Genomic DNA, 65,571 nt, shown 5'->3' with positions numbered 1-65,571 from the left:
TGTCGTTCTTTTTTCCTATGCGTGTTTCACACAGATGCACACAAATGAGCTCCTCCGCGAGACAGAACAGTTATAGGGGTAGGGGCGCACCCAGCGCAGGCCAACCCTTTATAGCGTGATGTTATTAGTTATTAGTTGTGCATGTTCATTGCAGCCCACTTTGTTATTGTTCATTGACTTGAAGGGGCTGATGTCCTATTTGCAAAGTTTACAGTAGTAGTATGTAGACATTTCCATTTTATTTATTCTAATTTTATCTACTTTAAATATTTTTTGTTTTCTATCAAAATGTTCTTGTGTGATAACAATGTTCTTGTGTGAAAGTGTTTGTAGTAAAAGCTGTTTTGCACAGAAATTCATTGCAGCTGGCTTTGTTTTTGATGTTTATTTGAGTAGGTATTGTATGAATAACATAAGTCAACGTAGCTTTACACACACACACACACACACACATTTTGTACTAAAGGTAAATCCAAAATAGTGATGTCACTGTCTAAGCAGAGGGATTTGTGCAACCCTATGGAATATAGTCCACACATGACAAACGAGGTAATAATCAATATTTCAGAATAATTCAAACTCAGATATTGGTGTGTGATATCTTAGTTTTAATTATTTGACTACAAATCTCACCTCATGTTTCCTCCCAGTAATTATTTCCAGGATAAATTGATGCCCCCAAGCTGGCTTCTTAAAACTGACTAAATATTTAAAAAGAGCCAAAAGAGCCGTTCTTTTGAACGGCTCTTTGAAAGGAACGGATCGCGAAGATCCGGATCCCCTCAAAGAGCCATAAATCCCATCACTAAACTGGACCAAGATCCCAACTAAACCAAACACTTTCCACCACAATGGTGACTTCAAATGAATAAAATATCAACATTTAAACCTCTGTTACTTCTCAATAAGAGCTTCTCTAGATGTCTGACAGAAATAAAGTCACAGAACCTTGTAAGGTGGATCTATGAACGTCTATATCGGACGTACAGAAGACATAAAAAACATTTAAAAAAAAGACATCATAAAAACATTCTGCCTCCTCAGTGGACGTCTTTTCAACATCTGCAAAGACATAAAAAGACGTCCACTGGATGTAACTTTGCCCAGTGGATTAGGTTGATGTTAAAATACGCAATATAGTAATTTTCACGTAATAGTTCCTTTAAAAACAAACAAAAATGTTAAATACATGTGACTTCATGCCACAAGACTGCTAGCGTATGAAGGTATAATTAACACTGGATATATTTAACATGCATTATGTACCATGTGTTGAGTTCAGTGTAAAATGCATTGAGTAAAGAAGTTAATATACAAGACTTGGTATGTCCTAGTGCTTTGGACACAAACTTTCAATAATAAATAAAAAAGTTATTTGACCCGTGTAATGGTCTTTTATTTATTTAGACTATTTGAATAATATAAAGTTGTGGTCTAGTGGTTAGAGAGTTTGACTCCTAACCCAAGTGTTGTGGGTTTGAAACTCGGGCCGGCAATAACACGACTGGGATGCCCTTGAGCAAGGCACCAAACCCCCAACTGCTCCCTGGCCACTGCAACATAAATGATGAACACTGCTCCGGGTGTGTGTGTGCCCACTTTGGATGGGTGAAATGTAGAGCATGAATTCTGAGTATAAGTCACCATACTTGGCTGAATGTCATATTTTTTAGGTTAACTTTATGTTGTGACAACTTGTGATATAAAGTTATTATTTTAAGTTGGGTGGACTTTAGTCCCCGTCTGTTAAGTTTACTCAAAAAAGCGCTTGCAATAAGTTGCCTTATTTTTTTTTAAGTTGACAAAAACATTTTTTTACAGTGTATGTGAAATACAGTAGTTTGTAGTTTTATTTTTACAGTAACATTGAATTCAACTTGTAGTTTATTTTACAGCAATGTTTTGTAATTTCGCTAACGTACAGTATTTACCTGCCAAAAAAGTTGCCAATAAAGTCCTGTAAATATATTTTACAGCATTTATTTGTAATTTCATTATATTACAGTATTTATCTGGCAAAAAAGTTGCCAAAAAAGTCCTGTAAATATATTTTACAGAAATATTTTGTAATTTCACTAAAGTACAGTATTCACCTGGCAAAAAAGTTGGCAATCAAATCCTGTAAATACCCCTAAATACAATATGCTGTTGTAATAATTTAACAATGAAACTGCTTTAAAGAATAATTTTAACAGTAAACTATAAAATATGTATATAAATGCATTACCATGAGCTCTATCTTAATACATTTACAAATGAATAAAAATGAATAAAGTCAATGATGTTGCAAATAAGTATTTATTAAAACTGGCAGAAAGACATTGCAAGGCTTTTACTGGTAAAATAAAAATGTCAGTCTTTCAACAGTTAAAATATTATCATAAAAATAACATAGCATCACAAATAACTACAAATACATGTTAAAAAAATAAGCCATACTCAGAGTAGAAAATTAACTTTCTTTAAAAATGTAGGTCAATCAACAGAATTTGTATACTTTTTGTAAAAAAAAAAAAATGTTTTAAAGAAAATGATTAAAATAAAATGCTGGAATCAACATTAAATCACAAATTCTATTGTTTGAGCTTATGTTCTATTAAATTAAGAATATTCCTGCAAAAGACAATTTAATAAATACATACTGAAAGTCCATCAACTTTCTGAGATGAGTGCACACATGAGGGCTGTCCCTCTTCTCTGAGACTTTTCCACTTGTTTTGCCTCTGTGTCCGTCTTGTATCCAGTGAGTGTTGTGATTCCAAGAAAACATCTGCACATAAAAACAAGCAAAAGCACCAGGATAAAGTTATGTATCAAATGAAACTAGCTCAATAAAATAAATGTCAAAATGCCACTTATACAATACAATCAGCATTTACCAGTACTTAAAAGGTCACTCCACCCCAAAATGAAAATCTTGCCTTTAATCACTTACCTCCATGTCGTTCCAAACCCGTAAAAGCTTTGTTCGTCTTCGGAACACAATTTAAGATATTCTGGATGAAAACTGGGAGTTTATGTGTGCTGTTAAGCTTGTTTTGATGTTGAATGAAACGTTAATATAATCAAAATCAGTCTCGCGTATCGATGCTTCCTCAGTCTTTTTTTTCTGTGTTTTTGTTTCTTTTTTTTAAATCAGGCTAACTTGTCCAGCCGGGGATATAAAGATGTCTTTCACTTATTATAATAAGGCGTCACATCAATATGGGACAGTTGAACACATATAAACAAATGAACACATATAAACAAATGAAATTTCACATATTTTGCTGTTCGTCAGTTATTTTGACAGATAGTAGTTACTAAGACAATCGTTCGCATTGGGCTTTATGATAAAAGTTAGGTAAACACTACTTTAAATCCTCTCAATAAGAAAATGTAATTCCAAAAATTGAAAATTTAACACTCTGAGTGTGGACTCATATAAACACTGAAGCAGAGTTAAAAGTAACACTGAAGCAGAGTTGAAGTTAATGAGATAATTAAGAAGTTAATGGAGTTATGATTGACCATTATTGAAGACACCTGATGTTAACAAGCAGAATCACCAAACGAGAAAAATCACAATTTGTGTGTCACCATTATAGTGGTCAGTGTTTGCTTTAGTTGGGATCTTGAACCTTCAGTTATTTACTTTAGACTTTTATGTTGTTCTGGTAACAGTATTATAACATACAAAAAGACCAGAGCAAAGGCAATCATGTGTGCTATTGATTATTTCTTTAATGTATACATAAATTAAGTAGAAAAAAAAGGAAGCAATCCAGCATTTTTGGCATAATATAACATGTTTTTAAAAGTTAGTTCGACATAAAGAAAGAGTTCTTTAGTTTAGACACACAGACATCAAGAATCAGCGTGAGCATCACAACAACGGTGACCATCAAAAAAGCGTGTTGTAGCCAATAAAAACTCATCCATGGCTCCCATCATCCATTGCGGCATGAATAAATTATGAGCTTTTTTAGTATCTAGTTTTGTGATGTTCAGAGTAGATCTGTTTATCTGAATATGCTGTTTGTCATCATTGTTGAGATTCAATTTGCTGATTTTTGTTATCTGCGTGTGCCTAAAATTAAAACTCTTCAATAAAAAGAAAAAAAAAATCACAGTATCACAAGAGACGCTTATAAAATGTATAGAAAATACAGACTCTTTTGTTGGGGAATCAAAGCTGTTACAATCAATAATGAGCGATAATAAGAGAAGGGTCTGTAAATGAGTTCAGTGATTAAGGTCATGTAACAATTACATTAAAACATAATTATCACCACCTGACGATTTTTGCTCTTGGCTTGACACACAAATCTGAAAACTAAGAAGTTACAAGCCAAGATCCCTGATTTTCTCGGTTGGTGATTCTGCTTGTTAACATCAGGTGTCTTCAATAATGGTCAATCATAACTCAATTAACTTCTTAATTATCTCATTAACTTCAACTCTGCTTCAGTGTTACTTTAACACTGCTTCAGTGTTTATATGTGTCCACACTCAGAGTGTTAAATTAACACTGGAGATTTTGCTGTGTAACTATGCTATGATAGCAATTCCCAGTTTACTGCACAGAAGTTACCAAGGCCACTTGTCTAAATGTCAGGATAGGAGGCTATTGTGACATGATATCACTTATATATTATAATATTAGTGTAAAAAGCAGGAACTACAGTGACAACACCTGCTTCTTGTAAATGAATTACAGTTGATGTGGAAATATACTGTTAAATATTTCTATATTTTTCTACAATAATGTAATGAAACAGTAAACAGGCATCTCAAAACAAAACATTTATTCACTTTGTTACAACAGTGCAACAATACAAAATACAGTATAACTAACACTATCAGTAACACTTTGGTTCAGGGACAAATTCTCACTATGAACTAGTTTTATTTTTATTTATTTTCTTTTGCATGCCTATTACTAGCATATCAACTGTTTATATGTACTTATAAAGCTCATATTAATGCATTATTCTGCATGAGCATTTTCTAGATCCCTTAAGTTAATGGCATTTGAAAGTACAAACTGCAGTCATGGTTAGAATTATGGGGGGGTCCATTTTCTCCACTGTAAGGGGTCCATGCCCCCCAAGAAGTTTGAGAACTGCTAGTCTGAGGGAATAAAATAGTTCTGTGTGACAATCAGATATAATTGTAAGTGTTTACCCACAGAAACTCCCTCCCTCTGTGATCTCTGTTCAAATTCTGATTCACATGCAAAGTTTGTTTCCTTTCAAAGGTTCACGCAGCACTCATTGAACACACTGTCCAAACGGTGCTCAAACCTCATTGGCTCTTGTGTGTATCATACCATAATTTTAATATTTACAATCTAAAGAACTGAGATATATTATTACAATGTTAAAATGTTCATACAATATATTGCACAAATGTTTATATTTTCTTGAAGTGTAAAGTCTGTGTCCATCATTACTAAAGAAACGGTTTCCTGTGTCACATATGTAGGTGGCTGAAGTGCTGTGGTTTGACTCAAAGAATATAAATAGAGCAAAATAAAACCACAAGCTGGAGAGCATCTCACGCTGATGATCTTTAGAACACCTAAAAGCTGCAAACACAAACCACTGAGACAAGTCAATTCAGTCTATAAAACTACTGGGTTTAAGAGTAGCCTTTTTTATGAAATTACACACTTGTAAAAAAAAATTAATAATAATAATAATAATGAATCACCAAATCCATCATAAGTAACTGTTATTTAAAATATGAATGTAAACATTCAAAAACAATGTCATGAGGAAGCTAGTTGCTATGTGCCCTTACTAAAGCATCGCTGAGAGACTCTTCATGCTTCTGGAAACTGAATGAAACCTAAAATATTTCCAGATGTGTGGTAGAATCTGAGAATAAACAAGATGTGCAGAATTGAAAGAAACACGAGATCTTAAGTGCAGGAATGAATAAATGGCAGTGACTTTGTGTACAGTATGTTGGAAGACAAATACAACATTAATATCGATGCAAATAGATAGAAAGGCTGTCCCCTTTGTGTATTTGGGTTTGGTTTTATTGTCTTTTGAGAAAAAAAAATGACCATTTCTCTTTTGCTGTTTTCGTCAGCAGATCTGCCCACGTTCCACTTCAGTCTGTTTCTGTTCAGTCTCATGTGCCTCGCTGTGGGTTTCCTGAAAAAGTCTGTTTAATCTTCTCATTCAAACTGAACTGAGACACGGAACCTGTCTGTTGTTTTTGTGGTTTCAAGCTTGACGGAAAAATGACATGTTCATCACACTAAAAGACCTCCAGCATTCATGAGAAACGTTTTGTGAGATATTCACAATAAATAAATACAAATATACATTTGAACATTAAATGTTTAAACTGAAATAAGACTACTGATAATTGTACAATAATAAATAAGAAACTCATTTTAAATTATTCAAATTATGAACAATCAGACAAAATGACCTGGTTTCCTATATATTTAAATCAGTCCTGACAGTGATGCAAATGAAAATATATATATTTTTTTATTTTATTTCTCACTCTCTTTTATGATGATAATCAGATTATTATAGTCTTATGGTGCATTTGAAAAAAAAAATGCACCTCAGTACTGTAGTACATTATAAAACATTTTGCAAAAACATATTGAGTGTAAATTATCATATTTCTTAAAATTATTAAATAGATTGCCACCTTATTGGGACAATAAAGGCAATAAGCCTACCCGATAAACTCTGTTTTATTAAATTTCCATGAGGCACTTAATTTACACTTTTCTAATATTTCTTTCATGTTTATTGAAAATAAACACCTTTCAGCTCATCAGAGGGGATTGTGGGTAATTGTGCAATAGACTGAACTGGGCTTTGTGTAAGTGTCACCTTGTCTAATAATGTTAAAGACAGTATACACATTAATTAAATATTATCTAAACAAATACTACATTTTATGGTGGTCATTTTAGCCCTTTTCTATACAAAATTATTGGTTATAAATACATTTTACAAAACAACTACAAGTAGTAACAAAGAGAAACTAAAAAAATAAAATAAAAAAAACACGAAGAACTGTATTCAACAATTTTTTACTCCAAATACTGATTGTATTATTGGTATTTTGTTTCTGTTTGAATATATGAAGTCTTGCTAGTGAATCAAATACGTTGATTAAAATAAGTTAGTGTACCCTTTTTGACATTTAAATGCACTTTAGTGGTGACGTGAGCTCCACACCAGTATATCCCAGAATCCTCTTCTCTCAGATCAGTGATGTTCACAGTAAAGACTCCAGTAGATCCTTCATCACTGAAAGAGAATCGATCATCTCTGATCGTCTCCAATGAAACTCCATCCTTCACACACATGGAGGCTTCATGTGCTTTGCAGAAGCTTTTCTGATCTTCATCATGATGTTTGCACTGGATTGACACGTCGTCTCCTTCATACTTAGTCAAGTTCAGCTCTGGAAATGTTTACAGACACAAGAACATTAATACACAGTCGTAGTTTCACATATTCAGATGCAGAAACCTTCCTCACCCTCGTTCATGATGACGATCAGATGAGTGTAAAGATAATTGAGCTCTGTTTCTAATGTCACTGCACACCAGTATTTCCCAGCATCCTCTGCTGTCAGTCCAGTGATGGTCCCAGTGAAGACACCTGCAGTGATGTCATCATTCAGAGTCAATCTGCCAGTCTTGGTCTCTTTCTCTTCTCTCACAGTCTCACTGAGAGGATTTCTGTCTCTAATGGAGCACTTCCCCTTACAGAGAGACTTTGGCTTTGATTTATAGATTGAATCATAAGGACAGATGATCTCAGCTGATTCTCCTTCATCTCTCACTACTGGAGCCACTTTGCATAAAGAACAAGTAAATTGCAACATTAATCTGCTTATAACATATTTCTGTATTTGGTTTATAATGTACACAATCATACTTGATCTGCTCAGGTTCCTGCTCCTAAATTATATCACAACTTTTCAACTCTGCTGCAAATGCAAAACGAGTTTTGTTATACTCACTCATAACATGCAGATGAACAGCAGTAACAATGAAGTAACTGTATGATTGTTTGTCGATCCAAACTCCACATAAATAAACTCCTCCATCATCTGGTGTCACAGCAGTGATTCTCACACTGAAGATGTTTTTATGTTTGTCATCAGAAATACTCAATCTTTCTTTCTTCTTCCATCTGCTGTAAATCATCTCAATGGAGTCTTTTTCTTCTTTGAATATGATCTTAGGATCATTAATGTGATTCTGTGAATATTCACAGCTGAAATTGGCAGTTTCTCCAACATTCACCATCACTCTCCTTGACACTTTACAACATGAATCTGTCAGAAATATATTTTACTTTTAATCAGGCTTTTGAAGTGATTAGAAATTTATAACATAGAATATATATTTCAACAAGACCTAAATTATCTAAGCTAATAGATTGTGTTACAAATCTAAAAGACTGGATGATTAATAATTGTCATCTATTAATTTAGTATAATACTTTATTGTATATACAATATTGCTTATTGGACCAAAAAGCAGTACATAGAATCTCTTGGATTACAATTTGCATCTAGACGGATGTACTGTTACTTCCTCTACAGTCAAAAATCTGTATTATATTATACAGCAACTACCTATTTCTGATGCAGGAAAGCTAGTTCATGCATTCATGACCTCTAGACTGGACTATTGTAATGCACTTTTAGGTTGTTGTCCTGCTTCTTCAATAAACAAGCTACAGGTAGTCCAAAATGCAGCAGCTAGAGTCCTTACCAGGTCAAGAAAATATTATCATATTTTCCCAATTCTACAGTCTCTGCACTGGCTACCTATTAAGATCCATATCAGTTACAAAATATGATTACCTGTACATACCTATAAGGCCTTAAAGGGGTTATATGATGTGATTAAAATCTTTCCTTTCTCTTTGGAGTGTTACAAGCTTTTGTTGCTTAAAGAAGATCTGTAAAGTTGCAAAGGTCTCAAATTCAAAGAGATATTCTTTGTAAAAGTTAAAGCTGACCCTCAACACTGGTGCTCCTCAGGGCTGTGTCCTCAGCCCGCTCCTGTACTCCCTGTACACACATGACTGTACAGCCACACACAGCTCCAACGTCATCGTCAAATTCGCTGATGACACAATGGTGATAGGCCTGATCACCCACAACGATGAGACGCCCTACAGAGAGGAGGTGAGGACCCTGACTAAATGGTGTCAGGAGAACCACCTCTCACTCAACATCGACAAGACCAAGGAGCTGGTGGTGGATTTCAGGAGACAGAGCAGAGAACACACACCCATCACCACTGATAGGACACCTGTAGCGTGGGTAAGCAGCTTCAAGTTCCTCGGTGTTAACATTAGTGAGGATCTCACCTGGTCTACACACACTGATGCAGTGCTGAAGCCACATCAGCGTCTCTTCTTTCTGAGACGGCTGAGGAAGTATGGAATGAGCCCCAGCATCCTCAGAACATTCTACACCTGCACTATAGAGAGCATCCTGATGGGCTGCATCACTGCTTGGTTCGGGAACAGCACTGCTGGCAACCGTAAATCTCTGAAAAGGGTGCTAACAGCCACATTATTGTAGATGAGCTTCCCTCCCTCCAGGACATCTACACCAGTCAGTGTATAAGGAAAGCCCGGAGGATCATCAGTGACTCCAGCCACCCATCCCACAGACTGCTTTCTCTGCTGCCCTCAGAAAGACATCTCCGCAGCATCCGATCCCGCGCTAGCCGACAGAGGGATAGCTTTTTCCCTCAGTCTATCAGACTAATGAACAGTCAGAATTAATACACCCTACAGCATACTCCCACAATATGGTATGCCACACACTGCACTTTGAACTATACATACACATGCACTGTAAAAAGTGATTCTCTATATTTATTCAATACAATTGTGTCAAAAATTTACAAGAAATATTATTAATTAAATGTAACACATTTTAATTAAGTAGAAATAATCATTCAAAATTAGTAGAACAACATGAAAAAAATAAGTAAAATTTACACAAAAATATTGATTTCATTGGACAAAAAAAACAAAAAACCCTATGCTAAAGAATACTATGTTATGCATGCCAGGCCAGTAGTTGGCGATCATGAAACACCCTTCGAAAACATTATATGCATGCACATGACATCAGCCTTTTTACAAATTCACATTTTTGTTGCTTACATAAATATGATACAGGTATCATGTTCAAAAGGCTGTGTCTTAAGGCCCCCAAAACAGAGTTATTGAAGACACCTAAAGTTCACAAACAGAATCAAAGGGTAAATTATTGGTTACCATTATAGTGGTCAGTGTTTGCTTTAGTTGTGCTCTTGACCCTTGATGTTTTAATATTACATTTTGTATTGCTGTTGTAACTCAGTTATAACAGCTAGACAAACTAAGAATAAAGATGATCAGGTGGTGTTGGTTATGCTTTTACATAATCTTTGTTTTACCTGAATATCTGAACTCATTCAGAGCCTGATCTCTGAGTTACATTAACATTCATTATAGCAGCTCAGTGATTCAACAATAAAAGGCCTGGAGTTTTCAGTGTACTCAACAGTTTAAGAATTCTGATTGAGAGAGGGTAATTTTCTTTTGGCAGACAGTGACATCAAGAACCCAGAGGTTGCACACCTCTGGAGCAACTAGGGGTTAAGTGTCTTGCTCAGGGGACACAGTAGTGTATCACAGTGGATTCGAACCCGGGTCTCTCCCACCAACGGCATGTGTCTTATCCACTGCACCAACACCACGCCGCCGCCACCACCATCACTCAACAAGGCACATGTGCTGTGGTGATGTGACAATAAAACACCCTAAAACACCTTGTTCTAACACACCCCCACATGTCTACGCAAAGAAAGAAGGTATAACTTTTATCCTAGCTGTTGAGCCGGTGCCATGTCGTGGAGACTCTGTGTGTTTTGTTGTGAAAGCTAAAATACTTTGTTTGGTCTTCCAAAAGAGGACACGACTAGAAATCAGTGGTTAAGTAGTATTTACAACACTTTTCCAGAACAGTTCAACACAAATATTCAGATGTGTGCATCGCATTTTACAGGGGACTGTTTCCTGTATAGTAGCCTACAATGCCGGTGTCTGTTTCTATAAAGTGGTGCAATTTCAACTTTGCAAGGACAGTCTGGCACTTCTGACTCACATCCTGTAGGTACGTTTAAATATTAAAATTATTTGCCAATGATTATTCAAATGTGAGTTTTGAACAGAGGAGCTTGTTGTTTGTCCTTTCTCTGATCACAAATGCAGAAATGGTTTTATGTTTACGTGGCGCGATATGAAATGCAACGCGTAAAAAGACAGTATAAGTCATTATAATCAGTAATTATGTGCCCACTGGATGCAAAAAATGCCTCGTTTATAATGGGTTTTATCTCATCGAGCCGGTGTGAGAAACAATAATGTACATTATGTGTAAAAGAATGTTTTTTTAACCTTAAACCACATAAACACATTGCATTACACCAAATACACAAAAGAATGTTCTTTTTAGCAGTGTCATATGACCTCTTTAATGGTTTAGCTCCTGCTTACCTAACTAGTCTTCTGCCACGTTACAACCCATCACGCTCCCTAAGGTCACAAAACACTGGACTTTTGGTAGTTCCTAGGATAGCAAAGTCCACTAAAGGAGGTAGAGCTTTTTTACATTTGGCTCCCAAACTCTGGAATAGCCTTCTTGATAATGTTCGGAGTTCAGACATGCTCTCTCTGTTTAAATCTAGATTAAAAACACATCTCTTTAGCCAAGCATTCAAATAATGCATACCATAACCCTGTACTCCTGTTACATCTGATCAAATACAGATTAACATTTTTTGCTTGGGATGAACACATAATGTTTACTTGGTTGGAAAAGCAGTTACACTAACTATGTCTCTATTTCCTTCTATATTTCTGCCACCGTGGAACTGGCATCCCGAGGTAACTTTACACAAGCTTCAGTCTGGATCCAGTCCTTACAAAGACCTGAGATGACTATCAGTTTGATCCCAACATATACTCATTGCTGTTAATAGTGTTCACTGTCTGTTTTGATTGCATGACATTAACTGCTTGATTTTTTACCGTACAATTACATATGGACATCAACTTGAGATAGTCACCATTGATAAGATTTTACTAAATATACTGTAGAAATGTAAATTTTCTGTAAAGCTGCTTTGCAATAACTATACAAATAAACTTGAATTGAATTTGATCTTAAAATGACTGACCTTCCTCCACATGTAAAGTCATATCAATACCCCACTTGTAAAGAACACCGATCCAATATCCTCCAGCATCATGTTCCTCCAAATCTCTGATGTAGATCATGAGGTTTCCCTCATTATTTTGAAACAATGTGAATTTTCCAACATTGATCCATTTGTCATGTTTCATATTATTCATTATATTTGTCCACTCAGGTAATTTATTCATGCATTTAACATTTGCACTGAACCAAAGTTTCCCAGAATCCACCAGAACACTTCCTCCAGAATATCCCGTGACGCTAAAGCATCTCACTGCAGCTGTCAATCAGATTGATACTGTGATCAGAAAGATGATGAACAGAAAACAGCATCATTACTGCAGTGATGAAAGAGAAAAGCTCTGACCTGAGATCAGGTAGAAAGTGAGGAAGATGAGGAGGATCTTCATTGTGAGTTGAGTTCAGTCTTCTTTCTGCTGAATGATCTCTGTGTGAATCTCTCTGTCTCTACATCTGTCTGCTTTAGTTACTTCCTCTTTATTCAGCTCTTTATCAGTAATGAGCAGCTTTACTGGCTCCTCCCACCATCAGCACTGACTGAATATCACATTAATCTCACTGAAAGAGCGACACCTAGTGGAGATACACTGTCTGATGCTGAGTCATTTAGCAGTGTAGCTTGAGTTTGTAAGTCTATTCTCAAGCCCAGCAGGGTGACCTTTAACCAACTACTGCTGTCAAACTCCGAATGAAACCATAAAAAATATCAATATGCTTTGTGCTTTATTACTGCAAAATGTCAGATGACATAAAACAGGTCTGTGTGAAAACAGGTCTAAGCTGAATTGATTACTCACAGAACATCTTCTCCTCTCTGCTCTGTGCAAATTTCGAGACGCCCACAAACTTTCACATTTGAATAGATGCACATTTAGAGAAATGGGAGGAAAATAAACCTCATTGCATGGATTGTTGACGTGCAATATTTCAATATTTAGTTTCTAAATTAAGAATTGACCATGTGTGCTAAGATACACAGGGTCACAAATATGACTCATTATTAGTCCCTCTGTTACTGAAGAAGTTTCATGAGTTCAATACTGAAGTAAAACAATGCTCCAAAGGATGCAGAGGGGGTTGATCGATTGGACTTTTAGGGCTTAACAAGCTGATATTGTATAATGCACCCTAAATTTATGTAACTTAATAGCAAAACCAGTTTTAAAAATTTAAGAATATGTTTATAATCTTGATCCTACATCCTGACATAACATTGATGAATTCTAAGGTGATCTGCATTGTATTGGCCTTTTGATGTGAACATGATGTCTCTAGTTCTCCTGACCAGGTGCTGCTTAAAACATTTGCAGATAATGTTATCTATATCTGACCTGAATTAAGTATTTCATTTGACCTGAATAAAACATTTTGAAGGAAAAACTGAGATATTACAGAAACATTTTCTTTTTTTTCTTGTATTACACCAATTCACAGCATTTTTATAGAGAGGAAAATGTGTGTCTGCGGAAAACAGTTTTTGGTCCTTTCATATCTGCAGGTGGCTGAAGAGCTCCTTGGTTTGACCCCAATAATTGAAGTACAAGAGTGAAGTCAAACCACAAGCACACTATGCAAAACCCTGCTAATACATCTCAGTCTTATGTGTCTCACTGTTGGTTTCCTGAAGAATTCTGATTAATCTTCACAATCAATCAAATTAAACCGAGACGCTGAACCTTCATTTGTTTTATGTGGCTTTGAATTGGAAAGAAAAATGTGCTTGCAGCATCTTTAAACAAACATTGAAAAACACACACATAGTTATGAAGCTCCTCTGATGTTGCTGTTATGAGTACAACCACAACAACTAATCAATGAGATCATTAATATTAATTATTAATGAAAAATTTCCCCGTAAGGTGAAATTGCTGTTGAGACGCATTTTACCCAGTGCAAAATCTTTTTAACAGTAAGACAGACTTTACTGACTGACATTAATCACACTAAAAGAGCACCACCTAGTGGAGTTACAGTGTCTGATACTCAGAGCTCATACAGGTGTCATGCTTTCTATATGAGGAGAAACGACACTCATGTAAATTGTTCTGCATTATTTAAATCTTCCACTAGAACATGAACATGTAAGTTCACTGAGGTTCACTAGACACAATGCATTCTTAGAAATGACAGAATGAATCTCTTTCTTGGAGTTGCTTTTTTCACTTGTAAGAGACAACACCTTTTTAGGAGCAAACAGACTTGTATTTGTTTGGATATGTTAGGGGCAGGGGGAACATAATCGAAGAAAAAAAAAGAACAAAAAAAAAAGTGATTTCAGTACCATGGACAGCATCTGTGAAATGCTGAGACTTGGTATTATCTTCTTTCTTTCTTTCTTTCTTTCTTTCTTTCTTTCTTTCTTTCTTTCTTTCTTTCTTTCATCTCTGAATTTGATAAAGAAAACATATTTATGTACAATAATTCCATGTAATTATAAAATATTAGACTAAAGCTTTACTCCTCCAGATTCACTGTTTATTTTTGGACAAACAAGAGGCATGCAAATCAATGACATTTACAACTCATCATAACAGGATAAGAAAATAATAAAATCTGTTCTATATCAAATGCCACACAACTACATAAAGTTTATTTTAATTAAACTAATAATGCAAAGTTAAGTCACAGAAATGTAACAATTTATATTTGCCACTAAATGATGCCAAATGTTTCTGAAAGACGTCTGGTTATGCTTTTACTGTAGATGCAACAAAACTACAATAAGATTACTCACATATAAGTCAGTTAGTGAAAAATGTAAAAAAATAAATAAAAATAAAAAAATAACAAAATAAACACTATTGTACAGATCTAACACTGTTACCCTAGCGGATGTGTTTTTCCCCGCCTTTAGGTGGCGCTAACCATCTTCCTAGATTAAAATAAGCGTTTGGATAGAGGAGGTGATGACTTTCTTGTACTATTCCAGCCTTCTTTCTGAGGTCCTATGATTGAGGAATTTGTTTCCTTTTGGTCAAGTCACTAAGTAGTGTTGTTGTGTTTTCATGCATTGTATGTTTTGTTGTTCACTTAATGTGTAATTCTTATATTACATATAAGATATACATATCTTATATTACATTATATTACATACACATTCTTTCTTATGAGGAAAGAGTTCAAAAGGGTAGCTTCCACAAACTGCCTACTTTTATTTGTTTGTTGCTGAACTCATGAACACTTGGGATGTTATACACGAACACAAAGAGCAGGTGGATTCGACATTTGTAAATGAAAATGAAAGTGACATTCAGCCAAGTATGGTGACCCATACTCAGAATTCATGCTCTGCTTTTAACCCATCCAAAGTGCACACACAGAGCAGTGAACACACAAACACTGTGAACACACACCCAGAGCAGTGGGCAGCCATTTATGCAGCAGCGCCCGGGGAGCAGTTGGGGGTTCAGTGCCTTGCTCAAGGGCACCTAAGTCATGGTATTGAGGGTGGAGAGAGCACTCTCCGTGCACTCCCCCCACCCACAATTCCTGCCGGCCCGAGGCTTGAACTCACAACCTTTCGATTGTGAGTCCGACTCGATAACCATTAGGCCATGACTGTCACAGTGTCTGGGTTGTGTTCCCTGGGTTTCCACTAGGTGTCCTCCTCTTCCCACGGTGTGTATCTTATTATCACTTCCTGTCTCCTTATTTGGTAACCTTCCTCCTTGTTTAGTTAATTGATTGCTCCCCACCTGTCTCCAGTTTCCCCATTATTCTTTTGTGTATTTATACCCGGTCTGTCTGAGTCTTTGGAGGAGGTGGGCGAGAGGAAGCCCAGCATCGCTCTCCACCATGGCCCCCCTTTGACTCTGGGCTCACGTGGGAGGGACCAGAGCCGCCGTCTCTCGCGGCAGAAGGAGAAAGCCAGCGGCACTGCCCATGATGACCGCGGGTCCAGCACCACAGCACAAGATGGCCGCCAACCCAGCACCGCTGCGGTGCATGGCCACCAACCCCGCACCACGGGACAAGATGGAAGCCAGCCTCACACCCCAGTGCAAGATGGCTGCCAGCTCAGCACCAACGCCCAAGATTGCCGCTGACACGTTTCTCGAGTACTTCGAGACATTAACAAGGATCCTAGAGGTTCCCAAGACGGTTCACGTCATGGCTGCTGAGTCAGCGCCTCAGCACAAGATGGCCGCCAGCCCAGCACCACAGCACAAAATGGCCACCAGCCCAGAGCCACAGCACAAGATGGCCACCAGCCCAGCGCTACAGCACAAGATGGCCACTCAACGCCTGAGTCTCCGGACAAGGGGCCACCTACTCGCCATCATAGAGGGCGGAGGAGGAGGAGACAGTCGCCTACCGTTCCTCAAAGCCCGGAGAACGTTCCTGAGTGGACCGCTGCCGTCCAGAAGGATGTTCCCGAACGGGCCGCTGCCGTCCAGGAGGACGTTCCCGAGCGGGCCGATGCTGTTCCGGAGGCCGAGGCGGTGCCCGATGCTGTTCCGGAGGCCGAGGCGGTGACCAATGCTGTACCTCTCCCGAGGCCGTTCCAGAGGCGTGCCCGAAGCCGAGGCGTCTCACGTCTCCACAGGCAGTCCAAATTCAGGTCAGGGGCCCATTGACTTTCCAGAGTTGAGTCAGTTCCCAGTTGACCCTCCAGAGTCGAGTCAGGTGTTCATGGACACTCCTGAGTCAGGGTTAGTCACCGTCGACCATCCAAAGTCAGGGCTAGTTCCAGTGAACTCTCCAGAGTCGAGTCAGGTTCCAGTGAACTCTCCAGAGTCGAGTCAGGTTCGAGTGGACCCTCCAGAGTTGAGTCAGGTGATTGTTGAATTTTCAGAGTTGAGTGAGGTTCCGGTTGACCTTCCAGAGGCTAATCAGGTGCTTGTGGACCCTCCAGAGTCAGGGCTAGTCACCGATGACCCTCCAGAGTCAGGGCTAGTCACCGATGACCTTCCAGAGTCAGGGCCAGTCACAGATAACCTTCCAGAGTCAGGGCCAGTCACAGATAACCTTCCAGAGTCAGGGCCAGTCACCGCTGACCTTCCAGAGTCAGGGCCAGTCACCGCTGACCGTCCAGAGTCAGGGCCAGTCACCGCTGACCGTCCAGAGTCAGGGCCAGTCACCGCTGACCGTCCAGAGTCAGGGCCAGTCACCGCTGACCGTCCAGAGTCAGGGCCAGTCACCGATGACCTTCCAGAGCCAGGGCTAGGTACCATGGACTCTCCAGAGACAAGGCTAGTCATCGTGGACCTTTCTGAGTCAGGTCAAGTCACTGGGTGGCCTTCTGCTCCACCCTGGGGAACTCCGACGTCGACCACGAGGACGTGGTCGTCATCTGCTCCACCCTGGGGGACTCTGGCGTCGACCACGAGGACGTGGTGGTCCTCTGCTCCGCCCTGGGGGGCTTCCGCTCTGACTACGCGGACATGGTGGTCCTCTGCCCCGCCCTGGGGGGCTTCCGCTCTGACCACACGGACGTGGTGGTCTTCTGCTCCGCCCTGGGGGGCTTCCGCTCTGACCACACGGACATGGTGGTCTTCTGCTCCGCCCTGGGGGGCACTTGCCCTGACTACACGGTTGTCGTGGTCTTCCGCTCCGCCCTGGAGGACTCTGGCCTTGACCACAAAGGTGTGGTGGTCTTCTGCTCCACCCTGGGGGGCTTCATGTTGTTTTTTTCCTTTTGTTTTTGTGTTAATGTCTGTCCCTGTTCCTCTCTGTTAGTCTGGCCCTCCGTCCCTCCCCCTGAACCTCCTCCGGTCCTCCTCCCTCCTGGTCTTCTTGTTTTGTGTTTACATTCTGGTGCCTGTTCCCCATGTTTTTTCTTTTCTGACCCTCCGTCCCTCCCCCTGAGCCTCCACCTGTCCGCCTCCCTCCTGGTCTCTGTTTTGTGTCTGTCTTGGAGCGTCTGGGAGCTGCTCCGTAGAGGTGGGTACTGTCACAGTGTCTGGGTTGTGTTCCCTGGGTTTCCACTAGGTGTCCTCCTGTTCCCACGATGTGTATCTTATTATCACTTCCTGTCTCCTTATTTGGTCACCTTCCTCCTTGTTTAGTTAATTGATTGTTCCCCACCTGTCTCCAGTTTCCCCATTATCCTTTTGTGTATTTATACCCGGTCTGTCTGAGTCTTTGTCACGGGGTCCTTGTCGTTTGTGTGATACTTCCCTGAGTCTGCTCTGTCTATTCTTGTTATGATATTGGATATTCTGGTTTTGACCCTGCCTGGACTGTTAACCCCTTTTGGATTGCCCCTCAATAAACCTCGTACCTGCATTTGGATCTCTCCCTCGTTTCTTGTATCAACGTACGTGATAATGACTTCCCTTAAGACAGGAGGACTCTTTGTTATATTAAGTTTGACTTGTTTATGTCAACATTGGATTAACACTAACATTGCTTTCCTACAGTGGATATTTTGGCATGGACATCTTAAGTTCAACCTTTACCAAATAGGCTTCATCATCATACCAAGATTTAAGCTTTCCATCTTTACTCTGATATATAGCCATAAACTCAAAAAAAGGGTAGCGGTTATAACTAAAATATACTCACTGACCACGGTTTAAGAACAAACTTAAAATCATGAAAATATAAAACTTAGTTTTTATATTCTAAATCAAGTTGTTCTCACTGAATCTTTTCATAGAAAAGTTCAATATCTGTCTGTGCTTTATTATAGTATTCCCGACACAATTTCACAAAATAATAGTTTAACAGTGAACTGACTCACTGATCACAATGAGCTGAATTTTAGTGGTCAGAGAGATGGAAGTCAAGTTTGTGTCAATTCCCTGTTCCTATCACATCTGCAGGTTATTAAAGGGCATCTTGGTTTGATCAAAGTAACTTAAATGCAAAAGAAGACCACAAGGCAGCATGTTGATGATTTTATCAAACTGACCACAGTGTTAACAACCCAGCAAACACAAACCGCTGAGACATTTACATGCAAGTCTCTTTAATAAACTAGTAAAATACTTATTATTACAGTAAACCCAGAGATGCTTGTTTATGTGATATTAACATAAAGTAACTATATTTAAAGGGGTCATATGATGCGATTTCAATTTTTCTGAGTGTTACAATTGTTACAAGCTCTTTGTGCATGAAGAATATCTGTAAAGTTGCAAAGATTAAAGTCTCAAATCCAAAGAGATATTCTTTATCAAAGTAAGGCCTTTGCCATGACCCCAAAACACCTCGTTTAAACACACCCCCACATCTCTACATCACTGTGTGGAAATATTTGCTTAATGCCACCCAAATGTTCACACAAAGAAAAAGGGCATGGTTTCAGTAACACACTAAGTATTGAAGCAGTCATGTCAGGGAGATGTGTATCTATGAGAAACCAAAAGCACTTGGTTTGGCTTTCTGAAAGTAGATGCATCTATAAGATTACTTACAACAGAACAGCAACACATTTTATGGATGACCGTTTCCTGATCCTAGGAGAGGAGGTCATTCTGACTGTGCTACGAAAATCTGGTGCTTCTGAATCAGCTACTGAAAGTATGTTTTGTTTCTAGTTTAAAGGGTCACTCCACCCATTTGCATTAAGAGGTCCATTGTTAGAAAACCAGTCATACTATTGAATGGTTGTGCAACATTCTCTTATTTTCCCCTGAGACGAGAGAAATACACTATTTACCTTTTTCACTTCCTCCTACAATGACGCAAAAATCGTCATTTGACGTCATTGTAGGAGGAAGTGTAAAAAGGGTAAATTTCTGTAAAGACTACAAGCACAAGTAGTCTGCCCATAGGGGGTTGTACCTAATGCGCTAACAGACCTATCACAGATCAGTGCCCGTGCGTTTGATTTCACCGGGAGAAACTTGGAGGAAAATACTGATTTTTCAGACGGATGCATTGGGGAGGATTTTGATTTACAACCTGAATTCCGGAAAAGTTGGGACGTTTTTTAAATTTTAATAAAATTAAAACTAAAAGACTTTCAAATCACATGAGCCAATATTTTATTCACAATAGAACATAGATAACATAGCAAATGTTTAAACTGAGAAAGTTTACAATTTTATGCACAAAATGAGCTCATTTCAATTTTGATTTCTGCTACAGGTCTCAAAATAGTTGGGACGGGGCATGTTTACCATGGTGTAGCATCTCCTTTTCTTTTCAAAACAGTTTGAAGACGTCTGGGCATTGAGGCTATGAGTTGCTGGAGTTTTGCTGTTGGAATTTGGTCCCATTCTTGCCTTATATAGATTTCCAGCTGCTGAAGAGTTCGTGGTCGTCTTTGACGTATTTTTCATTTAATGATGCGCCAAATGTTCTCTATAGGTGAAAGATCTGGACTGCAGGCAGGCCAGGTTAGCACCCGGACTCTTCTACGACGAAGCCATGCTGTTGTTATAGCTGCAGTATGTGGTTTTGCATTGTCCTGCTGAAATAAACAAGGCCTTCCCTGAAATAGACGTTGTTTGGAGGGAAGCATATGTTGCTGTTAAACCTTTATATATCTTTCAGCATTCACAGAGCCTTCCAAAACATGCAAGCTGCCCATACCGCATGCACTTATGCACCCCCATACCATCAGAGATGCTGGCTTTTGAACTGAACGCTGATAACATGCTGGAAGGTCTCCCTCCTCTTTAGCCCGGAGGACACGGCGTCCGTGATTTCCAACAAGAATGTCAAATTTGGACTCGTCTGACCATAAAACACTATTCCACTTTGAAATAGTCCATTTTAAATGAGCCTTGGCCCACAGGACACGACGGCGCTTCTGGACCATGTTCACATATGGCTTCCTTTTTGCATGATAGAGCTTTAGTTGGCATCTGCTGATGGCACGGCGGATTGTGTTTACCGACAGTGGTTTCTGAATGTATTCCTGGGCCCATTTAGTAATGTCATTGACACAATCATGCCGATGAGTGATGCAGTGTCGTCTGAGAGCCCGAAGACCATGGGCATCCAATAAAGGTCTCCGGCCTTGTCCCTTACGCACAGAGATTTCTCCAGTTTCTCTGAATCTTTTGATGATGTTATGCACTGTAGATGATGAGATTTGCAAAGCCTTTGTAATTTGACGTTGAGGAACATTGTTTTTAAAGTTTTCCACAATTTTTTTACGCAGTCTTTCACAGATTGGAGAGCCTCTGCCCATCTTTACTTCTGAGAGACTCTGCTTCTCTAAGACAAAGCTTTTATAGCTAATCATGCTACAGACCTGATATCAATTAACTTAATTAATCACTAGATGTTCTCCCAGCTGAATCTTTTCAAAACTGCTTGCTTTTTTAGCCATTTGTTGCCCCCGTGCCAACTTTTTTGAAACCTGAAGCAGGCATTAAATTTTAAATGAGCTAATTAAGTGGATAAAAGTGTAAAATTTCTCAGTTTAAACATTTGCTACGTTATCTATGTTCTATTGTGAATAAAATATTGGCTCATGTGATTTGAAATTCCTTTAGTTTTCATTTTATTAAAATTTAAAAAACGTCGCAACTTTTCCGGAATTCGGGTTGTAGACGAAGTTATGTTAGAAACGGATGTTCGTGGCTACCTTTATGAGCCACAGTACAGCGACGAGCAGCTAAAAAAACATGAAAAGCGTCAAACTAACACAGTAAAACATGGTTGATTTACATCGATAATAGCAAACTTATATATAACTTTTAGCTAAGTGTCTAACGTTACATTATTACGTTACATACTAACTTTACTTACTCATTTATTGACAAGTGTAACGTTAGTTACTGAGGCAGACACATTAAAACAACAAGCGAGCAAAACATACAAGATATTTAGTTCGTAAACAGAAAAATCATAGGAGATGTGTTTCTTTACAGCAGACGACTATGTCAGTGTGTGTTCTCAGTAGCCACTAGCTGCTAATAGAGTCTAGTCAGAAATAACATTACCTCCAGGCATATGCGTTTAGTGCTGCTAGAGCTGGTGGTTCCCGACGTTCCTGGCTTTTCGTTGTCGTCGTCTGGCAAGGAAAATACTGAAGGAATTGAGTTTTTCAAAAGCGCGGGTCTCTTCAATCCTAGGGGGTTAGGCGCATAATCTTCGGGCTTGAAATGTAAACTGCACACCGTCTGATTTTTTAGTGCTTCAAGTGTTGTGTCCTCACCGAACTTAGGGTTATTGATAACGTTAGCCCGTAGCCACTTTTTGCACAAGTTCGTATCTTTCGGGAATCTGTGCATACTTTTCCTTGTTCTTGAACAACATCCCGGTACTATGCAAGTGCACACCATTTTGTCACAAAAACATTAATTGGGTCGCAAAATAACTCTTCACAACAAATTGTGCCAAATAATTTACAATCGGTAGCGTAGAGGAGAGCTCAACTATAATCCACATTGATGGGCGGAGTAGTGGGAGTGGCCTGCGGAGCTGAGCATTGCAATGCACTATGGGGATTGTTGTCTACAGTCCACAAGCTCTAAAAAGTTATTTTCTGCCTTTTATAGGCCCAGAAGGACCAAAATAAAAAAAAATGATACTATTCTACTACATATATGACCCACTTTCAATACACATTCATGTCTCCACGGGTGGAATGACCCTTTAAGTATTTGCTATTGAATATTCAAATGCAGAGTTTTGTGTGTTGTATCTGTGTGTGTGTGGGTGTGTGTGTGTGTGTGAGAGAGAGAAGAGAGAGAGAGAGACAGGGTCACACAGTGTAGTCAGCTGTCTTAATCGTCCGTGGCTTGTGTTCTGCAAACACATGTGAGCTTCATCACTGTGTCTGTCACGAGACTCTGTTACACTTTAAGCTTGAACTAAGGACATTATTAATTGTCTTTACATTTATTTTGAAAGATGAAGGTTATGATTATGGAAAGGGGCGTTACATTTCCGACAAATAGTGTTCAGCCAATCACAATGCACTGGGCAGCTGGCCAATCAGAGCAGATTGGACTTTTTTTGGACTTTTATTATTATTTATAAAAAAAACAACTTTTGTTAAAGCTCTTTATTGTCTTCTGCTCACAATAAATGTTCATCTGTCTGTTTGAGTTCAGTCTCATGTGTCTCGCTGTGGGTTTCCTGAATAAAGCTGTTTAATCTTCACAATCAAACTAAACTTAGACCCTGAACCTTCACCAGTGTTCTGTGGCTTTGAGATGGACAGAAAAACTGCCTGCCCATCACGCACACACACACTTTCTCACAAACTTTCATGATAGCAATCAGATCATTATGTTCTTATACTGTATTTCTGGATGTATTTCTGGGATCTGGTATTTCAAACTAGATTCACTCCCACTGCTGTTAATACTATTAATGTCTTCCTTTATACTCTCTGTGTAACTATTTTTTTTGTACAAATCTAAAGCAGGACAAATAGCATAGCATATAGCATATTTAAAGAAATTAAAACAAGCCATTTTAACAGTACTGACCAGAGTGCGAATGATGATTCTCAAACTTCACGAGTCTCATCATAAAGGTCTGTTTAAGAGCTGCTATTAAAGAGTCTTTATTAACTGTTAAAAGCTGCTGTATGTGGAGTGGAAACTCTACAGTATCTTCTAGAAGTGTCAGTCAAGGGTTTATTTCCTGTTTTCACCACAACCTCACATAAACTGATATGACAAACTATTTTAAACATGTGAAAGAAGCAACATGAGCAGCAGCGAATCAATGTCTCATGATAAAGTGTCTCAACTGAACGACCCTCATCAAACCCAACAACTGCTCATTACTAAATTATGGATTAAAAGCAGATTTTATCAATGAACTTAAACAAATGTAAAAATAAATAAATAAAAAGTCTGTTTTGTAAAATACTGGTTATTTGAGTGTCATGCAGTGACTGACTGCAGCGTAATCAGATTTAATCTCCTCCTCTTCACTGAATCTGACTGTAGCTTCACTGAGAGACTCTTCGTGCTTCTGGAAACTGACAGCAGTGTACAGGAGCTCATCAGAGGGGATTGTGGGTAATTCATCATGACTGTTTATTTGAGCTGATCCAGGATCTGAGAGAGAATCACGTCTGCTGTCTGCACATGATGACTGAATGCCGATAAACTAGAGAGAAAGTACATTAAAAGAATGGCAGCTGGTGGGGAAGTTTTGAGGAGGCTGAGATGTAAATTAAAATTGATAATTAGCTGTGACAACACAATATCACACTAGTGATAATCACAAAACTGTATAATGCACTTCTAAACATGGATAAAGACATAATGACTAACTATACTTTATAAAAGATTATAACTTGTTTTTATAGCGCCTGTAAAGCAGCTTCTGAAGGCAAGAGAAGCTTGTGAGGAGTGTAAGTATAGAAGTGACAAGAGGTCAGAGCAAGGACTTTACAATTGGAGTAATGTGTTAATTACACTGTGACTCACCATTGTATCTTTCTCTCTTTTTCTCTTGTCTGATGTCGAGGTTCTTCCTGATTAAACCCAAAAAAACAATCAGAAAGTGAAAGACAAACTCGATCAACATTAAATGTCAGCAGCATCTGAGACAGAAACTCATTGAGTGATTGAGATTATCTGAATCAGCTCAGAGGCACTCAAACTATTCAGTTAAACGATTCAAGAGATAAATATTGAAACCAAGCGTCACCTCGTCTCTTGTGTCTTAATTTGCACAAAGTCAGAGTGAATCCAGCGATCAGCAGCAGAATCACACACACACTAATAATGATGATCCTGGAGTAATCTGAGAATAAAACACACAAACGCAGTCCAGAGATAAATTATATACTTCACAATATATCTACACAATTATTAAAATGTATGATGTTCATACTCTTTCCTATTCCAACATAAATGTCTGTTTTAACATTTTCTATACAATAAATATGTATAGGACTCAGTTTATAATATCTGATGACCTGTGATCTCTGTCATTAAGTGACTAGTATTGGATTAGCTTCCATTTCTCACTTCTGGAGTTACTTTGAACAAACAAACATGAACATTTAACAAGAACAACTTGTGTTACTGAATGCATTATATCTATTCAAATGAGATCATCTGAAAGGACTCACTGATGAGGTTGAGCTGAATTTGTGTTCAGGGAGATGAAAGTCAGATCTGATATATATATATATGTGTGTGTGTGTGTGTGTGTGTGTGTGTGTGTATATGTGTGTGTGTGTGTAAGATAAAGTATTTTCTGTTCCTCACCATGTCTGACACTCAGCTGTATCTCAGTGAAGCTCTCAGTATAGTCAGATACTTTTACTCCACACCTGTATGTTCCTTCATCTGCAGCTTTCAGCTCTCTAAAAAACACCATCAAGACTCCTGCTCTGGTGTCGTCATATAAAGAAACATCTCCATTCTCCATCCATTCACCCTGAACTCCTGGATTCTTCCTCTCTGAACATCCGTCTGATTCTTTACAGATGTATTTTGGGTTGGTTTTGTATTGAGGATGTTCACACTTGATCCTGAGAAGCCGCTTACTCTAGACACACCCACTTTAGCTGTCAATCACAAATATAATTAAATCTGGTTTAAAGGGGTTTTTTGTTTTTTTTCTTTTTTGCTAAATTTGAATGCTTGCTCTACTCACTCATAACATGTAGATGAACAGTATTAATAATGGAGTAACTGTATGATTGTCTGTAGATCCAAACTCCACATAAATAAACTCCTCCATCATCTGGTGTCACAGCAGTCATTCTCACACTGAAGATGTTTTTATGTTTGTCATCAGAAAAACTCAATCTTTCTTTCTTCTTCCATCTGCTGTAAATCATCTCAATGGAGTCTTTTCTTTCTTTGAATATGATTTTGGAGTCATTTTTATGATTCTGTGAATATTCACAGCTGAAACTGGCAGTTTCTCCAACATTCACCATCACTCTCCTTGACACTTTACAACATGAACCTGTCATTCACAAAATAGAGAAATTTGTTTTGCATATGCTTTGATCAGTAGTTAAATAAAGACAAAATGTTCTACAATGACTGACCTTCTTCCACATCCAAAGTCATATCAATGAACCATTCGCCATTAACCTCAATCCTGTATCTTCCAGCATCTTGTGTTTTTATTTCTCTGATGAAGATCATGAGGTTTCCCTCACTGTTTCGATAAAGTGTGAATCGTCCTTCATTAATCCATTTATCGTGTTTCTTATCATTTATTATTCTTCTCCACTCAGGTAATTAAGCCATATATTTAGCAGAGTTACTGGACCAAGGTTTCCCAGAATCCACCAGAACACTTCTTCCAGAATATCCCGTGACGCTAAAGCATCTCACTGCAGCTGTCAATCAGATTGATACTGTGATCAGAAAGCTGATGAACACAAAACAGCATCGTTACTGCAGTGATGAAAGAGAAAAGCTCTGACCTGAGATCAGGTAGAAAGTGAGGAAGATGAGGAGGATCTTCATTGTGAGTTGAGTTCAGTCTTCTTTCTGCTGAATGATCTCTGTGTGAATATCTCTGTCTCTACATCTGTCTGCTTTAGTTACTTCCTCTTTATTCAGCTCTTTATCAGTAATGAGCAGCTTTACTGGCTCCTCCCACCATCAGCACTGACTGAATATCACATTAATCTCACTGAAAGAGTGACACCTAGTGGAGATACACTGTCTGATACTGAGTCATTTAGCATATGTAGCTTGAGTTTGTAAGTCTATTCTCAAGCCCATCAGGGTGACCTTTAACCAACTACTGCTGTCAAACTCCGAATGAAACCATAGATTGTTGATGTGCAATATTTCAATATTTAGTTTCTAAATTAAGAATTGACCATGTGTGATAAGATACACAGGGTCAAAAATATGACTCATTATTAGTCCCTCTATTACTGAGGAAGTTTTATTAGGTGTTTTAATCACACAGAGTTCAATACTGAAGTAAAACAATGCTCCATTAGCTACAGGATGCAGAGGGGGTTGATCGATTGGACTTTTAAGGCTTAACAAGCAGACATTTTATAATGCACCCCAAATTATGACTGCAGTTTATGGAACTTAATAGCAAAACCGGTTTGAAAAATTTAAGAATCTGTTTATAATCTTGATCCTACATCCTGACATAACATTGATGAATTCTAAGGTGATCTGCATTGTATTGGCCTTTCAAAAGGGTAGCTTCCACAAACTGCCTACTTTTATTTGTTTGTTGCTGAACTCATTGGATGTGTGTTCATTGTGATACACGAACACAAAGAGCAGGTGGATTGTACATGTGGAAGACAGGAGAACTCTTTGTTATTTTAAGTTTGACTTGCTTATGTCAACATTGGATTCACACTAACATTGCTTTCCTGGAGTTGGTATTTTGCCAAAATAGGCTTCATCATTATCAGCTAAGTTTTACCATTCTTATTTCTGGTTCATATCACCCCAATATTGAACATTTCTTGAATATTTTATTTGTGATCACTTCATTTGATATTTTCCATTTGGTGTTTTGCTGTTTTCGGTGCAATTTAAATGTTTATAATATGAATATAATATATGTGCAATTCACTGCAAGTTTTGGGTGTGTTGCTTCATGTACTTTGTTGGGTAAATCCAAAGGAGATCGACATTCATTTAATAATACCAAGATTTAAGCTTTCCACCTTTACTCTGATATATAGCCATAAACTCTAAAAAGGGTAGCAGGATAACGGCGTAACTAATGGAGTTTAATTTTCAGTAACGGAGTAATCTAATTAATTACTTTTCCCATCGTTGCAACGCCATTATCTTTACTGAGAATGTAAAGTGTCGCGTTACTATAATTTGGTTGAATAAAGCGCGAGGTGTCATGCTTTGGCTAGTGGCTACACAGCTGCCTGACACCGTTGCAAATCCGATGATGATTGGCTGGGTGGGCGGTGCCCTGCTCACGCTGTCTCACTGCATGCTCTAACAACCCTAAAAACAAGACGGCATCAGCGATAATGGCGTTCTCGAACTGGAAGTACCGGAAATTAAAGGTGAGAATGTTTCTGTAACATGCACGGTATGCCCAGGAAAAAAGACTTTATCCACGTCTGCCTTAAGCAACTCAAATCTTACCACCTCACATCAACACATGCTAACATGTTACTGTACTGAATATTTAATGCTGTGTTCAAACCAGACACGACTTGTGCAAATAACTAGCACTATTCGCGCGTAGTTGGATGCTTGAACATTTTGAGTTCTTATGCTTCATTCGCGCGTGAAATTTACTTCACAACAGACGCGAATTCGCATCATTGCGGGGGGGGGGGGGGGGGGTTGGTCTTCTGCCAATTGAGTTCACGTAGCACTTTCAACCACCATTTTTATTCAGATATTTTTTCAATATTACTGTTAAGTAATTTGTAACTGTAACTAATTACTTTTTTCAAGTAAGATGACCGACACTGGTTATAACTAAAATATACTCACTGACCACGGTTTAAGAACAAACTTAAAATTATGGACAAAAAAAAACTTAGTTTTTAAATTCTAGATCAAGTTATTCTCACTGAATCTTTTCATAGAAAAGTTCAATATCCTTACTGTCTGTGCTTTATTATAATACAATTTCACAAAATAATAGTTTAACAGTGAACTGAGTCACTGATCACAATGAGCTGAATTTTAGTGGTCAGGGAGATGGAAGTCAAGTTTGTGTCAATTCCCTGTTCCTATCCACCCAAATGTTCACACAAAGAAAGAAGGCATGGTTTCCGTAACACAGTAAGTATTGAAGCAGTCATGTCAGGGAGATGTGTGAGTATCTAGGAGAAACCAAAAGTACTTTGTTTGGCCTTCTGAAAGTAGATGCATCTATAAGATTACTTACAACAGAACAGCAATGCATATTATGGACGACCGTTTCCTGATCCTAGAAGAGGAGGTCATTCTGACTGTGCTACGACAATCTGGTGCTTCTGAATCAGCTACTGTAAGTATGTTTAGTTATTAGTTTAAGTATTTGCTATTGAATCTTCAAATGCAAACCCACATAGCAACATTGTGTCGGCCCAGATCTGGCCCACATCTGGCACCCATTGGAAAGATGATCTGGCCCGCATGCAGCGTGGAATGATGGCACTTGGGCGGACTGCTGGATCTCATGCATCAGAAACATAGGGTTTGTAACACGAATGTATCATTGGAACAACATAGTTGTTAGATTAAAAAAACATCAGTGATCCAGTATACTTCATGATGATTATAAAACCATCAACAGATAAAAGCTGTCATTTGATATCATGTCACACTAGCTTTTTTTTTGAAGCTGCAAATGTGTTTAACAAACACAGTGTCACAGCGGGCCAAAAAAAGATAAAAAAATATATAACAAGAGTTAAGAGCCCAACTAACGGAAACACTAATCACTGTTATGGTGAAACACATTAGAGTTGAACCTCTGTTAATTCTCAATAAAAACTTTTGTAGATGTGTAACAGAAATAAAGTCAGTCTGGTTAGTAATAAGTGAAGCTGGTAATGCTGTTTGTGGAGTTGTTTAATCCTCCTCTGCTGAGATCTTGAGAGATTTAATGTCTTCTTTTATCTTCAGTTGATTTCATTAAGGTTGTGGCTGAAGTCAGTTGTAGTTCTTGTGTTTCTGCTCATCTCTTTTTCTGTTCTCTTATTTCCTTCAGTGATTCTGCTTGTTAACAGGCTTATTAAGGCTGAAATTACTTCATATTGAATATACACAGATTTTGTGGCTCATATAAGGTCCATTTCTAGTTAATTTCTTTACTCTTGGCTGACATGTGGCATTGCTATGGCCTGCTTGTGGCTCAAATCTGGCAAACAGGAGCGGTTCGCCCAAGTGCCATCATTCTACGCTGCATGCGGGCCAGATCATCTTTCCACGGGTGCCAGATGTGGGCCAGATCTGGGCCGACACAATGTTGCTATGTGGGACGTTTTGTGTGTTGTGTTGTGTTGTGTTGTGTGTGTGTGTGAGAGACAGAGAGGGGGTCACACAGTGTAGTCAGCTGTCTAAACCGTCCGTGGCTTGTTCTGCAAACACATACGAGCTTCATCACTGTGTCTGTCACATCACTTTACATTTCTTTACATTTATTTTGAAAGATGAAGCTTATGATTATGGAAAGGGGCGTTACATTTCAGACGAGTGCTTGCAGGGTTCAGCCAATCACAATGCACTGGGTCAGCTGGCCAATCAGAGCAGACTGTGCTTGTTTGAGAGGCGGGGCTTAGAGGACCTACAATAATGTACAGTATTTGAAAAATAATGTTTTTTTTTTTACATTAAAGCATGTCAACATATTCTGTTATACAAGATACACAAAATATTTATCTTTAAAATAGCGTCATATGACCCCTTTAACAATACAAATATATAACATGTAAAACATTTTACAGACATTCTGTGATTTGTGGACATGCATTTTTTATTATTATTTATAAGTAAAACTTTCAAAGCACACATGGATAATTTGTTAATCATAAAATGTTTTTCAGGCTTTTGTTAAAGCTCTTTATTGTCTTCTGCTCACAGTAAATGTTCATCTGTCTGTTTGAGTTCAGTCTCATGTGTCTCGCTGTGGGTTTCCTGAATAAAGCTGTTTAATCTTCACAATCAAACTAAACTTAGACCCTGAACCTTCACCAGTGTTCTGTGGCTTTGAGATGGACAGAAAAACTGCCTGTCCATCACGCACACACACACTTTCTCACAAGCTTTCATGATAGCAATCAGATCATTATGTTCTTATACTGTATTTCTGGATGTATTTCTGGAAACTGGTATTTCAAACTAGATTCACTCCCACTGCTGTTAATACTATTAATGTCTTCCTTTATACTCTCTGTGTAACTATTCTGTATGTACAAATCTAAAGCAGGACAAATAGCATAGCATATAGCATATTTAAAGAAATTAAAACAAGCCATTTTAACAGTACTGACCAGAGTGCGAATGATGATTCTCAAACTTCATGTGTTTCATCATAAAGGTCTGTTTAAGAGCTGCTATTAAAGAGTCTTTATTAACTGTTAAAAGCTGCTGTATGTGGAGTGGAAACTCTACAGTATCTTCTAGAAGTGTCAGTCAAGGGTTTATTTCCTGTTTTCACCACACCGTCACATAAACTGATATGACAAACTATTTTAAACATGTGAAAGAAGCAACATGAGCAGCAGCGAATCAATGTCTCATGATAAAGTGTCTCAACTGAACGACCCTCATCAAACCCAACAACTGCTCATTACTAAATTATGGATTATGAAGAGATTTTATCAATGAACTGTGAATTTAAACAAATGTAAAAATAAATAAATGAAAAAAATAAGAAAGAAATTAAAAAAAAGTCTGTTTACTGAATCTGACTGTAGCTTCACTGAGAGACTCCTCATGCTTCTGGAAACTGGAAACAGTGTACAGGAGCTCATCAGAGGGGATTGTGGGTAATTCATCATGACTGTTTATTTGAGCTGATCCAGGATCTGAGAGAGAATCACGTCTGCTGTCTGCACATGATGACTGAATGCCAATAAACTAGAGAGAAAGTACATTAAAAGAATGGCAGCTGGTGGGGAAGTTTTTGAGGAGGCTGAGGTGTAAATTAAAATTGATAATTAGCTGTGACAACACAATATCACACTAGTGATAATCACAAAACTGTATAATGCACTACTAAACATGGATAAAGACATAATGACTGACAATACTTTATAAAAGATTATAACTTGTTTTTATAGCGCCTGTAAAGCAGCTTCTGAAGGCAAGAGAAGCTTGTGAGGAGTGTAAGTATAGAAGTGACAAGAGGTCAGAGCAAGGACTTTACAATTGGAGTAATGTGTTAATTACACTGTGACTCACCATTGTATCTTTCTCTCTTTTTCTCTTGTCTGATGTCGAGGTTCTTCCTGATTAAACCCAAAAAATCAATCAGAAAGTGAAAGACAAACTCGATCAACATTAAATGTCAGCAGCATCTGAGACAGAAACTCATTGAGTGATTGAGATTATCTGAATCAGCTCAGAGGCACTCAAACTATTCAGTTAAACGATTCAAGAGATAAATAATGCAAGCAAGTGTCACCTTGTCTCTTGTGTCTTAATTTGCACAAAGTCAGAGTGAATCCAGCGATCAGCAGCAGAATCACACACACACTAATAATGATGATCATGGAGAAATCTGAGAATAAAACACACAAACACAGTCCAGAGATAAATTATATACTTCACAATATATCCACACAATTATTAAAATGTATGATGTTCATACTCTTTCCTATTCCAACATAATTGTCTGTTTTAACATTTTCTATTCAATAAATATGTATAGGACTCAGTTTGTAATGTCTGATGACCTGTGATCTCTGTCATTAAGTGACTAGTTGTGTATTCTCTTCCATGTCTCACTTCTGGAGTTACTTTGAACAAACAAACATGAACATTTAACATGAACAGCTTTTGTTATTGAATCTATATCTATTCAAAGGAGACCATCTGAAAGGACTCACTGATGAGGTTGAGCTGAATTTGAGTGTTCAGGGAGATGAAAGTCAGATGTGTGTCTCTGGTTTCTGCTCCACACCAGTAAACTCCAGCATCTCTCACACTCACATTACTGATGCTCACTGTAACAACTCTCTCTTCATTTCTCTCTGATGAACCACTCATTTCTGTCACTTTAGATGAGCTGATGCTTTGGCAGATGTGATTATCATCCTCTTTGCAGAAATGAACTTTATGCTCCTTTGGGATCCGACAGATGATGTTGACTTCTCCACCAGGATACACAGATTCAGTCACACGCTTTGGATAGTTTACATCTGTTAACCAAGAGAAATTGCATACAAATCAGAACAGATTCTCCAAACAAGCAAGATAAAGTAAAGTTTCCTCACCGTGTCTGATGCTCAGCTGTATCTCAGTGAATCTCTCAGTATAGTCAGATACTTTCACTCCACACCTGTATGTTCCTTTATCTGCAGCTTTCAGCTCTCTAAAAAACACCATCAAGACTCCTGCTCTGGTGTCGTCATATAAAGAAACATCTCCATTCTCCATCCATTCACCCTGAACTCCTGGATTCTTCCTCTCTGAACATCTGTCTGATTCTTTACAGATGTATTTTGGGTTGGTTTTGTATTGAGGATGTTCACACTTGATCATCAAACGACCTCCTGAGGAACCGCTCACTGTAGACACGCCCACTTTAGCTGTCAATCACAATTATCACTAAATCTGGGTTAAACAGGTTTTTTTATTATTATTATTTTATTTTATTTTTTTGCAAAATTTGAATGCTTGCTCTACTCACTCATAACATGTAGATGAACAGTATTAATAATGGAGTAACTGTATGATTGTCTGTCGATCCAAACTCCACATAAATAAACTCCTCCATCATCTGGTGTCACAGCAGTCATTCTCACACTGAAGATGTTTTTATGTTTGTCATCAGAAATACTCAATCTTTCTTTCTTCTTCCATCTGCTGTAAATCATCTCAATGGAGTCTTTTTCTTCTTTGAATATGATCTTGGGATCATTAATGTGATTCTGTGAATATTCACAGCTGAAATTGGCATTTTCTCCAATATTCACCATCACTCTCCTTGACACTTTACAACATGAATCTGTGATATTTTTCAAAGATATAAAAATAAATTATATTACTATATTTATTAAACAAAGACTTTGATCAAAAAAATGACTAACCTTCCTCTTTCACATTCACAGTCACATATATGCGCTGGTTCTGAAGAACATCAATTGCGTATCTTCCAGCGTCTTGTGTCTTTATTTCTCTGATGTAGATCATGAGGTTTCCCTCACTGTTTCGATAAAGTGTGAATCGTCCTTCATTAATCCATTTATCGTGTTTCATATCATTTATTATTACACTCCACTCAGGTAATTTGGCCATATATTTATCAGAGTCACTGAACCAAAGTTTCCCAGAATCCACCAGAACACTTCCTCCAGAATATCCAGTTACATCGATGTCTTTTTCTGCAGCTGTCAATCAGATTGATACTGTGATCAGAAAGATGATGAACACAAAACAGCATCATTACTGCAGTGATGAAAGAGAAAAGCTCTGACCTGAGATCAGGTAGAAAGTGAGGAAGATGAGGAGGATCTTCATTGTGAGTTGAGTTCAGTCTTCTTTCTGCTGAATGATCTCTGTGTGAATCTCTCTGTCTCTACATCTGTCTGCTTTAGTTACTTCCTCTTTATTCAGCTCTTTATCAGTAATGAGCAGCTTTACTGGCTCCTCCCACCATCAGCACTGACTGAATATCACATTAATCACACTGAAAGAGCGACACCTAGTGGAGGTTTTAGTGTTTGATACTGAGAGATCACACTGGTTTCATGTTCTCATGTATAGTACATTGTAAGGACAAATGACACAGAAGTGAATTGATCAGCAAAATATAATTATATATTGTTGGCGTCTGTAATGCATTTGAATTCAGTCACTATTTTCTTTTTATCGACTATTTTTATCTTAAAAATAAATTTTATACACCATAATTTCCGTTTCTATAAAATGTGAATATATCCTCTATTGTATTCTACAACAAAAACAATCAGACCGCCTGGTTATCACTAGTTTTATTTTTATCTCTTGGGTCCGCTATTAGCTTATAGCCCATTAGCATCGGCGGTGTGGCACGCGGCAGACGGAGATGCTGAAGAGGGACTTCAGCATCCTGATCGAGACGGTTCGCAGCATGACGCCCGCGGCGACGATCGTCGTGTCAGGACCACTGCCCACGTATCGACGAGGACACGAAAGGTTCAGTAGACTTTTTGCTTTAAATGAATGGTTGTTGTCATGGTGTAAAGAACAGAAACTGCTATTTGTTAATAACTGGAATCTTTTCTGGGAGCGTCCTAGGCTGTTTCGCGCTGATGGTTTGCACCCCAGCAGAGTCGGAGCTGAGCTGCTCTCTGACAACATCTCCAGGACACTTCGCTCCATGTGACTAGTAAGACAATTCTCAAATAACTATTATGATGACTTTTGTTCCACCCGCTTAAATGATAAAAGTACTTGCGCTGAAAAAACTATTAAGACTGTGTCTGTTCCCCGAATAGTGAGGTCAAAATATAAATTTAATGTAGGATCTAGAAAAAATATTATCGTGATTAAACCAGAAACATGTAAAGTAAATGAACAAAAACTATTTTTTAAGTTGGGGCTCATAAATATTAGATCACTCACACCCAAAGCAGTTATTGTAAATGAAATGATCACAGAAAATAGTTTTGATGTACTCTGCTTGACTGAAACCTGGCTAAAACCAAATGATTATTTTGGTCTAAATGAGTCTACTCCACCAAACTACTGTTATAAGCATGAGCCCCGTCAGACTGGTCGTGGCGGAGGTGTTGCAACAATAAATAGTGATATTCTCAATGTTACCCAGAAAACAGGATACAGGTTTAACTCTTTTGAAATACTTCTGCTAAATGTTACACTGTCAGACATGCAAAAGAAGTCTAATGTATCTCTTGCTCTGGCTACTGTGTATAGACCACCAGGGCCGTATACAGAATTCCTAAAAGAATTTGCAGATTTCCTCTCAGACCTTCTAGTTACAGTTGATAAGGAGCTAATCATGGGAGATTTTAATATTCACGTTGATAATACAAATGATGCATGAGGACTTGCGTTTACTGACCTAATAAACTCTTTTGGAGTCAAGCAAAATGTCTCCGGGCCCACTCATCATTTTAATCATACACTAGATTTAATTATATCGCATGGAATCGATCTTACTGATATAGATATCGTACCTCAATGTGATGATGTTACAGACCATTTCCTTGTATCGTGCATGCTGCATATCACTGATATTAACTATATGTCTCAGCATTACCGTCTGGGCAGAACTATTGTTCCAGCCACCAAAGACAGATTCGCAAATAACTTGCCTGATCTATCTCAACAGCTATTTGTACCCAAAAATACACATGAATTAGATGAAATCACTGACAACATGGGCACTATTTTCTCTAATACATTAGAAGCTGTTACCCCCATCAAATTGAAAAAGGTTAGAGAAAAAAGTACTGTGCCATGGTATAACAGTAATACTCACTCTCTCAAGAAAGTAACTCGTAGTCTTGAACGCAAATGGAGAAAAACTAACTTGGAAGTATTTAGAATTGCATGGAAAAACAGTATGTCCAGCTATAGACAGGCTCTAAAAACTGCTAGGGCAGAGCATATCCACAAACTCATTGAAAATAACCAAAACAATCCAAGGTTTTTATTTAGCACAGTGGCTAAATTAACAAATTACCAGATGCCACCTGATTCAAATATTCCATCAACATTTAATAATAATGACTTTATGAATTTATTCACTGATAAAATAGATAACATTAGAAATACAATAGCGAATGTAGATTCTACAGCGTCTAACACTTCAGTTTCATCCATCGCACCCAAAGATAAACTGCAGTGCTTTACAAATATAGGACAGGAAGAGCTAAATAAACTTATCACTGTATCTAAACCAACAACATGTTTATTAGATCCTGTACCCACTAAATTACTGAAAGAGTTGTTACCTGTAGCCGAAGAACCGCTTCTCAATATCATTAACTCGTCATTATCTTTAGGTCACGTCCCAAAGCCATTCAAGTTGGCGGTTATTAAGCCTCTTATTAAGAAACCAAAACTAGATCCTAGTGAACTGGCAAATTATAGGCCTATTTCAAATCTTCCATTTATGTCTAAAATTTTAGAAAAAGTTGTGTCTGCTCAATTGAGCTCCTTCCTGCAAAAAAATGATCTGTATAAAGAATTTCAGTCAGGTTTCAGGCCCCACCATAGCACAGAAACTGCACTTGTTAAAATTACAAATGACCTGCTTCTTGCGTCAGATCAAGGCTGCATCTCATTTCTAGTTTTACTTGATCTTAGTGCTGAGTTCGACACCATAGATCATGACATACTCATAGATCGATTACAAAACTATACAGGTATTCAAGGGCAGGCTCTAAGATGGTTTAGATCCTGTCCGATCGCTACCATTTTGTTTATTTAAATGGGGAGTCATCTCATTTATCACCAGTAAAATATGGAGTGCCACAAGGATCCGTCCTAGGTCCCCTTCTATTTTCAATATACATGTTGCCCCTTGGTAATATTATTAGAAAATACGGAATTAGCTTCCACTGTTATGCTGATTATACCCAATGTAAAAGATTGGATGATCAATAATTTTCTCCTATTAAATACGTAAAAGACAGAGATATTAAATATTGGACCAAAAAACAGTACACAGAATCTTGTAGATTACAATCTGCAACTAGAAGGATGTACTGTTACTTCCTCTACAGTCAAAAATCTGGGTGTTATATTAGACGGCAACTTGTCTTTTGAAAATCATATTTCCCATGTTACAAAAACTGCATTCTTCCATCTTAGAAACTTTGCCAAGCTACGAAAGATGTTATCTGTTTCTGATGAAGAAAAGCTAGTTCATGCATTCAGACTGGACTGGACTATTGTAATGCACTTCTAGGTGGTTGTCCTGCTTCTTCAATAAACAAGCTTCCCGGGGTTAAAATATAAGTTTTTTTAGCAGGGTTGCCTTGGTAAAATTCGCATTTTAGGGTCTAAATATCACGTTATTTGTATTGGGGTCGCTTCGACCCGCGGACATGAAAAACAACCACAGACTTGGCAACACTGGTTGGCATTTACACCAAGCCGTAATACACTGACAATCTACACAAAATCGATGTTAAAATCGCAGGCGATTCTTTGTCGATTTTGAAAACGATTTTGTGTTAGTTGTCGGTAGACTACGGCTCTGTGTAGTAACTGCCGCTCCACCTGAACCAGTGTTGCCAAGTCTGCGATTGTTTTTCATGTCCACGGTTTGAATCAACCCCAATACAAATAACGTGATATTTAGCCCCTAGAATGCGAATTTTACCAAGGCAACCCTTCCAAAAAATGCATAATAATATGATCATATTACCCCAATTTTACAGTCTCTGCACTAGCTACCTATTAAGTTACGTATCAGTTACAAATGATCATTACTTACCTATAAGGCCCTAAATGGTTTAGCTCCTGCGTACCTAACTAGCCTTCTACCACGTTACAATCCATCACGCTCCATAAGTTCACAAAAAGCGGGACTTTTGGTAGTTCCTAGGATAGCAAAGTCCACTAAAGGAGGTAGAGCTTTTTCACATTTGGCTCCCAAACTCTGGAATAGTCTTCTTGATAATGTTCGGGGTTCAGACACACTCTCTCTGTTTAAATCTAGATTAAAAACACATCTCTTTCGCCAAGCATTCGAATAATGTATCTCTTAAATTGTGAGTGTAGTTGCGTCTGATCAAATGCGCATTCTTATTCTTTAGCTTGGGTTAAACTAATTAATTTTACTTTGTTCAACAGCAGCTATGCTAATGATGTCTCTATTTGTTTCTCTGTTTCTTCTGGATCTTCATCTCGTGGTAACTAGGATTTACACAAGCTCCAGTCTGGATCCAGAACACCTGAGAAGAGATGATGCTGACCCTCAGAGGACCCCAGATGATGCTAACCCTGAATCAACAAACAGAACTAACAAATATTGCTACAAGTGTGACTGCATCATATAATAATTGCTGTTAATAATGTTCATCGTCTGGCTGACTACATCTTGTATTAATTTTTCTGAAAAATCATGTCATACGTGCACAAACTGACAGTCACCACTTATAAGCTACTACTAAATATTGTAGAAACGTAATTTTCTGTAAAGTTGCTTTGTAACGATTTGTATTGTAAAAAGCGCTATACAAATAAACTTGAATTTAATTTAATTGAATTTAATAAATCTTCCACTAGAAGGCGAGAGTAAACTGTATATGTAAGTTCAGTGTTGTCATCTAGAGCCCTACCAGAAATACCTTAAAATTTTAATACATCTGATTTGTTTTAATACTTTTATCAGTTGTATGAAAAATTAAACACTTTTTTTAGTAGCAAACAGACCAGATCTTACTGATATTTGGACCTTTTTTAATGCTTAAAACATATATGATATATTTAAATTGATTCAGCACCACAGACAGCAGCTGTCAAACAGACTTCAAAATCACTGATGACAGATCAACAAAACAAACACAAAAAGTTAATTGATGGAACTTGAGTTTGTCTGTTTTCTTAATGAACACTATCATACCATTAGCAAAAGTTCATTATCCTTTCTTTTTAAACACACAGGAGATGTGTAAAATTTTGCTATGAATCAAACCAGAATGACAAAAAAAGTTTTCTATCAATTACTATTGAACCACATAAAGCTAATTTTAGTGAAACCAATAAATGTAGAGTTTAGTGATAGCAATGTACCTTAATATGACATTCATGTAAATGTTCCAACATTATTTAAACCTTTCATTAGTGGCCGAAAGTAAAATACACATGTAAGTGGTCTAAGAAAACATACTATGTTTTCCTAAAGTAATCTTAAAATAAAATGTTAAAACAATGTAACATAATGAAAATACTCCTCAGATTATTAGAGCCTTCATCAGCTGAAATCTGTGTCCGATTGGTGCTTCTCTTCAAAAGGCAACTGTGGATTCAGCATACAATAAATGGATTATAATAGACATAATAAACTGCAAACACAGACAAATGAATGAGTGGTGTAATCAGGATTGTGTGGACCCCAGTGCAAAAGCACAAAGCTTTAAAGGACAGCTAAATATCACAATGCATTTTATGTGTACAGTCTCGATCAAGTTAGTTTTTTTAGATGCTCCGATATTTATGGCTCTATTACAACTCAATGAACTCAAGGAGATTCACTTCTGGTGTTACTGTTTGACAGTTACCTCAGAAAAAACGAAATAGTTATAAACAGATTAATCTCATATTTTGTTAATAAAAAAAAATGCCTTTGTTTTATTTTTGAGAAGGCACCAACCTCCCCTCTGAAATGACGGACCATCTCTGATGACGTGAGTTTGATGGCTTGGGCCTGACCATAGCATCCTTAAACACAGCTACCTAACTGTCAGTGTTGTTGTGAATGAAATCCTTCTTTACTACATCCATCTGTCAGTCCTATTTTCCCTTGTCTTGTGTTTTTTTTTTTTTTGCCCATTGTGCTTTCCCTGCCCAAGTCTTTATATGGTTTTCCTGGTCCTGTTCCCATTTTCCATATCCAGGGTCCAGAATTGTTTGTCTAACTCCAGTGCTACATGTGCTTTTTCTGGTGCTCTGTTCAATAAAGTTCTGTAATTATTGGAAATTCCTACCTCTCCACCTCTCCTCGTTCCAGCACAGTAGGGATGCGTGACAGAAATCCGGGCCGAAACAAAAAATAAGCGGTACCCTTTCTCCTCGTTTTTTTTCTTCTTCTGTTTTTTGGTTTTCCTGTTTTCCTGTTTCTCCCCTTGATTTTCCGCCCTAGCCCGCAGAGATCTCCCATTGGTGGAGTATGCACGTCTGCGGGCTTGCCGAGTGTACGGCGCTAGATGACACAACGCTCAACTCTCTGTTTTGGATGGGGACCAGTTACTATCCTCCTGTGGACCTCCGAGGCATCACAGGACTGAGCTGGAGGGAAGGAATCCTCCGATGTCTGAGTTTGTCTCCTATTTTAGTCCTGCGTTTTTCCATATCCAGGGTCCGGCATTTGTATTACCTCAGTGCTATGTGTTCTTTCCTGGTGTTCTGTTAAATAAAGTTCTGTAATTATTGGAATGTCCTACGTCTCTGTGTCTCCTCACTCCAGCACATTAGGCATGCATGACCCAAATCAGTTAGCAGTAGAAAAAAACAAGCTACACCCTTCCTTTTTCCGCATTCATTTTTCAGCTTCTCTCAGAAGTATGACACAATACTGAAGTATAATCAGTTGACATCAGTTGCGCTGACATCTTTTGCTGATTCGGGACCCGAGTCTGTGCAGTAGTGAGTGAAGTGTAGCCATGTCCTGTCATGACGTCACACTCCTGTTTTTATAACATCACATTACAAACTAAAATCAAAATAATATCTGAACTTACTTCAGCCCAGATAGCATAGGTACATCCTCAAGATATCTGTTAAAGATTGCTTCTTCTGGAAAGCATTTGCTGTGGACAAACATCTGATATTCTTTATGATCTCAGTTGTACATATATTTGAAATCATAAACATCTTAAAGACATCTTCTAAACGTCTATTTGACATCTGATAGGGAATGAACTATTGATGTATTGCAGAGGAGGAAATACTCTAAAAAAGACTTCTTGCAGATGCAATGCAGACATTAAATAGAGTCTTGTGATCTCTACTGGGTCCAGCCACCTGGGGGTGATTTAAACGCTTCGGCTTCACTTTTAAGGATTTGTGTGTGACACTTGATTCAAACGGACAAGCAGTGCTATATAAGGAGAAACGGTGGATCAGAGATACAGTATGGAAAATATTTGAAAAAATATTTTTTTCTAAATTCTCTAATCAGAGTACTTCAGATGGCTATAATAAATCAGTTCTGTAAAAATATACAATATACAACACAACTATTGATTATGTTTTTGTGGGGTGGAAACTTTTCTGTCCATTTGTACTAAAGAAAGAGTTTCCTGTTTTTTCACACCTGAATGTGGCTGAAGGGTTTCTTGGTTATGACTCAAACAGCAGTAAAGAAAACCACAAGCTGGAGAGTATGTAGGGTGATATTTAACACACGGTCACAGGATAAAACAGTCACTCAGCCACAATACATTACATTTTACATTACATTTAGACAATACTTGAGGAACTTTTCCAAGCAAATCTCCTTAACCTACTAAAAACACTAGAGAGGATTAATTTATGAAATTATTAGCACATTTGTTTGAAAACATGTTAATCAAACAAACTGTCTATTATATAAATATTATATTAAATATTTTTTTAAACATACAAACACAACTATTTGTAAGGTGTGAGGATCTGTGATCACAAAGGATCTGAGTCTTGTTTGGTGACTCGGAGTGAAACAGAGTAAACGTTGTATTATCAGTGGATGACAGTCTTCACACTTCTGGAAACGTCATGCCTTCCGGTAGGTGTAGAGATGTTTGTCAGAGGATGAAAAAGATGCATCTGCTCCAGAATTGTATTCAGAATGTGGAGAAATAAACAAACTGTACAGATGGGACACTATAATTTAGCAGAAGAATGGATTCACCAGTCTCATCTGTCTGATGATCAGCTCATCCCTACTTTCACAACAAACCTGAGACGAAACATCCTTTTGAAGACATTTTGGGTTTCCCTCAGTTGGACAAAAGCATTTTGTCCTTTATTCCAGTGATTCAATTAGTAGTGATTATTATCTGCTTTATATAACACTATGTTCTCATTCAGGTTTAATTTACACATAATCAGACTGAATCCCCCAATCAGCATCAGAGCTGAAGAAACACAAATCAGGTTGAACAAGGTGAAATCTGAAAATAAAACACACACACACACAGTTATCCTCTAATGAGAGAGAAATAAGCATGTACAGACATAAACATACAGACATACAAAACATTAAAAAGAAAACGACGACAAATAAGACACACTTATGAATGAACATAAAGTTGATCTGATGTTTTCATCTAAAGATAGTTTACCTGTTTTAACAGTGAGATTGACTTTAGTGATGATGTGAGCTCCACACCAGTATATCCCAGAATCCTCTTCTCTCAGATCAGTGATGTTCACAGTAAAGACTCCAGTAGATGCTTCATCACTGAAAGAGAATCGATCATCTCTGATCGTCTCCAATGAAACTCCATCCTTCACACACATGGAGGCTTCATGTGCTTTGCAGAAGCGTTTCTGATCTTCATCCTGATGTTTGCACTGGATTGACACGTCGTCTCCTTCATACTTAGTCAAGTTCAGCTCTGGAAATGTTTACAGACACAAGAACATTAATACACAGTCGTAGTTTCACATATTCAGATGCAGAAACCTTCCTCACCCTCGTTCATGATGACGATCAGATGAGTGTAAAGATAATTGAGCTCTGTTTCTAATGTCACTGCACACCAGTATTTCCCAGCATCCTCTGCTGTCAGTCCAGTGATGCTCCCAGTGAAGACACCTGCAGTGACGTCATTATTCAGAGTCAATCTGCCAGTCTTGGTCTCTTTCTCTTCTCTCACAGTCTCACTGAGAGGATTTCTGTCTCTAGTGGAGCACTTCCCCTTACAGAGAGACTTTGGCTTTGATTTATAGATTGAATCATAAGGACAGATGATCTCAGCTGATTCTCCTTCATCTCTTACTACTGGAGCCACTTGAGAAAAAAAAATTTCTACATGAATTATCGTTCTTATAAAGCATTTATATATTTGGTACCTCTAATAAACAATAATATTTAACCTGCTCAGTGTCATGCATTGTCGTGATTTATTAAGCACACAAAAAAATTTGAGTTTTTTTGTTTGAATTTGAGGAATTTGAGGAGTCATTAATTAAAAAATACAACTTAGAAAACATCAGGAAACACAGGAGTATACACACCCAACAATAGAAAACATTGAAGATCTCAAGAAACACCAGGCTTATAATACACACCAACACACACACACACACACAATGAAAGTGAGGCATGTGGGACAACATACCTGGCTATATGAATGTGTGCTCTGAATTTCATCCATACAAGCACACACACACACACACACACACACAGTACACACAGCAGAGAGAAGTGAAAACACACACTCAGACACAGCAGTGAGAAGTGAAAACGCACGCACACAAACACATCCATTTGCTCTTGTGCAAAAGGTCCCTCAGTGGCAGGTAGTGAGTGTGAAACAGAATGCTCTTTATTCACTCTCTTCACCTAAATGTCCTGCCAGCACTAAGAATCAAATCGCTTATCTTCAGGTTACAAGACCATTAGGTCATAAATGCCCGAGAAAGAGAATTAATAAGATAATTAACCCAAAAGGTGAACAAAATCAGTAACTTAGGTGAAAAACAAACAAACAAGGTAAATCAAATCTTGACAAAGTGGCAGAAAAGAGCTGAAACAAAACCATGAACCTGAAGAAAAAGGCAATTTCATAAACAATATTTTAATGAGTAGTTGTACTACTCACTCATAACATGTAGATGAACAGTATTAATAATGGAGTAAGTGTATGATTGTCTGTAGATCCAAACTCCACATAAATAAACTCCTCCATCATCTGGTGTCACAGCAGTCATTCTCACACTGAAGATGTTTTTATGTTTGTCATCAGAAATACTGAATCTTTCTTTCTTCTTCCATCTGCTGTAAATCATCTCAATTGAGTCTTTTTCTTCTTTGAATATGATCTTGGGATCATTAATGTGATTCTGTGAATATTCACAGCTGAAACTAGCATTTTCTCCAATATTCACCATCACTCTCCTTGACACTTTGCAACATGAATCTGTGATTTACATAATAAAAAAAAATATATATATATATCTTACTTTTGTAAAGGCTTTAAAATCATCAGTCGATTCAGATTATTATTATTATTTGTCTTAAAATGACTGACCTTCTTCTACATGTAAAGTCATATCAATACCCCACTTGTAAAGAACACCGATCCAATATCCTCCAGCATCATGTTCCTCCAAATCTCTGATGTAGATCATGAGGTTTCCCTCATTATTTTGAAACAATGTGAATTTTCCAACATTGATCCATTTGTCATGTTTCGTATTATTCATTATATTTGTCCACTCAGGTAATTTATTCATGCATTTAACATTTCCACTGAACCAAAGTTTCCCAGAATCCACCAGAACACTTCCTCCAGAATATCCCGTGACGCTAAAGCATCTCACTGCAGCTGTCAATCAGATTGATACTGTGATCAGAAAGATGATGAACAGAAAACAGCATCATTACTGCAGTGATGAAAGAGAAAAGCTCTGACCTGAGATCAGGTAGAAAGTGAGGAAGATGAGGAGGATCTTCATTGTGAGTTGAGTTCAGTCTTCTTTCTGCTGAATGATCTCTGTGTGAATCTCTCTGTCTCTACATCTGTCTGCTTTAGTTACTTCCTCTTTATTCAGCTCTTTATCAGTAATGAGCAGCTTTACTGGCTCCTCCCACCATCAGCACTGACTGAATATCACATTAATCACACTGAAAGAGCGACACCTAGTGGAGATACACTGTCTGATACCGAGTCATTTAGCAGTGTAGCTTGAGATTGTAAGTCTATTCTCAAGCCCATCAGGGTGACCTTTAACCAACTACTGCTGTCAAACTCTGAAAGAAACCATAAAAAATATCAATATGCTTTGTGCTTTATTACTGCAAAATGTCAGATGACATAAAACAGGTCTGTGTGAAAACAGTTCTAAGCTGAATTGATTACTCACAGAACATCTTCTCCTCTCTGCTCTGTGCAAATTTCGAGACGCCCACAAACTTTCACATTTGAATAGATGCACATTTAGAGAAATGGGAGGAAAATAAACCTCATTGCATGGATTGTTGATGTGAAATAATTCAATTTTTAGTTTCTAAATTAAGAATTGACCGTGTGTGAAAAATATGACTCATTATTAGTCCCTCTATTACTGAGGAAGTTTTATTAGGTGTTTTAATCACACAGAGTTCAATACTGAAGTAAAACAATGCTCCAAGGATGCAGAGGGGGTTGATCGATTGGACTTTTAAGGCTTAACAAGCAGACATTTTATAATGCACCATAAATTATGACTGCAGTTTATGGAACTTAATAGCAAAACCAGTTTTACAAATTTAAGAATCTGTTTATAATCTTGATCCTACATCCTGACATAACATTGATGAATTCTAAGGTGATCTGCATTGTATTGGCCTTTTGATGTGAACATGATGGCAGCTGTTTACTGATTAGATTCACTATAGCTGTCAGTGAAGAGGTTCTGCTGGTCTCTGATCTTCCTACAAAGAGTCAAACTATGTGTTAATGTTTACATGTCTCTAGTTCTCCTGACCAGGTGCTGCTTAAAACATTTGCAGATAATGCTATCTATATCTGACCTGAATTAAGTATTTCATTTGACCTGAATAAAACATTTTGAAGGCAAAACTGAGATATTACAGAACTAGTAAGCAGTTTGTTGATCATCAACAGCCACATTCAATGCTTACAGTAGACGCGATATGAATTACTGAATTTGCAGCTTAGTCTTTATCTTCTGCTCACAATTTTCTGCTTACGTCTCAGTCTCATTTGTCAAGTCAAGTCACCTTTATTTATATAGCGCTTTAAACAAAATACATTGTGTCAAAGCAACTGAACAACATTCATTAGGAAAACAGTGTGTCAATAATGCAAAATGATAGTTAAAGGCAGTTCATCATTGAATTCAGTTATGTCATCTCTGTTCAGTTAAATAGTGTCTGTGCATTTATTTGCAATCAAATCAACGATATCGCTGTAGATGAAGTGACCCCAACTAAGCAAGCCAGAGGCGACAGCGGCAAGGAACCGAAACTCCATCGGTGACAGAATGGAGAAAAAGAAATTGGGAGAAACCAGGCTCAGTTGGGGGGCCAGTTCTCCTCTGACCAGACGAAACCAGTAGTTCAATTCCAGGCTGCAGCAAAGTCAGATTGTGCAGAAGAATCATCTGTTTCCTGTGGTCTTGTCCTGGTGCTCCTCTGAGACAAGGTCTTTACAGGGGATCTGTATCTGGGGCTCTAGTTGTCCTGGTCTCGGCTGTCTTTCAGGGATGTAGAGGTCCTTTCTAGGTGCTGATCCAGCATCTGGTCTGGATACGTACTGGATCCGGGTGACTGCAGTGACCCTCTGATCTGGACACAGACTGGATCTGGTGGCTACGGTGACCTCGGAACAAGAGAGAAACAGACAAATATTAGCGTAGATGCCATTCTTCTAATGATGTAGCAAGTACATAGGGTGTTATGGGAAGTGTTCCCGGTTCCGGTTTACCTAATTAATGCAGCCTAAAAATCCTTTAACGGATTTGGATATTAAAAGCATATCAGTATGTTATGTGTAAGCCAGGTTAAGGTTCCGTACAATAGAATCGCCAATTACTAGGGCACTTTCATCAGGTTTCTCAGTGGGTGCATCATTGAGTGGGGAGAACCGGTTTAATGTTTTGATCAGAACAGAAGAGCGGTGTTTTGACCCACGACTACGCTGCCTCACTGTCACTGTCACTGTCACTGTCGGCTTTGATGACGAAAACATATTTATGTACAATAATTCCATGTAATTATCAAATATTAGGCTAAAGCTTTACTCCTCCAGATTCACAGTTTATTTTTGGATATACAAGAGGCATGCACATCAATTAAATTTACAACTCATCATAACAGGATAAGACAATAATAAAATCTGTTCTATATCAAATGCCACACAACTACATAAAGTTTATTTTAATTAAATGTAACAATTTATATTTGCCACTAGATGATGCCAAATGTTTCTGAAAGACGTCTGGTTATGATTTTACTGTAGATGCAACAAAGCTACAATAAGATTACTCACATATAAGTCAGTTAGTGAAAAATGTAATGGTGAACAAGAAAACACAAACACTATGGTACAGATCTAACACGGTTACCTTAGCGCTAACCATCTTCCTAGATGAATATAATGGGGGCAGGGTTCCATATAGCATTCCATTGACTCCCATTCATTTTGGCGTCACTTTGATTTTACATCTGAGGTGTTTAAAGACTCCATTTTTCCATTTATTATTTCTAAAGAAACACGAACATGTATAAAAGGCTTCATTACCTAGTATCTTACGTTATGGTCCCATAGAAGCAGTTTTTGTAAAAAATAGGCTAACGATTACATCATAAACTGCGACTCTGTCGCACAGTAGAGAAATTACCATATGGACAGAAGGAGAAGCTCGCAGACAATCTTTTACTGTCTATGAGGCTATCGAGGGGACGGGGAGACATGAAGTCAAGGGAGATAATGAATCAGAATACTTGCCAAAATTTGCTCCTGTTCACACTCGCCTTCTCTGCAAGATTCGGTGGGTAATTCAGATTTCTCTTGGCACAGCGATTAGAAGGCTTACAATTGTCAGACAGGTTGCTCACATGACATTTACGTCATCAAGCTCATTTTGAGTCTGCGCAGTATGCTCCACCCCCAGAAAGTGTGTGCTTCTAATTGACTTCACTTGTCCCCGTTGAATCAAATGGGGTCACTGTGTCCATTTCTTTAACTTAGTGATGGGACGTTCGGATCATTTTACCGACTCAGACTTTTGAGTCAAGTTCAGCAAAATGAACGAATCTTTTTTGGAGTCATTTCATACATTTTGTTAATTTTAGCAAAATGTAAATAAAATGTTACATATTACTTCCCCAAGACATCTAGTACTTACGCAAACGTTGATCACACTAGAAACAATACAAAACTAAAATGCTATAAGATACAGAAAAGATTCATTAATTGTTTACCTGGGTCTTCAGTCTGTGATTAGCTCACCTCACCTCTTGTCTGACAAGTCTTCGGGTTCAAGTCATTCCTTAAATCACGTGACAGACCCATACGCTAAACCATGCAGTCCGAGCCGGAAAGATAATTGATTAGTTCATCTAATGAGTCTTTCGGGTGGAGTCATTCCTTAATCACGTGACAGAGCCATACGCTTTTTCTGACATTTATGTAACTGTGTTGTTGTTACCGTTTCTTCAGGATCTGTGGTGTGTTATTATTTTATAAATAAAACCCGGTTATAAATAAAATATTGATGAATTTGTCTTTTTGACTGTCTATCAGTAAATAAACACTAGGCTATATAATAATCCAAGCCTACAATACAAAGTATTTATAGCCTAGTTTGTTAATTTTTAATCCAATTTTGAGTTTGCTGGTATAATAATTGCTTTTCCTAGACAAAATTGACATTTTGGTCTAATATATGTACAAGAAGATTGCTCAAAAAGAACTTAATGACATAAATTAAAAGCAAATATAATTTCGAAACCTTAAATTTGCTCTGGGAGAGAATACTTTAAGTCTAAAGCCCAGAGCTTGTACATGGACTTTAAATCACGAGGCTATCCCAACCAGTGGCTTGATACTGCATTTGAGAAGGTTTCCAACCTACAAAAACAAGAGGAGAGAAATTTGACTATGAAAAAAGGAATTTTCGCATTTTTAAATCCACATTTAGTCCACTGAGTAATGATATCAAAACCATTATCAAGAATCATAGGCACATTATTCAAAGTGATCCCCAGTTATTACAACCCGAATTCCAGAAAAGTTGGGACGTTTTTTAAATTTTAATAAAATGAAAACTAAAGGAATTTCAAATCACATGAGCCAATATTTTATTCACAATAGAACATAGATAACGTAGCAAATGTTTAAACTGAGAAATTTTACACTTTTATCCACTTAATTAGCTCATTTAAAATTTAATGCCTGCTACAGGTCTCAAAAAAGTTGGCACGGGGGCAACAAATGGCTAAAAAAGCAAGCAGTTTTGAAAAGATTCAGCTGGGAGAACATCTAGTGATTAATTAAGTTAATTGATATCAGGTCTGTAACATGATTAGCTATAAAAGCTTTGTCTTAGAGAAGCAGAGTCTCTCAGAAGTAAAGATGGGCAGAGGCTCTCCAATCTGTGAAAGAATGCGTAAAAAAATTGTGGAAAACTTTAAAAACAATGTTCCTCAACGTCAAATTGCAAAGGCTTTGCAAATCTCATCATCTACAGTGCATAACATCATCAAAAGATTCAGAGAAACTGGAGAAATCTCTGTGCGTAAGGGACAAGGCCGGAGACCTTTATTGGATGCCCGTGGTCTTCGGGCTCTCAGACGACACTGCATCACTCATCGGCATGATTGTGTCAATGACATTACTAAATGGGCCCAGGAATACTTTCAGAAACCACTGTCGGTAAACACAATCCGCCGTGCCATCAGCAGATGCCAACTAAAGCTCTATCATGCAAAAAGGAAGCCATATGTGAACATGGTCCAGAAGCGCCGTCGTGTCCTGTGGGCCAAGGCTCATTTAAAATGGACTATTTCAAAGTGGAATAGTGTTTTATGGTCAGACGAGCCAAATTTGACATTCTTGTTGGAAATCACGGACGCCGTGTCCTCCGGGCTAAAGAGGAGGGAGACCTTCCAGCATGTTATCAGCGTTCAGTTCAAAAGCCAGCATCTCTGATGGTATGGGGGTGCATAAGTGCATACGGTATGGGCAGCTTGCATGTTTTGGAAGGCTCTGTGAATGCTGAAAGGTATATAAAGGTTTTAGAGCAACATATGCTTCCCTCCAAACAACGTCTATTTCAGGGAAGGCCTTGTTTATTTCAGCAGGACAATGCAAAACCACATACTGCAGCTATAACAACAGCATGCCTTCGTCGTAGAAGAGTCCGGGTGCTAACCTGGCCTGCCTGCAGTCCAGATCTTTCACCTATAGAGAACATTTGGCGCATCATTAAACGAAAAATACGTCAAAGACGACCACGAACTCTTCAGCAGCTGGAAATCTATATAAGGCAAGAATGGGACCAAATTCCAACAGCAAAACTCCAGCAACTCATAGCCTCAATGCCCAGACGTCTTCAAACTGTTTTGAAAAGAAAAGGAGATGCTACACCATACATGCCCCGTCCCAACTATTTTGAGACCTGTAGCAGAAATTAAAATTGAAATGAGCTCATTTTGTGCATAAAATTGTAAACTTTCTCAGTTTAAACATTTGCTAGGTTATCTATGTTCTATTGTGAATAAAATATTGGCTCATGTGATTTGAAAGTCTTTTAGTTTTCATTTTATTAAAATTTAAAAAACGTCCCAACTTTTCCGGAATTCGGGTTGTAAATGTATTTAGTGAACAACCACTTTTTGTCTCTTCCAGGAGCTCTAATTTGAGAGACAAGCTTGTCCATGCTGACACACATGCATATCTCCTCTCCAGCTTCTCTTGTCGATGCCCAGGGTAATTTTCCATGTTACAATTGCTCTTCTTGTACTAAGTATGTCAAATGTAAATCATTTACACATCCTCGTACACTAAAAACTTATAAGATTAGACAACTGATTACCTGTAAGAGTACATATGTTGTTTACATTATCATTTGTCCATGTCCACAACTACAGTATATGTTGGCAAAACTACACCTGCATTACGCACTAGAATGATTGAACACACAAGTGCCATTAGGAGACAGGATGATACATCTTCAATTTTTCATCATTTTAAGTCTGCTAACCACTATCTGTCTGACGTGAAGTTTCTGGGCATCGAGATGATTCTACCTCACAGGAGAGATGGAGATAGAGATAGAAAATTATTGCAAAGGGAGGCTTTTTGGATCTTTGAACTTAAATTTTTATTTCCTGAGGGTATGAATGAAGAACTTGAATTTTCTTGTTTTTTGTAAAACATATTCTTTCTTTTTGTGTGTCTGTAATGCTGTATTATCATTGGAAGTTGTTCATTTGAAATGTGTATATATACTTGTTTGTAATTCTACTTGAGACAATTGAGATTTTGAGATAATTTGATTGTCCTTAATTGCTGACTTGCTTAAAAAGGGTGAATGTTGTTTGCTAAATGAGCACTGAAGATAGCAATGCGCTGAAACGTTTGCTGGTGTCAATTCTGATTTTAACCCACATGCACTTTGCACCTTTTTGTACGATGCAATTTGAAAAATAAAATAATTTTTGTAGACTTCCAGTCTTGAGTGGATCAGTGTGCGGCCAGCCACTCCTCTTGTTCATGTTGAATCCTAAACAAGTAACACTACAATTCTATAGTCTAATCTGAAGGGTGAACTCAAGACATAAATTATACAACAAGGTCACTTTTGAAAATTAGAATCCACTGTAAAAAAAAAATAATAAAAACATAAAAACATCTCTTAATCAGAGTGATTTCGCCATAATATGGACAACATTTAAAGCATAATTGTATTTAAAAAAAAAAAAAAAGTAATAGGCACCCTTTTGTAAGTAAGGTTGTAAATTAACTAATTACTCTAGCCAATGTTGTCATGTCACGAAAGAACAACCCGAAATATGAACTAATCAATTCTCTTTCCGGCTCAATACTGCATTCGTTTACGGTCTATGGCTTCAGCGCATGGGTCAGTCACGTGATTAAGGAACGACTCGACCCAAAGACTCAGGAGATTAACTAATCAATTCTCTTTCCGGCTCAAGACTGCATTGACTGACAGGTGAATTACTACTAGCAGAACAGATTAAAGATCCGTTCAAAAAGAACGACACATCACTACTTTTACTGTCTATGGCAGTGGTTCCCAAGCAAAAATATCTAAGATAAATTGGTGGTTTACTCTTAAACCAATCAGCGAGCTTGAATAGTGGAAGCATGGTTACAGTTTAATATATATATATTTTTTGTTATTTAATTATATGAAATTATATTATGTTATGACTTAGACATTTTTACATATATTATGTAATAATATAACAATATTTTTTATTTTAATAGTAATTGGCGGCCCACCTGCAATACCATTGAAAGGTTGAAAACCACTGGTCTATGGAATAGAAGCATTTGGATAGAGGTGATGACTTTCTTGTGCCATTCCAGCCTTCTTTCTGAGGTCCTATTGTCACGGGCCGGTTCGGGGTGAGCCCCCCACTCAAATGCACCACCTCAATGAGTTTACCCAGAGACACCACAGACGGAAAACAAAGGTAAGTAATAAAAGTTCAGTTTTATTTAAAATCCTAATTACTAAAACACGTAGTGGAAGAGCTCCAACTCTGTCCTCCTCTGTCCAGCAGCGGTGTGAGCCCTTAATGCAACAGTTGCAACCCAGCGGGTAATAGAGTGGGAAGTCAGCTCCATCATTCCTCTTCGGACAGCACTGTGTTAAGAGACTTTCACACCGCAACTTACAGACAGCAGATAATGGAACAGACAATGATGGGTATAGTGATTCCTCTTCAGAATAGCCAATGGTCAAAACCTGCATAGACGGTGACAAGGGATTCTCTCGGCGGATCCTCTCCAGGGCAGTTAATGATATGTATCTGTACAAGCAATGATAAGTGTCAAGCAAATAGAGCAGGCTGTGACAAGAGATCCTCCTCTGCAAAGCAGACAATAGCAGGTAATGGGACAGACTATGGTGAGAGAGCTTTACCTAGTGGCTTCTCTTTGGATTACACAGGGGCAGACCATGGAGCAGGCTGTAACAGGAGATCCTTCTCTGCAAAGCAGACAACAGCAGGTAATGGGACAAAATGTCTTTACAGCAGTTCCTGTTCAGCAAACACTGGATAAACGGTAGTTCGAGAGCTCTCGTCCGCTCGAGCCTCCCAGATTTGCCCACGGAGCCAACAGGTGGAAACAGAATTATACACCCACACTTGTGTACACACGTGCATACAGTAAATCACTTCAAAGTGTCACACGTGTTCACACCACACTAAGCACTGCAGTCCACAGGAATCAAACAGTGAATTAGGCTCCCACTCGCGGTCCCAGCCGGCATCCTCTCCCATTAATATATCTGAATATCCAACACTGTAAGGAGTATACTACAAAGAGGTTTCAGTCACTATCTTGACCAATTTAGAAACATTGTCCACAGACTGATACACCCAATGAATATTGAAGATAAAGGACTGCACAGAAGACTATCAAAGAGTCACTTAACTGCTGCATAGATAATGTGGATGCTCAGCCACTCTTCGATCCTTATCACTTTCACTTTATAGATCCATCCTTCCTGTTCCCCAAGACACAGAGACTAAACTTCTGCCTTCACGCCGCATTAATCCGTCCACTCAGTCTTCCATCTTCATGTCAGAATGCCCCTTTTATAATCCACATAGTCGATAAGCGTTCCAATCACCGTTAACACTCCTCCTATTGCAAAGCTGATGCTCATCTCTTCACTTAGTAACTGCGCCCGGGCACAATGCATTGGGAAAACCCCGAAACCGGCACGGCCTCCCACTAAAACTGCTCCCACCTAGAAACATTTCCCGGAAAAATAGTTCCTCTTTGTCCATCACCCCGTGACATCCTCCCCCACCATTTCGGTCTAGTCCCTAGATCGGGGGAGCTGAAACCCAATCTCCATACCTCTCAGGGGGTTGCCCTCGCATCTCCCGTTGGGAGCGTCTAGGGGGGGTTGAGACACTCTTCTCACCTCCATATCTGGGCCCCTCGGAACCACCGCCCACCCCACCAAGGGTGGTCTCGGGAACACCGGGACTGCAGGAATACCTGCCATAGGCTTTGGATCCCTTTTGGCCTCTCCTTCAAGTGAATTTAGCACAAAGTGGGTCTTCTGCAAGTCACTCAGCCCCTGTAGTCCCACCAAGTACTCTACCTGAACCTTACACTCCATCGAACTCACTTCTATTCCTGGTCCTCCGTACTTCTGTGCCCAAAGAGCACCCACAAAAGCAGGCATAACAGGAGGCCGAACTGCCAGCAAGTCTTTGTCCGCCATCATGTGCCTCTGGTCGCTCAACTCAAGGTGGAACCCTGTCAACTACGCCAAGTTTGTCACGGGCCGGTTCGGGGTGGGCCCCCCACTTGAATGCACCACCTCAAGGAGTTTACCCAGAGACACCACAGACGGGCAACAAGGGCAAGTAATAAAAAAAGTTCAGTTTTATTCATTTAAAATCCTAATGACTAAAACACGTAGTGGAAGAGCTCCAACTCTGTCCTCCTCTGTCCAGAGGCGGTGTGAGCCCTTAATGCAACAGTCGCAACCCAGGGTAATAGAGCGGGTAGTCAGCTCCATCGTTCCTCTTCGGACAGCACTGTGTTAAGAGACTTTCACACCACAACTTACAGACAGCAGATAATGGAACAGACAATGGTGGGTATAGTGATTCCTTTTCAGAACAACCAACGGTCAACACCTGCATAGACAGTGACAAGGGATTCTCTCAGCAGATCCTCTCCAGGGCAGTGAATGATACGCATCTGTACAAGCGATGATAAGTGTCGAGCCAATGGAGCAGGCTGTGACAAGAGATCCTCCTCTGCAAAGCAGACAACGGCAGATAATGGGACAGACTATAGTGGGAGACACAATGGAACAGCTTATGATAAGAGATCCTTTTCTGCAAAGCAGACGACGGCAGATAATGGGATAGACTATGGTGAGAGAGCTTCACCCAGCGGCTTCTCCTCGGAGCAGACAGCGGCAGACCATGGAGCAGGCTGTAACAGGAGATCCTTCTCTTCAAAGCAGACAACGGCAGGTAAGAGACACAATGTAACAGGCTGTGACAAGGGATCCTTCTCTGCACAGCAAAATCTCCAGTGTCAATTTAGCACTCTGAGTGTGGACTCATAAACTCTGAAGCAGTGTGAAAAGTAACACTGAAGCAGAGTTGAAGTTAATGAGATAATTTAGAAGTTAATTGAGTTATGATTGACCATTATTGAAGACACCTGATGTTAACAAGCAGAATCAACAATCCAGAAAAATCACAATTTGTGTGTTACCATTATAGTGGTCAGTGTTGGGGTTTCTTTAGTGCGTATATAAATTAGGTGAAAGAAAAAGATCCAGGATTTTTTTGGCATAATACGAAATGTTTTTAAAATTTAGTTCTACATAAAAATATATTTAGTCTAGACACATAGATACCAATAATTAACATGAGCATTACAACAATGATGACTATCAAAAAAAAAGCATGCTGTAGCCAATGAAAATGTATAAAAATGTATCCATGGCTCCCATCATGCATTGCGGCATGAATAAATTCTGAACCGAATTGTCGTTGTATCTTTTTATTCAAACTTTTTTTTGTTTTTATGTGAATTTGTAGTATCTAGTTTTGTGATGTTCAGAGTGGATCTGTTTATTTGAATATGCGGTTTGTCACCGTAGTTGAGATTCATTCACTGATTCTTTTTACCTGTGTGTGCCGAAAAACAAAGACTCTTTAATAAAATATATATATATATATATAATCGCTCGCAAGAGATGCCTACAAAATGTATAGAAAAGCTGTTACAATCAATAATGAAAGTCTTACTTAGAGAGAAGACTGCAAAGGAGTTCAGTGATTCAGGTCAAACAATAATTACATTAAAACATAATCATCACCACCTGATGACTTTTGATTTTTGGCTTGCCAAACAAATTTTAAAATTAAGTCACAAGCCAAGATCCCAACTACAGCAAACACTGACCACTATAATGGTGACACACAAATTGTGACTCTCGTTTGTTGAATCTGCTTGTTAACAGGTGTCTTTAATAATGCTCAATCATAACTCAATTAACTTCTTTATTATCTCATTAACTTCAACTCTGCTTCAGTGTTACTTTTAATTCTTCTTCAGTGTTTATATGAGTCCACACTCAGAGTGTTAAATTGACACTGGAGATTATGCTGTGTGCAAAGCAGACAATGGCAGGTAATGGGACACAATGCATTTACAGTAGTTCCTGTTCAGCAAACACTGGATAAACAGTCGTTAAAGAGCTCTCGTCTGCTCGAGCCTACCAGATTTGCCCACGGAGCCAACAGGTGGAAAGAATTATACACCCACACTCGTGCATACAGTAAATCACTTCAAAGTGTCACAAATGTTCACGTCACACTAAGCACACTAAGTCCACAGCAATCTCACAGTGAATTAGGCTCCCACTGGCGGTCCCAGCCGGCATCCTCTGCCATTAATAGATCTGAATATCCAACACTGTAAGGAGTATACTACAAAGAGGTTTCAGTCACTATCTTGACCAATTTAGAAACACTGTCCACAGACTGATACACCCAATGAATATTGAAGATAAAGGACTGCACAGAAGAAGAGGCACTTAACTGCTGCATAGATGATGTGGATGCTCAGCCACTCTTCGATCCTTATCACTTTCACTTTATAGATCCATCCTTCCAGTTCCCCAAGACACAGAGACTAAACTTCCGCCTTCACGCCACATTAATCCGTCCGCTCCATCACCGCCACCTTCCCGCGGCATTACTCTGTCCACTCCTTCACGCCGCCTTGCTGCGGCATTAATCCATCCGCTCCATTCCCCCACCTTCCCATGGCATTAATCCATCCGCTCCGTCTTCCATCTTCACGTTAGAATGCCCTTTTTATAATCCACATAGTCGATATGCATCCCAATCACCGTTAACTCTCCTCCTATTTGTTATAACTAAAATATACTCTCTGACCTCAGTTTAAGAACAAACTTAAAATCATGAACATAAAAAACTTAGTTTGTATAGTCTAGATCAAGTTGTTCTCACTGAATCTTTTCATAGAAAAGTTCAATATCTTTACTGTCTGTGCTTTATTATAGTATTCCCGACACAATTTCACAAAATAATAGTTTAACAGTGAACTGACTCACTGATCACAATGAGCTGAATTTTAGTGGTCAGAGAGATGGAAGTCAAGTTTGTGTCAATTCCCTGTTCCTATCACATCTGCAGGTTATTAAAGGGCATCTTGGTTTGATCAAAGTAACTTAAATACAAAAGAAGACCACAAGGCAGCATGTTGATGATTTTATCAAACTGACCACAGTGTTAACAACCCAGCAAACACAAACCGCTGAGACATTTACATGCAAGTCTCTTTAATAAACTAGTAAAATACTTATTATTACAGTAAAACCGGAGATGCTTGTTTATGTGATATTAACATAAAGTAACTACATTTAAAGGGGTCATATGATGCGATTTCAATTTTTCTGAGTGTTACAATTGTTACAAGCTCTTGGTGCATGAAGAAGATCTGTGAAGTTGCAAAGATTAAAGTCTCAAATCCAAAGAGATATTCTTTATCAAAGTTAAGACTCTGCCACGACCCCTATAACGCCTCATTTAAACACACCCACACATCTCTACATCACTGTGTGGAAATATTTGCTTAATGCCACCCAAATGTTCACACAAAGAAAAAAGGCATGGTTTCAGTAACACAGTAAGTATTGAAGCAGTCATGTCAGGGAGATGTGTGTGTATCTATGAGAAACCAAAAGCACTTTGTTTGGCTTTCTGAAGTAGATGCATAAGATTACTTACAAAAGAATAGCAACACATTTTATGGACGACCATTTTCCTGATCCTAGGAGAGGAGGTCATTCTGACTGTGCTACGAAAATATGGTGCTTCTGAATCAGCTACTGAAAGTATGTTTTGTTTCTAGTTTAAGTATGTGCTATTGAATATTCAAATGCAGAGTTTTGTGTGTGTGTGTGGGTGTGTGTGTGTGTGTGAGAGAGAGAGAGAGAGAGAGAGACAGGGTCACACAGTGTAGTCAGCTGTCTTAAAGTCCCTGTAAAGTCAAAATAAAGTATGTGTTCTGAGTCTATCACACCACAGAAAAATGTGTTATTAGCCACCCAGCCAAATTTGAATGATAAGAAAGCCGTCAAATACATAAAATAAGCTATCAAAATATTGAAAAAATGAGCAGTAGACTCTGCTCTCAAACGCTGCGGGCGTGTCCGCTGGCTGCGCTGAAACCACGCCCACTCGCGGGAAAGCTGCCGTCGTCACACTCAACTGTCACCGCTACAGCTGAAATGGATGCTCCTAGCAGCTTAATTGGTTCTACAAAGCCATACATGTTTGAGCCTCCAGAGCCAGAATATAATTCAGAGGACATTGACCAGCTTCTAGAGAATATTCATCCCCCTCGGTCTGCAACAGAATGGTAAGATTTTTTTCTCCCTTTTATGCAAGTTAGCTAGCGTTATATGTAACTAGCATAACCTCACTTAGCCAAATAAAGTTAAGCTAGCAATAAATAACAGAATAAAACATTTTTACGCTTTATAGTTACGGATCTAACTAGTAGCCATCATGGTTGTTTTTAAGTATGAAAATGATGTGCATAAATCCATGAGAAATGGACTGCTGAATATTACTATAACACACAAGCTGAGAAACAGAATATGCTCCAAATATGCTCTAATTGTTCAGATAACTTTTCTGTAACTGTTATAACACTGTTAAGTCACACTGAATTAAACTGTAGGTGCACCTGTGGAGAATGCAGGACAATGCCCACAGAGGATGAGAATGTCTGCTGCAAAGACATTAATGCTGTATGTAAAGATTTATAAATGTGTCTCCCTCCCACAATGTTCATTAAAAGTATGAATGCCCAACTAGAAGAGTATTAGATCTCTAGCACTAAAACACCTTATAACACATACTCCAACAGGTTCAGAATAGATGCGGAGAGCTTCCTGAAGAGCCACGGTGTAGGACTCTTCATCCAGGCCTTGAACCTGTCTTCCTGAACCCCTACTCCCTGCAGAATGCCCTAAACACCTACCAGGCAGACCATGGGCCACTGGAGATGAAGGAAAGAGCCGTGTAAGTTAGACAAAATAATTTTGAAAGTGTATAAATTACGTTTGTGCTGATCAAATGGCATGCCTGTCAAAAACTGGTAAGGTTTAGGACACAAGAACAAAGTCACACTGTTTATGCAATCATATTAGGAAATGTTTATTAATGTATACATGAATGATATGAGGCAGATTGCAGGTTGATGAATCAAACGGTCATCTTCTGGGGTCCCATTCTGTTAGACCTGACCAAAAATAGGAAAAATAAGACAAAGGCTGTTTTTGTTGTACAAAGACACCAGATATTGATAACTTCACAATGTCAGTTTTTGTTGCAATTATCAGAGAGGACCACCGACCAAATACAAACCTATATAAATAATATATTATGTGACATGACATTTTGTTTTTATTTTTTTAATTACAGTCGTGCTCGCTACCTGGCCTACAGATGTTTTGTTTCCTGGTGTTGGGGATACTTGGGAAAGCACAACAGGGTTGTCATACCTTCTTGTGTTGTACTCCGTATTCACCAGGAGTACTCGGATGAAGATGGGGAGTACACAGGCTTTAGGCCTCCCATTTAATTTTAAAAAATATATTGTACTTGTTTGGGACTTGAGCCATGTAAACAATTATTCAATACACTTAATAAATTTCAAAGTCAACCATGTTTGTATGCGTCACAACTTACTGTCAAATCTGGACTATCATGTCCATATATACATTGTGCAACAAGTTAATAATGTAAGTGTGACAGATCTAATGTACTGTATAGATTACCCAAATAACAAAAATTGAATAAAGGCAAGAATAGTACTGTGGAGTTGGTAACTTACATGTTGGCAGAAAACAGAAAGGGATTGTGGACTTAGATGGGTGTTGTTAGAGCCGTTCCCTCACAACCGGGACAGCTGAACCTGGATACGTGGCTGGCAATTGCATCGGATTTCCCAGGTCGCTCATACTCTGAACACAGGAATCCAGGAACAGCCACCGCTTTCATGTTAGCCACAAAGGGTGCAGGGTCCTGGATGACCTCGTTAAAGAGGATGTCCATCAGCTCAGTCACATATTCCCCCCAGACACCACCCCCCAGCACTGTGGAGAATCAACGACTGGCAGACGATCTGAACGAGTTTTACTGCAGGTTTGAAAGAACACCCATCACCTGCCCTGAACACCTCTCCACACAACCGTTCACACCAATAACAACTCCTGCAACCAACCCTGAATGCCTCTCCACACAACCGTTCACACCATTCACAGCTCCTGCAACCCATCCTGATCACCTCTCCAATCAACCGCTCTCACCATTCACAACTCCTGCAACCAACCCTGAATGCCTCTCCAAACAACTGTTCACACGACTCACAACTCCTGCAACCCACCCTGAACACCTCTCCAATCAAGCGCTCTCACCATTCACACCTCCTGCATCCCCCCTCTCCCCCACACCTGCAATACAGATCAGCGAAGATGTGGTGCGCCAGGTCTTCAGGAAGCAGAAAAGGAAAAAAGCACCAGGCCCAGATTGTGTTACACCAGCCTGTCTGAAATCCTGTGCTGACCAGCTGGCCCCCATCTTCACACAGATCTTCAACAGATCGCTGGAGCTGTGCGAAGTCCCTTCATGCTTCAAACGCTCCACCATCATCCCCATCCCCAAGAAACCCAAAATTACAGGACTAAATGACTACAGGCCTGTGGCTCTAACGTCTGTAGTCATGAAGTCATTTGAAAAACTGGTGGTGGCCCACCTGAAGGACATCACTGGACCCTTGCTAGATCCTCTTCAGTTTGCCTACAGAGCAAACAGGTCTGTGGACGATGCAGTAAACATCGGACTGCATTATGTTCTGCAACACCTAGACAGACCGGGAACCTATGTGAGGATCCTGTTTGTGGACTTCAGCTCTGCCTTCAACACGATCATGCCAAACCTCCTCCTGCCCAAACTAACTCAGCTCTCCGTGCCCACCTCCGTCTGTCAGTGGATCAACAGCTTCCTGACAGACAGGCAGCAGCTAGTGAGACTGGGAAAATACACATCCAGCACCCGTACAATCAGCACCGGAGCTCCCCAGGGCTGTGTTCTCTCCCCACTGCTCTTCTCCCTGTACACTAATGACTGCACATCTAAGGACCCTTCTGTCAAGCTCCTGAAGTTTGCAGATGACACCACACTCATCGGCCTCATTCAGGACGGTGATGAGTCTGCTTACAGACAGGAGGTTAAAGAGCTGGCTGTCTGGTGCAGTCTCAACAACCTGGAGCTTAACACGCTCAAAACAGTGGAGATGATCGTGGACTTCAGGAGAAACCCCCCTGCACTCCCCCCACTCACCATCATGAGCAGCACTGTGACTGCAGTGGAGTCATTCAGGTTCCTGGGCACCACTATCTCTCAGGACCTGAAGTGGGACATTCACATTGACTCCATTGTGAAAAAGGCCCAGCAGAGGTTGTACTTCCTTCGCCAGCTGAGGAAGTTTAACCTGCCACAGGATCTGCTGAAACAGTTCTACTCCACCATCATCGAATCCATCCTCTGCACTTCAGTAACTGTCTGGTTCAGCTCAGCTTCTAAATCTGACCTCAGAAGACTACAGAGGGTAGTCCGGACTGCTGAGCGAATTATCGGTACAGCCCTCCCATCTATTCAAGAACTGTACTTATCCAGAGTGAGCAAAAGGGCTGTTAAAATCACTCTGGACCCCTCACATCCAGCACACTCCCTCTTTGAACTGTTGCCATCTGGTCGACGCTACAGAGCACTGAGCGCCAGAACGACCAGACACAGGAACAGTTTCTTCCCTCAGGCAATCCATCTTATGAACAGCTGATAATAACTGTGGGACACACTACACTATTTATATTTATATACACTACACTTTTTATCCAACACACATACTTAGCGTACACGTAAATCTTTTGCACATAATATACATGTACATACATGGAACACACTATACTACTTATATTTATATTTATATACACATACACTTATTTATCCAACACACATACTTAGCGTACAGTTAAAATTTTTCCACATAATATACATGTACATACATAATGCTCATTTTAATATACCTGCCATACATTGTCAATTTGTATATTGTCAATCCTTACCCACCTATTTGTATTTTTTTGTATTTTTTATTTCTTATTGTGTTTTTTGTTCTGTCGCTGTTATGTTGCACTGCGGAGCTCTGTCACGAAAACAAATTCCTCGTATGTGTGAACATACCTGGCAATAAAGCTCATTCTGATTCTGATTCTGATTCTATTCTTAAACACAGGCGAGATCACATAGGATACAGTTTAAGTCATTCATATGGTAACTGTTGACGAACTGTTAAAAGTAACTGCAATAGAAATGTTTTTACTGCATGTCACACTGGCAAACATGCTACACATTTTTCATCAGGTGGTGCCAAAATCTTGCCAGTGGGGTAAATGCAAAAATTCTAAATTATGTATATGTTAGTATGGAGATATCAAAAGACAATTGAGAATTAACTTACCAGTAGAATATTTTGTCTTCACTATGGACACCACATGTTCCCCTCTCTTGGCCTTGGGAAATTTAATTTTGAACTGCAGTTCTCCGGCTGCAGTCCTCGCTTGGGTACGGCCAGAATTTTCATTGAAATGCAAAGCAGCCAGGTAAAGTCTGAAATGAGGATTTTGTATGGGATTACTCCAACATAATGACGCCATGGCCAGACTGGCCCTCTCGCTCTACCTGTGCGGCTGCTCTAATCTGTTATGAAAAGCTTCCACTACGCACACACCTCGCTCATGTAGACAGTATGGCAAGTGCTGAGTGTTATAACTATACAAAGTGTTGTTACTATACAATATTGACAACATACACATAATTTACCTGCAAAGCATCCCCAAGTACGAGAAGACCACGTTTTTTGGTGCGAACCTCAGAATCACACTGTGGAACCCCTCCAAGGCAGATGTTTGGTAGAGAGGGCTCAGCTTTTTCACATCGCCAAGAACACGCTTGTTCATTAGCACCTTCTCCAGCTTGCAGATGGCCTTTGTTGCTAGAAGAGGACATTCTGGACGTGGTTGAGAAGAGATGTCGATTTTGCCACGGTTTCCTCTCCATTTGATGAACCGGATGCGGACCAGTAGAGGTGATTTTTTATGCTCTTCTGCCACATTTTCACTGTGTTGCAGTCTTTCTCTTTGGACATGGCATCCACCTTCTTGGTGAGTGCTGACAATGGTTTAAAAAAGATGTAATACATTTCTTCTACAGTGGGTGTTAATGTTGCACAGGATTAGCTGTGCTACAAATAATTAATCTAAAATTAACTAAATTTTTTAAAATCATCCTACCTTTACATAAATGCCATACATCATAAAAGGCAGAATGAAGTTGTGCACATGATTTCGATGTGTCATTCTGCTGAAGGTTCTCACATGCATTGCATTGAGTACCTGTAAAGTAAAATCAGAAATAGCATGTACTACTACATGTACTACATACCACCATAGCATTGTGCTACGCACTGGCCTTATAAACTTTAAAAAATAAGGTCACTATTTTGTGATAGGTGCAGATTCCCTGCTGGACAGCTGCCCAGAAGTGGTTGACTCTTCCACTCTCTGGTGTATGAACAACTCTGGTGGAGGCACTTCTGGGTCACAGAAAGGAATGTTCCTTTTACAAATTTGATCACCTTGCAGACTCTTGAGCAGGTGGGGCAGATTTTAAAAAGCTCAAGCAGGCACTCCTCATATATCAAGTATTTCACCATGTCCTGTGGTGGCTTGGATGGTGCTCTATTGACAAAGGAAACCACAAAAAAAAAAAAAAGTCTTGTTTGTAACAACTTGTTTGTATTTTTCTAATTTCTCAACTTCATAGTAAAATTACACTACAATCACATCAAAATCAATTAAAATTATGCTGAGGAAGAGATTGTTCATATGTTTGATTAACAAGGATCTACAACAAAAAGTTAACTTACTGTTCACTGCTGGTGTCAACCAATTCAGACATGCTGGGGAGGTAGGTGGAGTCATCAGGATCTGCCATGTTGAAACTGTTTACAGAGTCCTGAAAAGAGGGAAACTCTAAGAGAGAACGCTTTGGTGGTCTATCAGGTGATGCTGCTTTTCGCTTAAGTGGAGTTGAAGAGCAGAGCGGAAGAAGCTTGGCTGTGGTGTTGCCAACAGCAACACTCTTTGTGGCCACCTTAGCTTGAGAACCTGGAAAATATAAGGATAGTAATAAGAGTTATGTATAGCATTTATATTTGTAAGAGAGGTGGAGCTATGTAAATAGAACAGATTTAAAAGAAAAAAAAAACATCTCTGTACTTGCAAGATTTCATATGACGCATTACATTCATCAGAATGTTACTAGAAGTAAAAAATGAACGATAACCGTACTGTCTGTGTTCCTTGGTGTAAGATAGTGGTCCAAGGAATCACAAAACTCACAGTTCGGATCATATTACTTTTTATGAGCCACAAATCATAATTTTTCGGATTAATAAGAAAAAAAAATCATACTTAAAGCTTTAGCTGCTACTCTGATAGAAGAGCAAAGACTAGTAGCCTAGCTAATAAAGTTAAAACATTATCAAAGCAAGTAATCACTATAAAATGCATTAATTAAGCATAGATAAATACAATATAGTATATCGAAGCTACAAATAAAGTAAGGTTTACGCTTTTATTTCAGGTACAAAAATATAATAATTATATGTAAAAAAAAAAAATTAACTCGGTGTTCACTCGCTCTCTGAAACGCGCCTCGGGTTTGCGCGGCAGTGAGCACACAAAGCGCGCGAGCTGTGAGAACGGAATTAAATTACCTTTTTCCTCTTTTAGCGATGAAATGGTTTGAAATCTATTGAATGTGAAAACAAGCAAGACAACACGTACAAACTAGGCACTTTACCTCTCAACATACCTGTATTCTTTCTGTTGGCTAGTGTTCTTTTAGACAGTTGTGTGGCCACAGTCCTTTTCCCCACAAAGTAATCTGTCTGACATCCAACTTCTCGGGTGACTTTTTGCATGTTGTCACACTGGAACTCTATCTCTCTTGTGGTTGGAAGGGACTGCTTTGTGAAGAGATCATAGTTGAAATTACTTGACTAAGGAATCATATTGATGCATAAACAAACAAGAAAAAAAATCACGTTAGAGAGTTTCA

At 38.7% G+C, this 65,571-nt stretch overlaps 2 protein-coding genes and 1 long non-coding RNA gene across 3 annotated transcripts; all 3 read right to left on the bottom strand.

Annotated features, from left to right (window-relative positions):
* Positions 1-5,107: 5,107 nt before the first annotated feature.
* Positions 5,108-34,232, bottom strand: LOC132141754 (polymeric immunoglobulin receptor-like). The gene is made up of 7 exons (XM_059551416.1): positions 34,190-34,232; positions 33,803-34,102; positions 32,987-33,301; positions 32,600-32,911; positions 7,506-7,823; positions 7,153-7,428; positions 5,108-5,112 (listed from the first exon to the last, which is right to left on the bottom strand). The coding sequence occupies exons 1-7, from the start codon at positions 34,230-34,232 to the stop codon at positions 5,108-5,110; spliced, it is 1,569 nt and encodes a 522-aa protein (XP_059407399.1).
* LOC132142068 (uncharacterized) lies at positions 25,758-26,631 on the bottom strand. Its single transcript, XR_009434022.1, has 3 exons — positions 26,528-26,631; positions 26,144-26,440; positions 25,758-26,058 (listed from the first exon to the last, which is right to left on the bottom strand). It is a non-coding gene; the product is annotated as an uncharacterized LOC132142068 (long non-coding RNA).
* Positions 34,233-42,413: 8,181 nt separating the features above from the next.
* LOC132141752 (natural cytotoxicity triggering receptor 2-like) lies at positions 42,414-43,380 on the bottom strand. The gene is made up of 3 exons (XM_059551415.1): positions 43,069-43,380; positions 42,716-42,991; positions 42,414-42,544 (listed from the first exon to the last, which is right to left on the bottom strand). The coding sequence occupies exons 1-3, from the start codon at positions 43,076-43,078 to the stop codon at positions 42,414-42,416; spliced, it is 417 nt and encodes a 138-aa protein (XP_059407398.1). The 5' UTR covers positions 43,079-43,380.
* Positions 43,381-65,571: the final 22,191 nt, after the last annotated feature.

The sequence above is a fragment of the Carassius carassius genome, chromosome 6 (genome assembly GCF_963082965.1).
Source record: "Carassius carassius chromosome 6, fCarCar2.1, whole genome shotgun sequence".
Lineage (NCBI taxonomy): Eukaryota > Metazoa > Chordata > Actinopteri > Cypriniformes > Cyprinidae > Carassius > Carassius carassius.
The sequence above is the reverse complement of the archived record's forward strand: the minus strand, read 5'-3'. Positions and strand labels throughout refer to the sequence as shown.

Bases quoted from the DNA above. Each gene is read 5' to 3' on its own strand.
- LOC132141754 (XM_059551416.1), bottom strand. From the start codon at position 34,232: ATGAAGATCCTCCTCATCTTCCTCACTTTCTACCTGATCTCAG. The intron at 34,103-34,189 runs GTCAGAGCTTTT...TCTGATTGACAG, and splicing joins CACTTTCTACCTGATCTCAG to CTGCAGAAAAAGACATCGAT. The intron at 32,912-32,986 runs GTGAGGAAACTT...CTTGGTTAACAG, and splicing joins ACAGCTGAGCATCAGACACG to ATGTAAACTATCCAAAGCGT.
- LOC132141752 (XM_059551415.1), bottom strand. The intron at 42,545-42,715 runs GTAAACTATCTT...TTTTATTTTCAG, and splicing joins CAATCTCACTGTTAAAACAG to ATTTCACCTTGTTCAACCTG.